Genomic DNA, 72,089 nt, shown 5'->3' with positions numbered 1-72,089 from the left:
GAGATGGAGTCCATCTAAATGAATTTGGGCTACATTTGTTTAATTTCAATTTGAGGGAAGGGGTTGAAAAGGCCTTGGGTGGTGGCGGGGTCCAACTGTAAGCCATCCTGGGGGGGCCTTGCCTTTGGTGGTTTGTGAAGCCTGCTGGGGTACCTCCTGCCATGCAGGAGAGGTCTATTACGGTTCCATAGGGGACCTGTGTAACGGAGGTACAATGGGTTACTTGGCAAGCCCCGTGGGGTTGTTAATGTTAATTTTATTAAAGGGGATATTTATCTGTTTTATTTATATGTTATGTTATGTTGTTAATAAAACAAGCTGCAGCCTTTTTACCCCAACAGATGGTGTGTGTCTATTATTTGGGAATAACGTAGTCCCTAAGTAGGGGGTCATGCCTGCCCTGGAGAAATTCCTATTTTGGAAGGGTATTTGACCCCAGAGCAGGGCAAGTGTGAGGAACTGGGTTTGAGAGTGAGGTTAAGGGGTGGGATCTCAGGGGAGCCTTTAAAAGACAGTGATCAGGAAGTAGGCTCATGGACCTGACGGTGAGAAGAAGCTCCCTCCCTCCCTGGAATTACGGCGGTGGAGATGTGTTATCATTGTCACAGCTTTTTGGGGGGTCTTGCATTTGGTGGTTTGTGAAGTCTGCTGGGGTACCTCCTGCCATGCAGGAGAGGTCTATTATGGTTCCGGAGGGGACCTGTGGAACGAAGGTACAATGGGTTACTTGGCAAGCCCCGTGGGGTTGTCAATGTTAATTTTGTTTTTTTTTGTAAATATTTTTATTGAGGGTTAAGCATCATAACAAATGTTACAGCATAGATCATCAATAAGTTAACATGTATATAAACATTATTTTGTTGTAATTACATAGTAAATATGGATATTGGTGGTGATGCAGAGCATATAAATTGAACATGTCAAATATAAAATAGAATATCAACTACGTAAACCTCATTTTCTATTAATATGAACAGACCTTAGATACAGGGACCAGGGTAATACTCCAGTCCTATATATTAACTCAACTTTCTAGGGACTTCATAAAGTCAGCTTAGAAATACCTGTCAACACACTTCATCTAGTAATCGTAGTGCGCATCTCCAGGCGGGGGAGGCCTTTTATGAGAGGGTGAAGGGAAGGGAGAAACATGAGCTAGGGCAAAGAGTAGGTCCCATGTTATAGGAGGGGGGGTAAGAAGGGGGAAGGGGAGAGGAGGGGGGGTAGGGTAGGAGAGAGGAGTGGGTGATCAGATTTTGACAATAAGTTTAGAGAAGCGGGTGCCATCGGTTAATTAGCACATTCTAATTAGGTATGAAAGTTGAATTATGTTAATGGGAGTGGACAGAAGCTTTATCATGTCTACATGTTTAGCTGCGATCCTCCTGGTAGTTAAACCAAGTGTCCCAAATCTGCCAGTATAGGTCTTCTTTATCCATGTTAGAATAGAAACTTTGTTCCATTTTGGCGTATACCTGCATTATAGATGTAACAGCTGTAATATCTGGGGGTTGGGTTTGCTTCCAGGCCCTTGCTATTGCCAGTTTTGTGGCCGCTAGGACAAAAATTATCAATTTAGAAACGTGGGTTGGGACGCCCCTCGGGAAAATGTGCAGGAGGGCAATTGCAGTAGTGAGTGGAATAGAGAGCCCTAGATTTGCACAGAGGCTTTTTACCTGATTCCAAATAGGTGCTAGTTTCGGGCATTCCCACCATATATGTATATCTGATCCTCTTTGCATGCAATCTCTCCAGCATAAAGGAGACATTGTAGGGAACATCTGTGACAGCCTCGAGGGGGTATAGTACCATTTCAAAAATAGTTTCATGTAGGCCTCTAAGGTGTTTGCACAATGTACCGTCTTTTTAGTTAACGTCATAGCTGTACGCAAGTCTCTATCTGTAATAGGTCTGGATAGATCTCCCTCCCATGCCCTTAACTGCCAGGGTCTTTCTCTATTAGTAGACATCTGTAGGAGGTCATAGTGGAACGATATGAGTCTAGGAGTTTTAATAGGAAGCTGCCATAATTTTTCCCAATTAGTCAGGGGTCTATTTAGAGCTTTGGTGAATCCCCAGGATGTCATAAAAGCATAAAGTCTCGAGTATTCAAAAGAGGCCCGGGGGGGGGGGGGTTCTGGGATAATTGTTCTTATATTATTGGGAGTGAGTAGAGTGCCTGAGGGGTATAGGTGGGAGACAACTTTCAGGTCCCATTCCCTCCACTGTTGTATGTGTGTGTCAGGAAGGGCTGCCAGTAAGGCTGGTATGGAATGAATGGGAGATGGATGCGGGGTAATGTTGTGTAGATTTCTAAGGCTATACCAAACTTTCAGATTATCTCTGACGATGGCATTTTTTAGTCTCAAGTTGTCAAGGCAATGACCAGGAATCCAGGGTAGGTCTGCCAACTTTAAGCCCAGAGGAAGGGCTAGTGCTTCTATGCTTTTCCATCCCTGTAGTTCCCCTTTGTCTGCCCACGCCGTGATGTGAGAGAGCCTGGCTGCCTCATAGTATCCGCGTATGCTAGGCATTGCAACCCCTCCATGTTCATATTTTTTTTGGAGTATTTTCGCTGCAACCCGTGGCCTAGATTTACCCCAGATATAGTGTTGGCCAAGGGATTGGAGCTTATCTATTAGAGCATTGGGGACATTAAGAGGGATACAGCGAAAGTAGTATAGAATTTTAGGTAAGATTGTCATTTTGAAAGATGCGATGCGGCCCAGCCAAGAAATCTCTTTAAGACTCAAAGAGGAGGTAAGCTCAGTAACCTCTCTAATAAGATCTGTATAGTTAAAGGCAATCACTATTTTCGGGTCTGGACCAAGTTGTACCCCCAAATGCCGAATGGTGGTTTGTGACCATTGGAAAGAGTACGATGTTTGCAATATATCTAATTCAAATGCTGGGATGCAGACTGATAGAGCCTCCGTTTTGGAGACATTCACCTTGTAGTAACTATGAGCCCCGAACTCAGTAATAATATCAAAGAGTGCTGGCAAGGAGCCTATTGGGTTTGTTAGAAATAGTGTCACATCGTCCGCATACAGTGCTATCTTCGCGGTCACTCTTCCAAGCTAGACACCTCGTACTATGTGTGATTGCCTAATAGCCTGGGCTAGGGGCTCAATGGCCATGGAAAAAATTAAAGGTGACAGGGGGCATCCTTGTCTGGTGCCATTGGTAATGTATATTTCCGAAGAAGCGAAACCCAGACCCTTAACTACTGCAGAGGGGCAGGAGTATAGGGCTCGAATTGCCGTAATCACTCCCTCTGATATGCCAAATTGGGCAAGCGTGTGCCATAAGTATTCCCATCTGACCCTGTCAAACGCTTTTTCTGCATCCAACGACAGGGCCAGCATGGGTAACTTCAGTCGGGAGGCTTCCGTAAGTATGTTTAGCATTTTCCGGGAATTGTCTGGGCCCTCTCTACCAAACGTGAACCCGACCTGGTCCGTATGTATCACCTTTGGGAGTAGGCTATTAAGGCGATTAGCCCATAGTTTTGCATATAGCTTTACATCGCCATTTATCAAGGAGATTGGTCTGTAACTCGTACATTGTGAAGGATCTTTGTTTGGTTTAGGAATGGGCAGAATTACTGCTTGTAGAAATTCTTTATGGAATGAGCCTGCCTCTCGTGCTTCAGAAAAGACCTTGAGGAGGATCTTGTTTAATTCTGTTTTAAACAGTTTATAGAAGGCTGCCGGGTAGCCATCAGGACCTGGAGCCTTGTTATTCTGGGTATGTTTAATGGCTAAGTTAAGCTCATTTAAGGAAAATGGGGCTTTAAGTGCTTCTCTATCTTCATCTGGGAGAGTTGGTAAGCCTAGCGTCTGTAGAAAGTCCACCACCTCACGTGAAGAGGACTCTATGTTAGCCATCGAGGGCTTAAGATGATACAGGTCAGAGTAATAGGCCGCGAACGTCTCTCCAATTTCCTTGGGTGAGAAGACCGAAATATTACCCCTTTTGAGTGATAGAATTCTAGCTGCCGCTGTCCTGCTCCTTAGTTTATGGGCGAGGAGGGTCGAGGCTTTGTTGCTTTGGCAATACATCAGCTTCTTGAATCGGGCATAAGAGTCTTTAACTCTCTGCAGTTCTCTGTCCGCCAGTTGTGTTCTTAGTTCCCCAATTTTATTAGCTAGGCATGTAGTTGGAGAGTCTTTATTCTCCTGTTCTACAGAGCGTAGCTCAGCCATGAGAAGACCCAGAGGCAGACCTGCTTGGCGTCTTAACATTGCCTTTCTCCGAATGCATATCCCTCTTATGTACACTTTCAAAGCGGCCCATATTGTTTGGGAGGACACATCTGGGGTTTCATTTATTCTCAAGAACTCTATAATAGAGGTTTGAAGGGAGGTTCTAAAAGCTTTATCTTGGAGCATTTGTTTCGGGAATTTCCAGCTAGGTCTAGCCTCTGTGGTTAAGTCAGTGGAGAGAGTGAACATCAGAATATCATGATCCGACCATAGGCAGACCCTAATATGTGACGTTAGGACTCTATTGAGTGTCCACGAGTCAGTGAAGAAGTGGTCGAGTCTCGAGTAGGAATTATGGGGTCTAGAAAAATACGTATAGTCTCTGTCATTGTGGTGCAGTGCCCTCCAGATGTCATACAGATTATGTTGGATAATGTATTGTCGAAATTTATTGGCTGTAGTTATAGAGTATACGTCTATTGTTTTCCCATTCTGAACCTTCTTGTCTAGTAGGGAATCCCATATCATATTAAAGTCGCCCCCTAGAATTATCGTCCCAGTTTTGTGTTTCTCAATTTTGGACAGTACACCTTTCAGGAACTTAGATTGTAATTGGTTTGGGGTGTATATGTTAACCAGAGTAAATAGAATACCGTTTAGTTTACAGTTGAGCAGTAGGAACCGCCCTTGGCTATCTTTCTCTGCGTGGATGTGTTCGAAATGTAAAGATTTGTGTATGGCAATCGCTACTCCTCTAGATTTCTCAGTATGAGAGGCTAGGACCACTACAGGATAGTCAGGGGTCCTGTATGGATTCTGGGTTGACGCTAACCAATGTGTCTCTTGTAAAAATATGACATACTTCTCTTTTCTTGTGAGTTAAGTCCTTTGACATTTAATGTAGCAAAGGAAATGGTATTAGAGGTTGTCGCCATCGTAAGTTTAGAGAGGGGGGGGGATAGAAAAAGACAAGTAAGAGGAGAGGATTTAGGTATGGAACTCACCCTGCCTGGATCTGCGCACCTGAGTGTGGCACTTGTTGAGCTCAAAACTTGCTATTCGTATTAGCGGTCAAAGAGAGCCACTTGGGATTACATCCCGTAAGGATTCTAATTTTCACCTAGAGTACAATGAAAAAAGAAAACGTTAAACAAATGAACAGGGAAAACAACTATTCAACAACTATTCAATTCAGACAGTATAATGTGTGTCTATAAGTTTGAACCAAGCGTCTTAGTGTTAGTTAGGTGAGGTGTTAAGTGTTTTATCAAATATGGTGAACCGCTGGATCACCAAAAGGAGAAGTGTATCTAGATACGAAACTGACTTCTCCAGTCCCCGTAATAGGGGATAGCACAAATAGAATTTGCGTGTATGGGGGGGGAGGTAGTACAAGTATTTAACTTGTATGTATAGATTGACTGTCATTGGGGGAGTGTGAACAAGAAGAACATATCAGTGTCTTTCTATTAAACTAAATAATACATCACATTTCCACAAGCATAGTAACATGTAATGTTAGTGTTATAAAATACGTTATAAACTCTATTATCTCTTGAAACAGTTTAGTCCAACAACATGTAGGTGCCTGATGGAGATCGAGCAACCTGGGGAACTTAAAGGAATGGGGAGATCCCATGAGTCCCAGTGAAAAGAGATAGTTACTTAGGAAATAGAGCGGGTACCGCTGGGTAAACACCCATTCCCCTATGGGAGGTCCTGGGTCTCCCCACTCCTTTTATGCAATAAGTGTCTAACACATGGTAAATACATCTAACAATATATACATGTTTACTAGCTTCGGACCAGAGCTATTTATTTATCATTTGGTGGGCTTTTGCAGCCGAGGGGCAAAGTCTGGGACACCAGCCCGGATTCTGGTGGCAAGAGGGATGTCCGTTCCATTAGACCTTTGTAGCGGTTGGGTCATGTTCTTGATTTCTGACCGGTCCCTAGAGGGCAAAGAATCTGCATTTATCTGGGGTTTAGTTGAAGCTAGGCCCCAGTCTTGTAACAGGTCAAACCCATCTTTGGGGGTGAAAATTGTGTGAGTCTCACCATTTTTAGAAACTATAAGCCTTGTCGGGTATCCCCATCTATACCTGATATTCTCCGTTCTCAGAATTTGGGTGATGTTCCTGAAGGATCTCCTCTTTTGTAAAGTGTAGCTGGAGATGTCCAGAAATACCGTAATTTGCTGGAATTTATCGGGAAGTTGAGGTTTATTAACCAGCTCTCTCAGTATCTTCTCTTTGTGGGGGAAGAAGTGGATCCTAGCTAGGACATCTCTGGGTTTATCTTGGGAGACAGATCTAGGTCGTGCCACTCTGTGGACTCTGTCAAGTAGGAGACCGGGCAGATCTGAAGAAGGCAGTAAGATATTACAAAACTCCAGAACGTAGGACTCCAGTTCTTGGGGGCCGACCTCCTCAGGTATTCCGCGGAATCTCAGATTATTCCGTCTGGAGCGATCTTCCATGTCGGCTAGTTTCAATTCTAAGTCGGATATCTGGATTCCTAGGTTTTGGGAATAGGCTTGTAGGTGGGCATGATCCACAGCTAGGTCTTCTTGTTTACGCTCTAAAGTTTCGGTGCATTCTCCCAATGCTCCAATTTCTCTGCGGAGCTCAGCTGTGGAACCTTTAATTTCTTTTGTTAGCGTCTCTTGGAGGAGGTTCATTCGTCTGGTTAGAACATCAACAATGTTTGCAGATAGAGTATCTGGTATAGGAGATTGGGAATCTATGCTGCCTTCAGATTCACTGCCCTCTAATGCAGATGTGAATTCTCTATACATTTGGGATTTTCCAGTATGATGGTTTTTTAAATGGTCTGCGACTGTTTTTCCGGGCGGGTGAGACGGTTTTGTTTTTCTTTTGGTAGTTTGGGACATGGTTTTAAGCTTGTTCCTTCGGCCAAACCAATGCGTTTGAACACTAGCTCTTTAATGTAGAGTATAATGAGTAGGACAGTGGTGAGGAGAATTGTACTAAAGTCCCCCTGACGTCAATCTTGGTTTAAGCAGCCATGCTCAGCAGTTTTCTTGTAGCCAGGGTGAAATTTGGCAACCTGACCCTGGGTAGTGTCAGATCTTGGTCAGTCCTCCGCAAGGATGGGCGAAGTGAGATTCTCAGTAAACACCCTCTCCAGGGGAATTGCCCTCACTTGGTCAGGACGGAAAAAGGAATGGGGGTATGACCTGTTGTACCTGCGCACAACAGGAAATGGGTGGAGAGAGTGTCAGAGATTACCAGAGGAATAGGGTTCTAGGCTTTAGTACCTACTGGGTAATGACGTATCCAGGAGTGTGTACCACGGTTGTATCCTATAAATTGGGTAGCTCTGTTGCACTCTCAATTTGTGTATAGATAACCCTTTATACTAATATATCTGTAGAGAGAAGGTCAAGATTAGTTTACACAGTGAACATTTCAATCTAGGTATGTAACCCAATAGCATTTGTCTACTCAGCAATTATGAGTGTGGAGGGATCTTAGGGTATAATGATGGTAATGGTTTGTAGTAAGGGCTTTTGATGTGGGAAGCGCCACAATAGCTTGCTATATAGCCTAGGTTTAGAACAATACACGTATAAGCCCTTTGGACACTATTTGCTTGCAATACTATAATGACTTCCAGCGCTGTAGGGAGAGAAATGGATGTTAGTAGGCAGAAGTTATACGAGAATAATACTTCATTCTGAATCTAGCACATAAGAACATACTTTTTATCCTGTAAGGAGAAATGTAGGTTAGAACACTCCATTCTGAGCCAAGGCTGCAGAGGCACATAGGCTGACGCAGCAGCTCAAATACTGTGATAGCAAAGTTTTACTCCATCACAGAAAATTTGAAGTCAGAATGAAATTTTAATATCAGGGAGCCCTTCAAGTGAAAACTGTGGCCACAGATATGGGTTAAATAGTTCTCTGGGAAGGATGTTCCATAAAGTAGATCTGTGGGTTATTAGTGCTCAAATATTACAGTTCCTGTATCCAGTACTGTTGCGGAGCAGTTACTTATGATGTTAGAGTTTATGCATTCCAGCAGGGCCTAACTTCTCAGGGGTATTGTGTGTTGGTAAAGTATAAAGAATCTGTATAGAGCACCAACAGTTTAAGATGCTAGAATTCCTGTTTGAAGATATAGAGTGTCCCTCAAAATAGCTCAACAGTCAGGTCAGCAGTGCTGAATATGTGCACCGTAAGAGCTTGCAACGGTCAGCTATGTTGTTCAGAGTATTTAAAAACTACTATTGAAATGTATAGAGTAGAGTCTCTAGTATCACTGAGACATTGATAAATTTTAGGGCTTTGCTGGAGTATTTCTAAGGGCTATTAACTCCTCTCACAGGGGGCAGACATTCAATACTATCAAATCCATGTACAGTCTCTTGTAATGTATACAGACTTTGGGTTGTTGTCTTATAAAAATAGTAAGCCCAATCCTCCCTCCAATGCTCTTCTTGCAACCGGAGATACCGCAGCCTCTCACTGGCCCTTATAGGCCTCAAAGTTTGGTGAGAGGGCGGACTGAGCCCAGCCGGTATGTTCCCGTTATAATTAGCCAATATTTCTTATATCTACGTCTTACCCTCCGTGTGACAGTAGGAGCCGGCGGTGAGGGAGCTTCCTGGAGCAGAGGGGTATGTCTCCGAGTTGCTGCGTGGAGCAGCCTGAGATCCGCAAGATGGCGGGTATTCGCGCCAAATCTGCGGTGGCGTACTTGCTATCAGTTAGGTGTTAACTTGCTGATAGAATGCGTCTCGGCCTTCCGACAGGATCTGTGCAGGTCACCAGGCCTGTGGGTCAATCTGGGAAGTCCCGGCTAGAATTGCTGACAGGCGCCTGGAAGTCTGGCGGCTAAGGTACCTCCGGAACTAGCCGTCCCATTATCGGGCGTTTGTATATGCAAAGTAGCACTCCGCAACGGAGCCCCGACCCTCTGGAGTGAAGTTGGGCCAGCTGTGTATCCTTCAGTAGTGCGGGTAGCTTGTCTGGCGGCGGTTCCTCCCGGTAGAATTAGGGTGTGCGCACTTCAGCTCTGTGTGTCGACAGACTGGTGTAACTTAGAGTCCACTATTCGATCTTACTAATATCTCAGGATGTCTCACAGTCCCAGTATATATTTTACATTCGTAAATATAGACTTTTGTCTTAAATATAACTACTTTTAGTCAAAAGCTGAGAGGAGCTCCTATACAGCACGTCTTCCTGCTCTGTCGGTTAGCTCCGCCCCCTGTCAATGTTAATTTTATTATTGGGGATATTTATCTGTTTTATTTATATGTTAAGTTATGTTGTTAATAAAAAAAGCTGTGGCCTTTTTACCCCAACAGATGGTTTGTGTCTATTATTTGGAAATAACGTAGCCCCTAAGTAGGGGGTCATCCCATGTCTTGTAGCTTATTATAGCTATGGCGGTGTTTTGTCCCCCCAGTGCCACAAAATAAATGGTTTAGTTTAACAACTCAAGCACAGTGTGGGCTTATACTTATGTATAACATATTTTTAGACAGAAAAAAAATATTTGAAATATTTAAACAGCCAACACTGCATTTAACGTTTGAACGACAAGCTTTAAGTACCACATATATCAAAATACCACATGTGTGTAGTATAATTGTGTTTTTTTTACAAGAATAAAGTGATATACGTTAGAAAATATATACAAGACATATAAATATATACATTTGTAGGATTTCTCAAATGACATATTGGATATAATCAGCATAGGCATCTATTTATCAAGCCGTCAACCGCAAATATGCTGGCATTCCGCAGCGTATTTGTGGCAAGCCTGATTCCCCATAGTTATCAAACCCTACAAACCGGCAAAAGTAGAAATCTGTGACGTAACATACGATCCGCCGGACTCAGTCCGACACAGATCGATGCTTACGTCATTACAGATGTTCCGAATGCAAATTTAGCACAATCTGACTACTTTTGCTAGTTATCGCCACTATTCCAGCCCAGCGTACCTGGTTTTCAATCCATAGGAATCAATGGGAGTCTGAAAGCAGCGAAAGCTCATGTTCGCTGCTGCCTGATATCCCATTGATTCCTATAGGAACGTTTACACCTAACACCCTAACATGTACCCCAAGTCTAAACACCCCTAATCTGCCCCCCCCTACACCGCCACCACCGACATTATACTTATTAACCACTAATCTTCCGCCCAACACTGCCGCCACCTACATAAAGTTATTAACCCCTAATCTGCCCTCCCCTACACTGCTGCCACCTACATTATACTTATTAACTCCAAATCTGCCCCCTACACCGCCGCCACCTACATTATACTTAGTAACCCCTAATCTCCCCCCCCCTAGACCGCCGCTCATGGACCCCGCCCCAACTAAATAAAGTGTTTAACCCCTAAACTGCCGCTCCCTGAGCCCACCATCACCTACATTATACTTATTGACCCCTAATCTGCCCCCCCTACACTGCCGCCACCTACATTATATATATATTAAATTTATCAACCCCTAAACCTAAGTCTAACCCTAACCCTAACACCCCCTATATTAAATATAATTTAAATAAATCTAAATAAATATTACTATCATTAAATAAATTATTCCTATTGAAAACTCAATACTTACCTGTAAAATAAACCCTAAGATAGCTACACTATAACTAATAGTTACATTGTAGCTATCTTAGGGTTTATTTTTATTTTACAGGCAACTTTGTATTTATTTTAACTAGGTACAATAGTTATTAAATAGTTATTAACTATTTAATAACTTCCTAGTTAAAATAAATACAAATATACCTGTAAAATAAAACCTTACCTAAGTTACAATTAAACCTAACACTACACTATAATTAAATAAATTCCCTAAACTAAATACAATTAAATAAAATTATCTAAAGTACAAAAAAAACCCCACTAAATTACAGAAAATAAAAAACAAATTACAAGATTTTTAAACTAATTACACCTAATCTAATCCCCCTAACAAAGTAAAAAAAAAACCCAAAATAAAAAAAGACCTACCCTACACTAAATTACAAATAGCCCTTAAAAGAGCCTTTTGCGGGGCATTGCCCCAAAGTAATCAGCTCTTTTACCTGTAAAAAAAATTACAACCCCCCAACATTAAAAGCCACCACCCACACAACCAACCCTATTCTAAAACCCACCCAATCTCCCCTTAAAAAACCTAACACTAACCCCTTGAAGATCACCCTACCTTGAGAAGTCTTCACCCAACCGGGCCGAAGTCCTCAACGAAGCTGACAGAAGTGGTCCTCCAGACGAGCAGAAGTGGTCCTCCAGACGGGCAGAAGTCTTCATCCAGATGGCATCTTCTATCTTCATCCATCCGGCGTGGAGCGGGTCCATCTTCAAGACATCCTCTTCTTTCCACGGCTAACGACTAATGAAGGTTCCTTTAAGTGACGTCATCCAAGATGGCGTCCCTTCAATTACGATTGTCTGATAGAAATCAGCCATTTGGAATTAAGGTAGAAAAAATCCTATTGGCTGATGCAATCAGCCAATAGGATTAAGCTGGCATTCTATTGGCTGTTCCAATCAGCCAATAGAATGCATCGACCGGTTTGGGTGAAGAATTCTCCCGGTAAGGTGATCTTAAAAGGGTTAGTGTTAGTTTTTTTAAGGGGGTATTGGGTGGGTTTTAGAGTAGGGTTGGTTGTGTGGGTGGTGGGTTTTAATGTTGGGGGGGGGATTTGTATGACGTCACTTAAAGGAACCATCATGTACAGGTACATTTGTATTTATTTTAACTAGGAAGTTATTAAATAGTTAATAACTATTTAATAACTATTATACCTAGTTAAAATAAATACAAACTTGCTTGTAAAATTAAAAAAAACAAACCCTAAGATAGCTACAATGTAACTATTAGTTATATTGTAGCTATCTTGGGGTTTATTTTACAGGTAAGTATTTAGTTTTAAAAAGGAATAATTTATTTAATGATAGTAATACTTATTTAGATTTATTTAAATTGTATTTAAGTTAGGGGGTGTTAGGGTTAGGGTTAGACTTAGGTTTAGGGGTTAATAAATGTAATATAGTGGCAGTGACGTTGGGGGCGACAAATAAGGGGTTAATAAATGTAGGTAGGTGGCGGCAGTGTAGGGGGGCAGATTAGGGGTTAATAAGTATAATGTAGGTGGTGGCGGTGTAGGGGGGGCAGATTAGGGGTTAATAAATATAATGTAGGTGGCGGTGGGCTCAGGGAGTGGAGGTTTAGGGGTTAAACATTTTATTTAGTTGCGGTGAGGTCCGTGAGTGGCAGTTTAGGGGTTAAACACTTTATTTAGTTGTGCAGGGGTCCATGAGCGGCGGTTTAGGGGTTAATACATTTATTAGAGTTGCGGTGGGCTCTGGGAGAGGCGGTATAGTGGTTAAACAGTATAGTATAGTGTTGGTGTTTAGTGACAGGGTACCAAGAAAGCTGTAAAAAAGCTTAAGAGCAGCGAGATCGATGACTGTTAGTTAACATTAGTCTGCTGCTTATCGCACCGTACTTGGTGCGCGGCTTTTTGACAGCTTTTTTGATAATTTTGGAGAACATATTCAGGTCCGCGGCAGCAATGTTAGGCGTTCTTAGGCGAGCGTATTGGTGCCGTCGAATGCAAGTAAGTTGACAGCTTGATAAATAGATGTCATAGTATTTGTTTTGAGTGCTAAAATATACTAAGAAAATAAATGTGTTCAAAGCGCCTCAAATGGGCTAGGTGTTGTACAATGTGTAGAGTGTGTATTTAGAAATATTTTAATCGTAAATCTAGTACTTTACACAAGAATAAAACATGCCACGGTGGGTACAGTGGTAATAAATGACAATAAAAACAATAAGATGTGGATCCACTCTTGTACAAATTAAATATTGAATATATCTATATAAAAACACTGAATATAAAATGATGCAGAGGCAATAATAATAGTAGCACCAATAAAAATATGAGAAAGTTAAAATTCCAAACAATGTCTGAAAGAAATGAATCCAATGTGTGGATTAAAAAATGCAGTAAATCAAATGAATGGATTGCTGATATGGACTAGGAGGAGGATTCCATAAGAGATATTGTGTATCAGTGTTGGTGGTGATAATGTGTATAAAAAAGGGAGTGAAAAATTATCCTTAGTGATTGCAAATATAAAGAAAACAGACTGTCTCAACTTGCTTATTCAAAAGTGAAAAAAATGAAAAAAATGATGTGAAAAATTGAAAAAATTACAAAGGAAAAAATGAAAAAATGCTGCTCAAAAAATGAAAAAAAAAGGGAACAAAGTCAGTGATCAAAAAAAAAAAAAAAGGAAAAAAGAGAACAAAGTTAGTGATTGTAATCCAAGAAACAAAAATGCTAAATTTGAAGATCCAAATAAAAGTCAAAAGTTAATAATGTGTAGAAAAGGAAACCTTATTTTCCTAGTGGTGAGAGTCCGTCTGAGGTTCCTGATGGTGAGAATAAAGTCAACGGTCTTTTAGGTCAAACCCAATTAATGGGCTAGTGTTCCTGTTCCTGATGGTGAGAACCTTTGGTGGTTGGGAGAAACTCCAATCCAAAAAAAAAAAAAAAATGTCTTTTTAAATCATAAATTAAACCTAAAAGCAAATAAAAACAACAATAGTGTAGATGGTACTAAAAACTTATATAAAATCAGAATAGTGCTTACCAGCTGTGGTCAACGCGTTTCGGCCTCCTCTAGGCCTTTCTCAATACTGCCAGCTGGTTGTCAAAGTGTCCCTTTTGTAGTGAAGTTTTGCGCCAAAAAGTGTGTTTGGTGGCGTGGCTAAAAACTGGAAGTGATGTAGGGTATGTGATAGATTTTTTTTTTTTTAAACTTTACCCAAAAAACAAAAAATTAAAGTGGCTCCTTTTCTATTAATTACTCATAGCAGAGTTCACCCTGGTAGTCAATGGTCACATAATGACAGTGTATTGCGGTGATCTATCCTATCTATGTTATCACCGTTTTTAGCGTGACGTCATATCCGCTTTGCTTTGATTGGTTGTGGTTTGTGTATATTCCTAGAGTAGCCATGTGTTTTTTGTGGTATTCCTATTGGTTGATTTTAGTTTCTCTCGTTATTCTAGGTATTTCATTGGGCATAGCGTTAGGTTTAGAGGTAATGGAATCAAGTGACTTGTAAAACTTTTGTAACGTCGGCTAGGAAAACAGATACTATCCTTTAGAACTGTATTCAATAGAAATTGACCTTTAACAAATGCAAGTTATTCTGGTCCAAATACATAAAGAATCCATTGGCTTATCAAAAAATTAAAAAATTAAATGCTATCCTTTGATACTGAATAGCTTGTCTCGTTAATGTAGGTTTTTCATCATGTGTAAATTGAGCATATAATATTTAAATGATAGTGAGATCGAGTGACTTTTCAAATGTTTTTTGCGCAAGCTGGAAAAAACATATAAAGAAAAGAAATGTCTCTGGACCCACAGGTTAAAAACAGTTGCAGGCTTTATTATTCCAAAAGTTGTTAAAACAGAAGGGGAACACACAATCCAGTGTTGTATGCAGGTTCAGTCTTACGCGTTTCGGCGATAGCTTACTCCTTAATCATAGACCATACCTGAACCTCATACACCTGGGGCTTATAACAACCTGTTTGCGCCCTCCCATTTGTTAGGCATTTACTCAAAGTAATCATAATACAATAGATTCTTAAAGGGATAGAGTAACATATATCTGATACATATAAGAGATATATATAAGTATCATATTAGACAACCTTATATTTGCCTTTAACACAAGCTTCTAAGCAAGATAGAAGATAAAATATAAAAAATAAAATATAAAATAAAAAGAGGTTTTTGCACTGCAGCTAAACGATGCAACTTGGGTTTAAATTCATTAGTTTGTTAATTCTTATTATAACTTTAGGAGTTATTATCAAGTTGACCAAACAGTTGCAAACTCTTTATAATCTATTCCTTCACAAAAGAAGATACACTTATCAATTGAAAGCTATTTGGAGAAGCATTTTTTTCACTTTAGTCAATTATGTAACTTAGGTTTCAATTTTTAACATTTTTTGTTTTGGTAATTATTTCACAGCCAAAAGTATATTCTCTGTTTAGTATGTCAATTTTAGACTCCTAATAATCCAGTTATATACACTTAGGTAAAGAAATTACACTTAGGTAAAGAATTTAAAAGACAATTTTACATTTAAGTAGATGATACAACTTAGGTTTCTATTTTTAACATTTTTTGTTTTGTTATTTATTTCACAGCCACAAGGGTATTCTCTGTTTAGTCTATCAGTTTAGACTCCTTATAAACAAGTTTTATACACTTAGGTAAAGAAATTACACTTAGGTAAAGAATTTAAAAGACAATGTTGACAAGTTAGTCATTATTCTAAATTTGCAAATAAACACAGAAGTAAGATACACATAATAGATATAAGAAAGTTATTATTTTCTTATTGTTTACTTTATATCACTGAAGTTATTAATTGTAAATAATTTAATAGTGATTAAACAGAATATGAAGGGAGCATTGTTATTAGGGATATACATTTGGATGGAATTTAAGGCCTAGATTTGGAGTTTTGTGGCCAAAGGGGTGCGTTAGCTAGGCATGCTTTTTTCTGGCCGCACCTTTTAAATACCGCTGGTATTTAGAGTTCACAGAAGGGCTGCGTTAGGCTCCAAAAAGGGAGCGTATAGCATAATTTACCGCCACTGCAACTCTCAATACCAGCAGTGCTTACGGACGCGGCCAGCTTCAAAAACGTGCTCGTGCACGATTCCCCAATAGAAAACAATGGGGCATTTTGAGCCGAAAAAAAACCTAACACCTGCAAAAAAGCAGCGTTCAGCTCCTAACGCAGCCCCATTGTTTCCTATGGGGAAACACTTCCTATGTCTGCACCTAACACACTAACACGTACCCCGAGTCTAAACACCCCTAACCTTACACTTATTAACCCCTAATCTGCTGCCCCCGCTATCGCTGACACCTGCATATTTTTTTTAACCCCTAATCTGCCGCTCCATACACCGCTGCAACCTACGTTATCCCTATGAACCCCTAATCTGCTGCCCCTAACACCGCCAACCCCTATATTATATTTATTAACCCCTAATCTGCCGCCCCCAACGTCGCCTCCATCTACCTACAATTATTAACCCCTAATCTGCCAACCGGACCTCACCGCTACTATAATAAAGTTATTAACCCCTAATCCGCCTCACTCCCGCCTCAAAAACCCTATAATAAATAGTATTAACCCCAATCTGCCCTCCCTAACATCACCGACACCGAACTTCAATTATTAACCCCTAATCTGCCGACCGGACCTCACCGCTACTATAATAAATGTATTAACCCCTAAAGCTAAGTCTAACCCTAACACTAACACCCCCCTAAATTAAATATAATTTAAATCTTACGAAATAAATGAACTCTTATTAAATAAATTATTCCTATTTAAAGCTAAATACTTACCTGTAAAATAAACCCTAATATAGCTACAATATAACGAATAATTATATTGTAGCTATTTTAGGATTTATATTTATTTTACAGGCAACTTTGTATTTATTTTAACCAGGTACAATAGCTATTAAATAGTTAATATCTATTTAATAGCTACCTAGTTAAAATAATTACAAAATTACCTGTAAAATAAATCCTAACCTAAGTTACAATTAAACCTAACACTACACTATCAATAAATTAATTAAATAAAATACCTACAATTATCTACAATTAAACCTAACACTACACTATCAATAAATTAATTAAATACAATACCTACAAATAAATACAATTAAATAAACTAACTAAAGTACAAAAAATAAAAAAGAACTTATTTACAAAAAATAAAAAAATATTTACAAACATTAGAAAAATATTACAACAATTTTAAACTAATTACACCTACTCTAAGTCCCCTAATAAAATAGCAAAGCCCCCCAAAATAAAAAAAATGCCCTACCCTATTCTAAAATTAAAATAGAAAAGCTCTTTTACCTTACCAGCCCTGAAAAGGGCCATTTGCGGGGCATGCCCCAAATAATTCAGCTCTTTTGCCTGTAAAAAAAACACATACAATACCCCCCCCAACATTACAACCCACCACCCACATACCCATAATCTAACCCAAACCCCCCCTTAAATAAACCTAACAGTAAGCCCCTGAAGATCTCCCTACCTTGTCTCCACCACACCAGGTTCACCGATCGGTCCAGAAGAGCCTCCGATGTCTTCATCCAAGCCCAAGCGGGGGCTGAAGAGTGACGTCCATCCTCCGGCTGAAGTCTTGATCCAAGCCGCAAATGAAGAAGTCCATCATCGGGAAGAAATCTTCATCCTATCCGGGCAGAAGAGGACATCCGGACCGGCAAACATCTTCATCCAAGCCGCATCTTCTATGTTCTTCCATCTGATGACGAGCGGCTGATCTTGAAGACCTCCGGCGCGGATCCATCCTCTTCGTTCGACGTCCAACTGAAGAATGAAGGTTCCTTTAAGGGACGTCATCCAAGATGGCGTCCCTCGAATTCCGATTGGCTGATAGGATTCTATCAACCAATCGGAATTAAGGTAGGAAAATTCTGATTGGCTGATGGAATCAGCTAATCAGATTCAAGTTCAATCCGATTGGCTGATCCAATCAGCCAATCAGATTGAGCTTGCATTCTATTGGCTGATCGGAACAGCCAATAGAATGCAAGCTCAATCTGATTGGCTGATTGGACTTCTTCATTTGCCGCTTGGATCAAGACTTCAGCCGGAGGATGGACGTCACTCTTCAGCCCCCGCTTGGGCTTGGATGAAGACATCGGAGGCTCTTCTGGACCGATCGGTGAACCTGGTGTGGTGAAGACAAGGTAGGGAGATCTTCAGGGGCTTAGTGTTATGTTTATTTAAGGGGGGTTTGGGTTAGATTAGGGGTATGTGGGTGGTGGGTTGTAATGTTGGGGGGGGTATTGTATGTTTTTTTTTTACAAGCAAAAGAGCTGAATTATTTGGGGCATGCCCCGCAAATGGCCCTTTTCAGGGCTGGTAAGGTAAAAGAGCTTTTCTATTTTAATTTTAGAATAGGGTAGGTCATTTTTTTTATTTTGGGGGGCTTTGTTATTTTATTAGGGGGCTTAGAGTAGGTGTAATTAGTTTAAAATTGTTGTAATATTTTTCTAATGTTTGTAAATATTTTTTTTATTTTTTGTAACTTAGTTCTTTTTTTTTTTTGTACTTTAGTTAGTTTATTTAATTGTATTTATTTGTAGGTATTGTATTTAATTAATTTATTTATAGTGTAGTGTTAGGTTTAATTGTAACTTAGGTTAGGATTTATTTTACAGGTAATTTTGTAATTATTTTAACTAGGTAGCTATTAAATAGTTCTTAACTATTTAATAGCTATTGTACCTGGTTAAAATAATTACAAAATTACCTGTAAAATAAATCCTAACCTAAGTTACAATTAAACCTAACACTACACTATCAATAAATTAATTAAATACAATACCTAATAACTTTATTATAGTAGCGGTGAGGTCCGGTCGGCAGATTAGGGGTTAATTATTGTAGGTGGCTGGCGGCGATGTTGTGGGGGGCAGATTAGGGGTTAATAAATATAATATAGGGGTCGGCGGTGTTAGGGGCAGCAGATTAGGGGTACATAAGTATAACGTAGGTGGCAGCGGTGTGCGGTCGGCAGATTAGGTGTTAAAAAAATTGAATCGAGTGGTGGGATGTGGCCTCGGTTTAGGGGTACATAGGTAGTTTATGGGTGTTAGTGTACTGTAGAGTACAGTAGTTAAGCGCTTTATGAACCGGCGTTAGCACAGAAAGCTCTTAACTCCTGTTTTTTTTCTGCGGCTGGAGTTGTGTCGTTAGATTTCTAACGCTCACTTCAGCCAAGACTCTAAATACCGGCGTTAGAAAGATCCCATTGAAAAGATAGGCTACGCAATTGGTGTAGGGGGATCTCCGGTATGGAAAAGTTGCGGCTGCAAAGTGAGCGTTAGACCCTTTAATGACTCCAAATACCAGCGGGCGGTAAAAACCAGCGTTAGGAGCCTCTAACGCTGGTTTTGACGGCTAACGCAAAACTCCAAATCTAGGCGTAAGACTTTTCACAATCAGAGTCTGAAGTACAAAGCAATATAGTACAAGATACTGAAATCCCTAAACCTCAAAGGGTTAGAGAGAAAGAAAGAGATTTAGGAGCCAGGGCTAAAGCTACACTGGAAGTACCCATAAACAATGCACAACTAAACAAACAGGTTTTTCAGAAAGGTGTGGATCTAAACAAGGGGGGCGATCTAAACAAGGGGGGCGGTCAGCAGAAAGATATAGAGGTCCCAAATATACCAAAAAACAGATACCAATTGAGACAAATGAACATGAAAGACAAATAGTTATGGAAGGAGCCGTTTTAAATATATCTTCATACAAATTAAATGCTGATGAAATAAAAGTTTTGAATTATAGTCTAGGTTTTTGTCCTAGTAAAAACTTTGATTTATTTCAAACCATTTTAGATCTAAATAAATTTGTTAGACAACTTACATTAAAAAAGCATTTTAAATCTAAAGACCAAGAGCTAGAAACTGACCATCTAGACACAGTGTGGGAAGAATCAGAGGAACACCCAATGGGAGACTATAATATCAAAAGGAAAAAATCTAGTTTCTACCCCACTAGGTCTAGAGGTCACTTACTAGAGCTCTTTCATAAAAATGTCATGGATGATTTAATATATTTAAAAGAAAATGAAAAAAATGATAACTGTAAAAATAACCTTTCCGTGAAAGAAAGAGAGGCATTAATCAATCTGGAAAAGAATGAACAGATTGTCATAAAAAGATCTGACAAAGGGAATAGCATAGTAGTGTGTGACACTACATGGTATATAGATGAGGCCCTCAGGCAGCTAAATGACTGTAGTGTATATGAAAAACTTCCATTTGATCCTACACATAAGATAAAAGAAAAACTTTTATCTTTGCTAGACGATGGCTTAGAATATGGGTATCTAAATAGGGATACGTTTTTTTCACTCTATGCTGATAATCCTAAAATACCCATATTCTATCACCTACCTAAGACACATAAAGGCCTTACCGATATAAAAGGTAGGCCTATTATATCAGGTCTGGAATCTATTTTGGAACCACTATCTAACTGGGTTGATGGAATCTTGCAACCCATTGTTTTAACACTTGAAAGCCATCTAAAGGATACCAAACACGTCCTACAACTATTTGAAAATTTTAAATGGAAAAAAACCTATAGTTGGCTATCTGTGGACGTGGTATCACTATACTCTATGATCCCCCATTCTCTAGGTTTAAAGGCTGTTGAGTATTTTCTCAATCTTGAGACTACTTTGGACCCATATTTCCAGAATTATATTCTGGAAGTAATAAAATTCCTCCTGGAACATAATTATTTTATGTTCAGGGGAGAGTTTTTCTTACAGAAAAAGGGTACCGCAATGGGGGCGTGGTTTGCGCCCTAATATGCAAATCTATTTATGGGCTGGCTTGAACGGACTATAATCACAAATGACAATAACCCATACAGACCACACATTCGCCTATATAAAAGATTTATAGACGACTTGCTGTTTGTCTGGGATGGGGATGAAAAAGAGAAAGATCTATTTCTGTCATACCTAAATAATAATGATTTACATATGAGTTTCACCTCAGAGTGGAACAAGGAAAAGATTAATTATTTGGACTTGGTCCTAATAGCTGATGAAAACTATAAAGTAGAGACCGATCTGTATAGAAAACCTATTGCTGGAAATGCACTGTTACACTCAAAAAGTAATCATCCAAAACATATGACAAAAGGGATCATTAAAGGTCAACTGATTCGGGCCAAAAGAAATTGCTCTAGAGCCGATAGCTATGAAAGAGCAAAAAGTGAGCTAACCGAGAGAATGAAAAACAGGGGGTACAATGTTAATCAAATTAAGAGTGTTAGCAAAGAAGTAGATAAACTAGAGAGCGCTAATCTCCTCCTTGATAAACCTAAAGACATAGGTAAAGATGATAGACCCATGTTCATAACCCAATATTCAAACCAATATAACAAAATCTGTGATGTGGTTAAAAAGTATTTACCTCTTATATATGGAGATGAGAAATTAAAATCTGTAGTAGAAAAAGGCTGCAAATTCGTATATAGGAAAGGTAGATCATTAGCTAACATTGTATCTCCTAGTGAATTTAAAACAAAGAAATCGAAAGAGGATAATGAAAGAAGCAGTTGGTTACAAACTAATGGCACATACAGATGTGGAACAAAGAGATGTAGGGCCTGTGGGTATATTAGAATTACTCAAATATGTAAGTCCTATGTGACAGGTTCTGAATACAACATTAAGGGATGTATAAAGTGCTCAACAGACCATGTGATATATCTTATTGAGTGTAGTGAACACAGAAAACAATACATTGGAATGACCACAAGGGACGTTAGAACCCGAATACGGGAACATATGTATAATATCGAAAAAAACATTGCTTGTTCAGCCCTAGCCACACATTTTATTGAAGAGCATAACCAAGAACTAAATTATTTTAGTTGGTCTGCTATTAAACATATACCAAAGTCCCACAGAGGGGGTGATTGTCTGAATGTTTTAAGAAAGCAGGAAGCATATTGGATATTTTTGTTTAAGACTCTAGTTCCACTTAGATACAATTCTGAACATGATATTATCAATTGTTGGTTATGATAACCACTTAAACAAATATTACAATGGACTTCTTGCTCTCTTATCAATAGAAATGTCATCCATATGTATATCCCTAATAACAATGCTCCCTTCATATTCTGTTTAATCACTATTAAATTATTTACAGTTAATAACTTCAGTGATATAAAGTAAACAATAAGAAAATAATAACTTTCTTATATCTATTATGTGTATCTTACTTCTGTGTTTATTTGCAAATTTAGAATAATGACTAACTTGTCAACATTGTCTTTTAAATTCTTTACCTAAGTGTAATTTCTTTACCTAAGTGTATAAAACTTGTTTATAAGGAGTCTAAACTGATAGACTAAACAGAGAATACCCTTGTGGCTGTGAAATAAATAACAAAACAAAAAATGTTAAAAATAGAAACCTAAGTTGTATCATCGACTAAAATGTAAAATTGTCTTTTAAATTCTTTACCTAAGTGTAATTTCTTTACCTAAGTGTATATAACTGGATTATTAGGAGTCTAAAATTGACATACTAAACAGAGAATATACTTTTGGCTGTGAAATAATTACCAAAACAAAAAAAATTTAAAAATTGAAACCTAAGTTACATAATTGACTAAAGTGAAAAAATGCTTCTCCAAATAGCTTTCAATTGATAAGTGTATCTTCTTTTGTGAAGGAATAGATTATAAAGAGTTTGCAACTGTTTGGTCAACTTGATAATAACTCCTAAAGTTATAATAAGAATTAACAAACTAATGAATTTAAACCCAAGTTGCATCGTTTAGCTGCAGTGCAAAAACCTCTTTTTATTTTATATTTTATTTTTTATATTTTATCTTCTATCTTGCTTAGAAGCTTGTGTTAAAGGCAAATATAACGTTGTCTAATATGATACTTATATATATCTCTTATATGTATCAGATATATGTTACTCTATCCCTTTAAGAATCTATTGTATTATGATTACTTTGAGTAAATGCCTAACAAATGGGAGGGCGCAAACAGGTTGTTATAAGCCCCAGGTGTATGAGGTTCAGGTATGGTATATGATTAAGCCATAAGCTATCGCCGAAATGCGTAAGACCGAACCTGCATACACCACTGGATTGTGTGTTCCCCTTCTGTTTTAACAACTTTTGGAATAATAAAGCCTGCAACTGTTTTTAACCTGTGGGTCCAGAGACATTTCTTTTCTTTATTGTTATTTTTTGCGAGCAAGGAGGAGCTCGCTATCCGGATCCCCAAGGTACTCTGAGTGACAGCCTATGAAAGTTTACCTACGAAGCACGTCACAGCGTTACAGCGCAACACATGGAAACCGGATTTTGCCTGGAAGCAGCGTCCGTGGTTTGTGGAGGTGTAGTGGAAACTCAGAATCTCACCAATCGGTATCAGTAAGACCTCATGCTTTAGAGCGACTGATTAGAGGCATCCGGTGTGAAGTGGTGAGTGCCCTGCTAACAGGGCTGTTATTGTTTAACGCTACACTGAAGCTGCACTGTCTTTGTATAAGGATTGTTTGCTGGTTTATTCGCAATATTGCTGATTTCTATAGAAGATTAAGTGCTTTTTTCAGTCCGCTAGTTTTGGCTGTATATAGAGCAAAGCATTTGTGTTTATGTGGAAAAAACATATGTTATTCTTTTATGTTCACTATAATATGACATTTATCAGATGTAAAAAAAAAATTTTGGGGTAAAGTTTTTTCAAACTGTAATGTAGTATACCTTATCAGGATTCCTTTGCTGATAGGTCTAGAAGTGTTTAAATCAACATTAATAAACTACGATGGCTTGTCTACTAACTACAGATAATTTATTGAACCTAATATAATGTTTGTATATATAATGTTGGGTGGTAATGAAATCAAACAACTTGTCACGAGTTTATCATGCAAACTGGGGAATATTCTCCTCTAGTGCTGTGTTTGCTAGATTTTGAAGTTTATCAGGTGCAAGATTTTCTGAATGATATTATAATGCACCTTATCATTAGTCTATTGCTGGTTGAACTAGAATATTTGAGAACATGTTTTTTTAAAAACAAAGATACTTAGATAAGTTATTTTGGCTTTTGCGATATATGCCAATTTATTTTCTTATATAAGAAAAGCATGAATCATTATCAATTCATAACGGTATTTTAAGGATCACTGACCATATTCGTATCCATAGTTGTATATTAAATGTATTGATGCAAAAACCTGATATTGTAATCGGTAAAAGGTGGCGGGTTGCAAATAGCGTGAGATTACTATATATACTTATTGAGATCAATGTGTATATTGTGGCACTGTCACAATGGGTTGTTATGTAGGTCAATTGAGTACAGATATTATTATTGAAATATTCCATACTAATGGGAGGTTTAGTTCTGTTAAAGAATTTCATTATATTGGAATCGTTATATATGTTATGGTTCTGTCATGATAAGTTGGTATTATACAAAATGTTATAAAAACGTTATGACAAAGGAGGTAACTGTTTAATTCAGGACAACCATTGCTATTAAAGTATTATATACTCTAGATGACTTAACTTATTATATACAGTTGAAGTGAGTAGATTGTATTAGGGTGAACAGAATATACAATTAGACCTAGCTTATTAGTGGAATCTGAGTTATAGAAATTGTGTATTAATTTGTCCAGATATGAGATTAGGATTGTAGTATCATCATAATTTATTTATGATTACATTGATTTAAACTTAGCTGGAGGAACATTGTCCTAGCATTATAATATGTTATATACGGTGTCCAGGGGTACTTTGAGATTCTCCAAGGTTCTGTTAGGTCCCTGTCTTCTTCTTTTGTGGTTTCGTCATTAGAGAAAGGGGGATTTTATTTCAGAGTTTTTTCTTTTGTTTCAGGGCCCTTAAGGTATTTTCGGCAGAAACCTGTTTGAAGGGGTCATCATAAAGTGCTGCCATCTGGTTGAAAAAACTTGAAAGAGATCCTAAGACAGGGTCTTGGTTCTCATAGAATGAGTCAGCCCAAGCCCTGGGCTCACCCCTTAGATAAGAAATGACCGTTAAGACTCTGACCCTTTCTGTGGGGTATGTACGTGGTTTTAAGTCAAATAACAATAAACAGGAATTCCTGAATTCTCTGAAGTGGGCTCTGTCTCCAGAGAATTTCTCAGGAGGGGAGACCAAGGGCTCAGGTGTTTGTTCTGAGGGGCTCGGCTTAGGGGCCAATACCTCTCGAAGACAGGCTTTTAGGGCCTGGTTTTCTACTTGTAGCTCATGAAAAGAACCTGACAAGGCATCGAGCCTATCAGACAATACTTGAACATATCATTAGATAGTATGCCCTTTTTATGTATGGCTAGTTACTAGTAGGGTAAAACATGTAGATAGTCCATATTTAAGGTTTTTTTCTTGTTGTCTTTTACTTTAAATTTTGTAGAGGTGGGTCAGCCTTCTGTTATTGGAAGGATTTTTGGAGGGGGTTATGTTATCGAAAATGTAATAGATGTGTAAGGTCTTCTTTATTATTCAGACCTTTAGGGAAGAGACAATCTAATTGGAAAATCCACCTTGACTCAGATGTTAAAAGCTTCTGCTCAAAATCTCCTCCCCTCCAATTTTTCTTGACCTTCTGTATACCAATGAATGTTAAGTATTGTATATTTCCTTGATGTTTCATGGAAAAATGTTTATATAGAGACGTGTCCATACTTAATTTTTCAATAAGGAGTATATGCTCACGGATTCTGTCCCTTAGGAGCCGTGAGGTTTGTCCGACATATTGTAGTCCACACATACATTCCATTAAGTATAGGACGCCTTTGTCTGTGCATCTGATAAGATCCTTTATTTCATATTCTTCTTTAGTATGTCTGGAGTTGAATTTGTTTGTTTTCTTGCCGCATTTGCACGCCTTGCAAGTTGGGCACGGGAAAAAGCCTTTTATTTTCTTTCCGCGGACATCTAAATTGTTTGATGTATTTGTCCTTGGATGCTTGGTGCTAGTTTATTTTTTAGATTATATGTTTTTCTGTATATAAATCTTGGCTGTGCAGGCAGTTTGTCTCCAATAGTGTCATCTTCCTTCAGTATGGACCAATGTTTTCTAAATATATTCTCTATTATATATCTATTACTACTGTATTCGGTAATCATAGAAACATTTAGAATAGTATCATCTGTCTCTGTCGTTTTTGGATTTTTGTATTTTAGAACGTCTTCTCTCTCGGTGTTCCTTACTTCCTCCATTTTAATTCATAGAAATTCCTACTTTGTATAAAGTATCCCCTTTCTATAAATTTCTCTTTCAAAGTTATTGCTTGTTCTTCCCATTTTTCCAGATTTAAGCAATTCTTCTGGATTCTTAGGAGCTGCCCCTTCGGAATGTTACTTTTCCATTTCTCATGGTGGCAACTGAGGTTATGGATGTAGTTGTTACTATCTACCTCTTTGAAATGGGTGGATGTCTCCCATTTGCCATTTAGTGTTTCAATTTTCAAATCTAGGAATGTGATGCTCTTGTGGCTCCATTCGTGCGTGAATCTCAGATTGTTTACATTTTTATTCATTACCTCTATGGTGTATTCTAGGTCTGGTATCGATCCTTTCCAGATGATAATGATATCATCTATATATCTTCGATACAGGACCAGGTCCATGCCGGCTGGGCAGGAGTCCCAAAATATTTGCTCCCACTTGCCCATGTATAAGTTGGCATAACACGGCGCAAACCTGGCCCCCATTGCTGTACCACAAATTTGATTATAGTACTTGCCTTCGTTACAGAATTAATTGTGTTTTAAAATGTATTCAATACTATCCAATATAAATTGGCTTTGTTGTTCCGGGATTTCTGGATCTTTATCCAAAAATCACTTTGTAGCTTCGAGACCTTCAAGGTGTGGGATACTCATGTAGAGTGATGTAACATCACAGGTGGCTAGTATATAGCCTTCTTCCCATGGTGTATTACTTAGTAGTTGGAGTATTTGTGTGGAGTCTCGAAGATAGGATGGTAACTGCTTCACATATTTTTGTAGTTTTTTTCCACGTATTCCAAAAGGTTGCTTGTCAGTGAGCCAATACCGGATATTATGGGTCGACCAGGTGGGTTCTGTAGACTTTTGTGTATTTTCGGTAGGCTGTATATTATGGGGGTGATTGGAGGTTTTACATCTATATATCTGAATTCTCCTTCATTCAGAATCACCAATGCTTTTGCCTTTCCAAGTAGTTGTGGTAATTAATTTTGCAATCCGTCAACAGGGTTGTTTAGTAATCTCTGATAAGTTTTTTGATCACTTAGTATATGCTCATTCTCCTTAGTGTAATCCTCTCTGTTGAGGATTACGATACCTCTGCCTTTATCGGCTGGTCTTATTGCCAATTTCTTGTTGTTTTCAAGCCGCCTGATGGTTTTCAATTGAATTTTAGACATATTGTGTTTGATGTTCTTCAATCTCTTAGATGGAATATTCTTTATTTCATTACAAACTAGGGTTTCAAATGCTTCTATGGCGCTCCCCTTGCTGTTAATTGGGTAGAAAGTAGACTTTGGTTTTAAGTCTGTATGTGTAAATTGGTCTTGTTGTATGTTAGTAGTATAATTATTCAATATCATTCTTTCTACTGGGGACTTCTGGAAGAACAATTTTAAAGTTAGCTTCCTTACAAATTCCTTAGTATTAATAAACATTTGGAATTTGTCTAGACTTTTTGATGGAGCAAATGTGAGGCTGTATCTTAATACCTCTCTTTCTTTTACTGTCAGATCATGTGAGCTTAAGTTGAAGATTCCATCATTAGTTTTTATTCCATTGCTGGTTGATGTTATGTTCCTAGGTTTTATCAATTTGATGCCTCCCCTCTTCCTTCTATGGGCCTTCTTTTTGAGTTTGGTGGAGTATATGCCTCTTCCCCCTGGGTTTTCTTTCTTAGTTGTGTCATCTCTTTGTCTTTGTCTGTGCTAAAATATACCTATATAAAATGTTTTAATGAAATTGCTGAGAAATTCAGAATATCCAGGAAACATTGCATAAAATATAATTGCAGTTACTTATAGGAAAAAAGTGCAATATTTTATACAGAAAATCCGAATGAGTCTGATTTTAATTTGGGATTAAAGGCAGTGGAGGACTCTTTCTATTTATTGAACGCTTTAAAAATATTGTAAAGTGAAAGTCCAAGTTTTGAATAATTATGCAACACTTGCTGATGTGTTTATTTGTGTGTGTATGCATGTGTATGTATGTATGTGTATGTGTGTATTTATGTGTATATATGTTTGAGTGTGTATTTATGTGTATATATGTATGTGTGTGTATTTATGTATGTGTATTTACGTGTTTGTGTGTATTTATGTGTATATATGTATGTATGTGTGTGTGTGTGTATTTATGTGTATATATGTTTGTGTGTGTGTGTGTATGTATGTGTGTATGTATGTGTTTGTGTATGTATGTATGTGTGTGTATGTATGTGTATATATGTATGTATGTGTGTGTGTGTGTATTTATGTGTATATATGTATGTGTGTGTATGTATGTGTGTGTATGTATGTGTGTGTGTGTATTTATGTATATATATGTATGTGTGTGTTTATGTATGTGTGTGTATGTATGTGTATGTATGTATGTGTGTGTATGTATGTGTATATATGTATGTATGTGTGTGTGTGTATTTATGTGTATATATGTATGTGTGTGTTTATGTATGTGTGTGTATGTATGTGTATGTAAGTATGTGTGTGTGCATGTATGTATGTGTATTTATGTGTGTGTATGTGTGTAATATTATATTAAATCAGCAACAGTAAATGAGATAGATATAAACAATTTTAGTTCATCTGAACTATTACTGGGCTATATTCTCTGAAATTGTGTATGAGAATTATTTAGACATATTGGCATGTATTTATCAAGCCGTCAACCGCAAATACGATGGAATTCCGCAGCGTATTTGTGGTGAGCCTAATTTGCCTTAGTTATCAAACCCTACAGACCGGCAAAAGTAGAATTTAGTGACGTAACATACGATCCGCCGGACTCAGTCCGACACAGATCGATGCTTACGTCACTACAGATGTTCCGAATGCAAGTTCGGCACTATCTGACTACTTTTGCTAGTTATCAAATAACTAGCAGGTACGCTTGGCACTTTTCCGGCCCAGCGTACCTGGTTTTCAATCTGCCGCACTGGAGGCGGAGGATGCCATAGGAATCAATGGGAGTCGGAAAGCAGCGAGAGCTCATGTTCGCTGCTGCCCGATATCCCATTGATTTCTATGGTAATGTCTACACCTAACACCCTAACATGTACCCCGAGTCTAAACACCCCTAATTTGCCCCCCTACACCGCCGCCACCTACATTATACTTATTAACCCCTAATCTGCCCCCCTACACCGCCGCCACCTACATTATATTTATTAACCCCTAATCTGCCCCCCCTACACCGCCGCCACTATATTAAATTTATTAACCCTTAAACCTAAGTCTAACACTAACCTTAACACCCCCTAACTTAAATATAATTTAAATAAATCTAAATAAATTATTCCAATTTAAAACTAAATACTTACCTATAAAATAAACCCTAAGATAGCTACAATAGAACTAATAGTTACATTGTAGCTATCTTAGGATTTATTTCTATTTTACAGGCAACTTTGTATTTATTTTAACTAGTTACAATAGTTATTAAATAGTTATTAACTATTTAATAGTGACCTAGTTAAAATAAATACAAAAGTACCTGTAAAATAAAACCTAACCTAAATTACAATTACACCTAACACTACACTATAATTAAATTAATTACCTAACTGCAATTAAATAAAAATAAATAAAATTATCTAAAGTAAAAAAAACCCCACTAAATTACAGAAAATAATAAAATAATTACAAGATTTTTAAACTAATTACACCTAATTTAATCCCCAAAATAAAAAAGCCCTCCAAAATAAAAAAGCCCTACCCTATACTAAATTACAAATAGCCCTTAAAAGGGCTTTTTGCGGGGCATTGCCCCAAAGTAATCAGCTCTTTTACCTGAAAAAAGTACAATACCCCCAACATTAAAACCCACCATCCACACACCCAACCCTACTCTAAAACCCACCCAATCCCACCTTAATAAAACCTAGCACTAATCCCTTGAAGATCACCCTACCTTGAGACGTCTTCACCCAACCGGGCCGAAGTCCTCAACGAAGCCGGGGCGAAGTGGCCCTCCAGACGGGCAGAAATCTTCATCCAAGCCGGGCAGAAGAGGTCCTCCAGACGGGCAGAAGTCTTCATCCAGGCGGCATCATCTAACTTCATCCATCCGGCGCGGAGCGGGTCCATCTTCAAGACATCCAACGTGGAGCATCCTCTTCCATTGACGTCGACTGTAGAATGAAGGTTCCTTTAAATGACGTCATCCAAGATGGCGTCCCTTCAATTTCGATTGGCTGATAGAATTCTAGGTATGAAAAATCCTATTGGTTGATGCAATCAGCCAATAGGATTGAAGTTCAATCCTATTGGCTGATCCAATGAGCCAATAGGATTGAGCTTGCATTCTATTGACTGATTGGAACAGCCAATATGATTGAATTTCAATCCTATTGGCTGATTGCATCAGTCAATAGGATTTTTCCTACCTTAATTCCGATTGGCTGATCGAATTCTATCAGCCAATCGGAATTGAAGGGACGCCATCTTGGATGACGTCATTTAAAGGAACCTTCATTCTACAGTCAACGTCGATGGAAGAGGATGCTCCGTGTCTGATGTCTTGAAGATGGACCACGCCGGATGGATGAAGATAGACTTTGCCGCCTGGATGAAGACATGTGCCCATCTGGAGGACCTCTTCTGCCCGGCTTCGTTGAGGACTTCGACCTGGTTGGGTGAAGATGTTTCAAGGTAGGGTGATCTTCAAGGGGTTAGTGTTAGGTTTTATTAAGGGGGTATTGGGTGGGTTTTAGAGTAGGGTTGGGTGTGTGGGTGGTGGGTTTTAATGTTGGGGAGGGTATTGTACTTTTTTGTTCAGATAAAAGAGCTGATTACTTTGGGGCAATGCCCCGCAAAAAGCCCTTTTCAGGGCCATTTGTAATTTAGTATAGGTTAGGGCTTTTTTTATTTTGGGGGGCTTTTTTATTTTGTTAGGGGGATTAGATTAGGTGTAATTAGTTTAAAAATCTTCTAATTATTTTATTATTTTCTGTAATTTAGTGTTTTTTTTGTGTATTTTAGATAATTTTATTTATTTTTATTTAATTGTAGTTAATTGTAGTTAATGTAGGTAATTAATTTAATTATAGTGTAGTGTTAGGTGTAATTGTAACTTAGGATCTAGACAAATCAGAATAGAGGGCGCCACATAGTGCAGATCAGATGGTAAATAATATAACATGCAAAGAGGACATAAGAATCCTACTCACAAGATGTAAAGCACAGATGTGCAAAACCAGCAATCCGGAACCACTCGTCGTCCGGTAGACCGATAGATGTTTATCACAAGGGTAGATCCTCGTCTCACCAGGGAGAGTCCAGGGATACTCAGGGATGTTTAAACAGAACTCAGTCCACAGTAAAGGAGTCCAACAGTGACCAGTCTCACACCTCAGGCAGCTGGAAGGGAGACTAGGGCAACTCCAAAAAAGGGAGGTCAATGGTTCAAAGGATAAAGAGGTCGGCAGCAAGTGAGGAGATGGTTAAATCTTAAAATTTATTTAAAATGATAAAAACAAAAGCAACGCGTTTCTCAGTGTAACACACTGTTTCATCAGGCTGTATAACAAACAAACTCACAGCTGCCATATTTAAACCCTAAACAACCAATCAGATAGAAGAAAAAATGCACACCCTTACTAGGTCGTACCAAGTACATATAGGGGGAGCGGTAGAAAATAAAATAGTTAAAATGTGAATATACAACATGTGAAGATCTAAACATAACATGTAATATAATAAACAGTTAATAAACTATATACTTACTCCAATAGACAAACAATCACCTTTAAAATTTATAATATAATAGATTAGTTCTTGCAAAAAAATATATATAGCACCAGACAAAATAAACTGTTACTAGGAAGCAGGTGATAAATTTATTAAACAAATAATGTTGAAAAATATTAATACAATAATGACAGTGTTCTGCTGAGTCAATTCTGTGAAATTTACGAATACTAGGTTGCCTAGGCAACAGGGGGAGTGAAGACAACATAGGTGTCAGTGTGAAGGGGCGTGATAAATTAAACATAAATCGAGATCCGGATAACAATGTGTGTATAAATGACTACGTCCAAGTCTAAATTGAGTTAATGCAAAATCTTAAGGAAGTTGCGTGTGATCAATGTTATCACATAAAGCTGCAATAATAACTATAACGGCTTGTCGGCTAAAGAGAGTAGTCATATGCATAAGGGCAGTGACTCATGGGGGTGTGTGTGGGGATCTACCAATCCACCGCCAGTGGAACAATGCATCATAGAAAATGCTAGCCAATGGCTGTTACTATACCAGTGACCAATAAAAAACTACCATTATCGAGTGACAATACATGATAGATAATGGAAAAATAACAAGTGTATAATAGAAAAAGCTAACGCTATAATTGGGGCAATTATAATAAAGAAGAAAAAAGGAAAAATGTGAGTCATCATAAAAATAAAGATAATAATAATTAAATAAAAAACTAAAACAGAGGCTGCATGCGCCAGTGGTCACATACTCTTAAGGATACCCTATGTGAATCAATATATAACAGAATGCTGTAAATGTGACTGAATACCAAGTAGTGCTCAACGGTTAAGAGGAAATCACAATGTGATAATAATACAGTAGATGAGATCCCTAAATATAGGAAGTTGGTTAAATGATAAAGATTACAAAGAGGCGACGAATGTAGTGGCCACCACTGTGTATGTGACCATGGGATATATATTTCCCATTAAATATTACAAATAACAAGAAACATGTATATTCTACTAAACACTCTCAAAGGAGAGATATATAATGGAACTTGATAGGGAGATAAGGCCAGGGAGGGGAGAGAGGCCAAAGGGGATATAAAAGTCGATATGTTAAAAAAGGTGTATGTGTATGATGTAATAGGAGTAGGACCAACTAGTGGAAATGAAAGCAGAACTATATCCAATTATATGTATGGAATAAATGGCTATAGGGGATAAAAGATAAAACTAACAATGTAATTCATCTCATGATGACATAAGATGTATCGAGGCACAGGGGACTAAAGTCGACAGATGGCAATTGATTAATAGTCAGAAGAATATATGGGTGAGTAAATGATAAGATATGACGAAACATCAAAAGGCTGCTAGGTCCATATTAAGGTTGAGACCAGAGGGAAACAGGGTCTTAAGTTTATAGATCCAATATGTTTCCCTCTGTCTCAACCTATTATATCTGTTGTATAAATGAGAGTGGGGAATCGATTCCAGAGGACATATTCTAAATGTATTCATAATGCTGTTGTGTGAATTATTGCAATGTCTGGGGACACTGTGATTAGGAACTTTGTTCTTGATATTTCTTAGATGTTCATTCCATCTGTTCCTAATAAGCCTACAAGTGCGGCCAACATATTGAATCCCACAGAGGTTGCAAGTTAATAAGTATATTACATATACAGATGTGCAAGTCAAGAATTGATGGATATTATATGATTTTTTTGGTAATATTCGATAAAAAAGTTTTGCACCCTGGCTGAATGTATTTACACATATTGCATTTTTTGAGACGGCATTTCCCTATGCCTTTTATTTTGGATGGTATATTAGAATTGGTTCTTTGGTTAGGCTTGTGAACCACCACCTTACTAGGTGCTAAAACACTTTTTAGTGTTGGAGCTCGTTTAAAAATACATTTCGGTTCATGGTCCACAAGCTTTCCTAGAATAGGATCTTTTTTAACCAAATTCCAATGTTTCTTAATGATGTGTTTAATTTTATTATGGTTAACATTAAATTGGGTAATAAAAGTTGAATTACATTGATCTGTTGTCTTATTGTTATTACTGTTTTTGTTGTTTAAAAAATATGAATCCCTATTATCAGATCTGGCACGTTCATAACCGGTATCAATTAATGATTTAGGGTAACCTTTTTCTTCAAATCTAGCTTTGAGAATAAGGCTTTGTTGTTCATAGTCTTCAATATGACTGCAATTCCTACGTATTCTCTTGAATTGTCCATATGGAATGTTATTAAGCCATGAACTATAATGATTACTATGGTAGTTCAAATAGCTATTACAATCAACAGTTTTAAAATGTGTAGTGGTGGTGATTCTATTGTCATTGGAGAAAGTCAAACATAGGTCTAAAAATACTATTGACTTGGATTCGATAGAACTGGAAAAGGTTAACCCCATTTGATTGGAATTAAGATATTGTACAAATGTTTCAGCAGAGGTGACATCACCTTCCCATAAAAATATAAGATCATCTATGTATCTGCCATAGAAGACCAGGTTCGCCCCGTGCAAGGAATTATAGATGTATTGTTCCTCAAATATGCCCATAAAAAGGTTGGCAAAGCTCGGGGCGAACCTGGTCCCCATGGCAGTACCCAGTATCTGTAAATAAAACTCATCTTGATAGACAAAATAATTATGTTTTAATATAAAGGAAATTAATTGCAGAATGAATTCTTTCTGAAGTGTGGGAATATACTGATCATCTAACAAAAACTTGGAAACTGCCTGAATACCCAGGTGGTGTTGTATATTGGAATATAAAGCATGTACGTCACAAGAGATCCACATCGTATTCTCACTAGGTCTGATCTGTTCCAATTTTTTGATCAGGTCAGGAGAATCCTTGATGTATGAATCCAGAGTGACGACATAACGCTGAAGGAACCAATCGACATATGCAGATACATTATCTGTCAGGCTTCCAATACCGGCAATAATGGGTCTTCCTGGGGGGCACTGGGTATTTTTGTGCACCTTCGGAAGATGATAATAAAAGGCACAATTGGGTTTAACAGGAATTAGAAAATTCTTTTCAATTAAAGTTATAATACCTTCCTGATATCCAAAATTTATAATGCCTGATAGAATCTTAAGATATTTTTCAGTGGGATCATAATAAAGCTTTTTGTAGTACCTATTATCACCCAATATCTTATTTGCCTCAAGTAGATAATCTGATAAGTCCTGCAGGACAATACCCCCCCCCCCCCCCCTTGTCCGCCTGGCGGATCACCAGGCTGGAATTATTTTTAAGGGTTTTGAGTGCTTTCATCTCACAAGAATTTAAATTATGATTTTTAAAATGAGCGGTTTTGGGTAGTTTCTCTAGATCCTCTAAAATATATTCTTTGAACAGTTCTATATGAACATTGTTCTTTAGAACAGGGGTAAAGTTGGATTTCCTTTTGAGATCAGTGTGGACATAATCATCCAAAAGATGATCTGTCAAATTTTGTGGTTCATAGTACACTATATCCTGGGATATTCTGGTGTCCATTCTATCAGTTAATATAGGACAGGCATCAAGTTTGATTTTTTTCTCTGCAAAATATTTCTGCAAAGACAGTTTCCTAATAAACTTGTTAACATCCACATATAGTTCGAACATGTTGTGGGAATTAGATGGGCTGAAGGACAGGCCTTTCCCTAGGACTCTAATTTCGTCATTAGATAGTTGGTGAGAAGATAAATTAAAAATACCGCTGGCTAGTTTCTGTAGTCTATTCTTTTTGACGGTTGATTTTCGTCCTCTGTTTCCACGTCTTCGTGGACCCTTTTTCCCCTCTGGTTTGGGGTATTGGTAACTAGTGGTTGCAGAAATTTTGCTATTTACGGTTGATGGGATCTCAATTTCGGGCGCCTGTCTAAAAAAGACTGATCATAAGTTTCATTCTCTCTTCTAAATGAGTCTGTATTGGTAGACGTAGAAGGTTGATCATAAAGCTGATCATCTACCCTAGGTCTGGATAATGTATCCAAAGAGGAACTATGATTAGAAGGACGAGAATGATAGTTATGATTTGAGTTTGGTAAATTATAATTCTGATTCTGTCTATTGATATATGATTGGTTATCATGTGTGTTATTATGATGATAACTGTTCTGTTTATGATGGAAATTAGTATGAGTATTTGAATTAGTATGAGTGTTAGAATTAGGTCGATGTGTGGAGTTATTGAAATGCCTAGGACCATAATGGTGTTCAGATCTTGAATTAAAATGGATGTCAGGTCTCGCAGGAGTATTGTCTCTCAAAATTTCAAATCTATTATTCGATTCATATCTATTGAAATCATTATGTCTGTTGGGACCTACATAGTGTGATGATCCTCTATGTGGTTCATTAGTATGATAATTCCTATTATAGTGGTAATTGTTTCTATTTGGGTGATTAGAATAGTTCCTGGGCGTATAGTTGTCCCTTTGGAACTCTTCTCTAGGTTCATAATGGTGATTAGGATAATGATTATAATAATTACGATAATTGTTATTTCTATGTCTGTTGCGAGGTTTGTCTACTAATGTCCATTCTTGTGTGTTTGATGAAGACCCAGCAGCAAGTGTTTGAGCTATTGACAAATCTTCTCTTCGATTAGTGATGTTACTTCCCTGTTGTGTTTTTTTCATATATGTGTATACTACACCTTGTGTATAGTCCTCATTGTCCCTAGCCAGTTTCTTGTTTTTAAGATTAATAATATCTTGTTCATATTTATCAATCCTATCAAGTACTAGTTGGTTAAGTCCTTCATATTTTTCATTATTTTGTACAGTTTGTAACTGTTTTTGTATTACTTCAATTTCTTTACTTGCCTCATTAACAAGCTTCTCTCTATGTGATATTAGTATATTAATAAACTTGAAAGAGCATTCATTGAGTGCTGTTTCCCATTCGGACAACAAAGCAGAATTATCTTTAAAAGAGCAGCTCTTGAATAATCGCAGACCCCTTGGTATTTGTTTCAAATTTAAGTATTTCCTTAAGGTGTCAAGGTCCCACCAATGTCTGCACTCATTCTTGAGCTGCTCTTCCAATCTAAAAAACATGGTCTGAATAGGCACTTCAGTGGTATGTTCATTCATAGAATCATTACTAACCACAGAGTTGCTATTAGACCCTAACAGTAATCTTTTGTTGTTGCGCTCATTAATAGACAACATCCTGGCTGCTCACTTGGAAAAAATGGCAAGGTACTAAATATAAGCAAACTAGTACTCTAGTGACAACTTGTGTCACTATAGTACTACAAAGAGGCGCCTAGGAGTGACAAACAATAACTGGTGATGGAATCTGATATATTGGTCAATAATTAACTAAAGACAGTGATATACACAGTATAATAACTATGATATACAAACAATCAGTCCAGTGTGGAATGGCATAAGAAGGGAAAGTCCTTGATGGCCGTGGTGTAAGGTTCCAGAAGAGAAAATTCCGGATGGAAGGGCCGCTCCTCTAGGGTGTCACGCCACGACACAAGTGAAAAGGATCTAGACAAATCAGAATAGAGGGCGCCACATAGTGCAGATCAGATGGTAAATAATATAACATGCAAAGAGGACATAAGAATCCTACTCACAAGATGTAAAGCACAGATGTGCAAAACCAGCAATCCAGAACCACTCGTCGTCCGGTAGACCGATAGATGTTTATCACAAGGGTAGATCCTCGTCTCACCAGGGAGAGTCCAGGGATACTCAGGGATGTTTAAACAGAACTCAGTCCACAGTAAAGGAGTCCAACGGTGACCAGTCTCACACCTCAGGCAGCTGGAAGAGAGACTAGGGCAACTCCAAACAAGGGAGGTCAATGGTTCAAAGGATAAAGAGGTCGGCAGCAAGTGAGGAGATGGTTAAATCTTAAAATTTATTTAAAATGATAAAAACAAAAGCAACGCGTTTCTCAGTGTAACACACTGTTTCATCAGGCTGTATAACAAACAAACTCACAGCTGCCATATTTAAACCCTAAACAACCAATCAGATAGAAGAAAAAATGCACACCCTTACTAGGTCGTACCAAGTACATATAGGGGGAGCGGTAGAAAATAAAATAGTTAAAATGTGAATATACAACATGTGAAGATCTAAACATAACATGTAATATAATAAACAGTTAATAAACTATATACTTACTCCAATAGACAAACAATCACCTTTAAAATTTATAATATAATAGATTAGTTCTTGCAAAAAAATATATATAGCATCAGACAAAATAAACTGTTAATGGTACATCCCAATAGTTAATGAGATTGGATATTAGAAACGTGTCTTTCTTATGAAAATAAAGATTCATATTAGTGTTGCTACTATAAGCTGTTTATTAAGGGAAGATAAATAAATAATTATATCACCATATGTGATAGAAATATAGAGTATTCTATAAGTCTGCTTTAATGTAATGTCATGTGCAGACAGAAAGAGGAGGGGGGGGGGAGGAAAGGGATGTGTGTTGTGCATAGGTGATATGGGATAAAAGCAACAGAGCTGAAGATACCAAGCTAACTTGACTACTTTACTAGGAAGCAGGTGATAAATGTATTAAACAAATAATGTTGAAAAATATTAATACAATAATGACAGTGTTCTGCTGAGTCAATTCTGTGAAATTTACGAATACTAGGTTGCCTAGGCAACAGGGGGAGTGAAGACAACATAGGTGTCAGTGTGAAGGGGCGTGATAAATTAAACATAAATCGAGATCCGGATAACAATGTGTGTATAAATGACTACGTCCAAGTCTAAATTGAGTTAATGCAAAATCTTAAGGAAGTTGCGTGTGATCAATGTTATCACATAAAGCCGCAATAATAACTATAACGGCTTGTCGGCTAAAGAGAGTAGTCATATGCATAAGGGCAGTGACTCATGGGGGTGTGTGTGGGGATCTACCAATCCACCGCCAGTGGAACAATGCATCATAGAAAATGCTAGCCAATGGCTGTTACTATACCAGTGACCAATAAAAAACTACCATTATCGAGTGACAATACATGATAGATAATGGAGAAATAACAAGTGTATAATAGAAAAAGCTAACGCTATAATTGGGGCAATTATAATAAAGATGAAAAAAGGAAAAATGCGAGTCATCATAAAAATAAAGATAAATATAATTAAATAAAAAACTAAAACAGAGGCTGCATGCGCCAGTGGTCACATACTCTTAAGGATACCCTATGTGAATCAATATATAACAGAATGCTGTAAATGTGACTGAATACCAAGTAGTGCTCAACGGTTAAGAGGAAATCACAATGTGATAATAATACAGTAGATGAGATCCCTAAATATTGGAAGTTGGTTAAATGATAAAGATTACAAAGAGGCGACGAATGTAGTGGCCACCACTGTGTATGTGACCATGGGATATATATTTCCCATTAAATATTACAAATAACAAGAAACATGTATATTCTACTAAACACTCTCAAAGGAGAGATATATAATGGAACTTGATAGGGATATAAGGCCAGGGAGGGGAGAGAGGCCAAAGGGGATATAAAAGTCGATATGTTAAAAAAGGTGTATGTGTATGATGTAATAGGAGTAGGACCAACTAGTGGAAATGAAAGCAGAACTATATCCAATTATATGTATGGAATAAATGGCTATAGGGGATAAAAGATAAAACTAACAATGTAATTTCAATAGATATGAATCGAATAATAGATTTGAAATTTTGAGAGACAATACTCCTGCGAGACCTGACATCCATTTTAATTCAAGATCTGAACACCATTATGGTCCTAGGCATTTCAATAACTCCACACATCGACCTAATTCTAACACTCATACTAATTCAAATACTCATACTAATTTCCATCATAAACAGAACAGTTATCATCATAATAACACACATGATAACCAATCATATATCAATAGACAGAATCAGAATTATAATTTACCAAACTCAAATCATAACTATCATTCTCGTCCTTCTAATCATAGTTCCTCTTTGGATACATTATCCAGACCTAGGGTAGATGATCAGCTTTATGATCAACCTTCTACGTCTACCAATACAGACTCATTTAGAAGAGAGAATGAAACTTATGATCAGTCTTTTTTAGACAGGCGCCCGAAATTGAGATCCCATCAACCGAAAATAGCAGAGTTTCTGCAACCACTAGTTACCAATACCCCAAACCAGAGGGGAAAAAGGGTCCACGAAGATGTGGAAACAGAGGACGAAAATCAACCGTCAAAAAGAATAGACTACAGAAACTAGCCAGCGGTATTTTTAATTTATCTTCTCACCAACTATCTAATGACGAAATTAGAGTCCTAGGGAAAGGCCTGTCCTTCAGCCCATCTAATTCCCACAACATGATCGAACTATATGTGGATGTTAACAGGTTTATTAGGAAACTGTCTTTGCAGAAATATTTTGCAGAGAAAAAAATCAAACTTGATGCCTGTCCTATATTAACTGATAGAATGGACACCAGAATATCCCAGGATATAGTGTACTATGAACCACAAAATTTGACAGATCATCTTTTGGATGATTATGTCCACACTGATCTCAAAAGGAAATCCAACTTTACCCCTGTTCTAAAGAACAATGTTCATATAGAACTGTTCAAAAATATATTTTAGAGGATCTAGAGAAACTACCCAAAACCGCTCATTTTAAAAATCATAATTTAAATTCTTGTGAGATGAAAGCACTCAAAACCCTTAAAAATAATTCCAGCCTGGTGATCCGCCAGGCGGACAAGGGGGGGGGGGGGTATTGTCCTGCAGGACTTATCAGATTATCTACTTGAGGCAAATAAGATATTGGGTGATAATAGGTACTACAAAAAGCTTTATTATGATCCCACTGAAAAATATCTTAAGATTCTATCAGGCATTATAAATTTTGGATATCAGGAAGGTATTATAACTTTAATTGAAAAGAATTTTCTAATTCCTGTTAAACCCAATTGTGCCTTTTATTATCATCTTCCGAAGGTGCACAAAAATACCCAGTGCCCCCCAGGAAGACCCATTATTGCCGGTATTGGAAGCCTGACAGATAATGTATCTGCATATGTCGATTGGTTCCTTCAGCGTTATGTCGTCACTCTGGATTCATACATCAAGGATTCTCCTGACCTGATCAAAAAATTGGAACAGATCAGACCTAGTGAGAATACGATGTGGATCTCTTGTGACGTACATGCTTTATATTCCAATATACAACACCACCTGGGTATTCAGGCAGTTTCCAAGTTTTTGTTAGATGATCAGTATATTCCCACACTTCAGAAAGAATTCATTCTGCAATTAATTTCCTTTATATTAAAACATAATTATTTTGTCTATCAAGATGAGTTTTATTTACAGATACTGGGTACTGCCATGGGGACCAGGTTCGCCCCGAGCTTTGCCAACCTTTTTATGGGCATATTTGAGGAACAATACATCTATAATTCCTTGCACGGGGCGAACCTGGTCTTCTATGGCAGATACATAGATGATCTTATATTTTTATGGGAAGGTGATGTCACCTCTGCTGAAACATTTGTACAATATCTTAATTCCAATCAAATGGGGTTAACCTTTTCCAGTTCTATCGAATCCAAGTCAATAGTATTTTTAGACCTATGTTTGACTTTCTCCAATGACAATAGAATCACCACCACTACACATTTTAAAACTGTTGATTGTAATAGCTATTTGAACTACCATAGTAATCATTATAGTTCATGGCTTAATAACATTCCATATGGACAATTCAAGAGAATACGTAGGAATTGCAGTCATATTGAAGACTATGAACAACAAAGCCTTATTCTCAAAGCTAGATTTGAAGAAAAAGGTTACCCTAAATCATTAATTGATACCGGTTATGAACGTGCCAGATCTGATAATAGGGATTCATATTTTTTAAACAACAAAAACAGTAATAACAATAAGACAACAGATCAATGTAATTCAACTTTTATTACCCAATTTAATGTTAACCATAATAAAATTAAACACATCATTAAGAAACATTGGAATTTGGTTAAAAAAGATCCTATTCTAGGAAAGCTTGTGGACCATGAACCGAAATGTGTTTTTAAACGAGCCTCCAACACTAAAAAGTGTTTTAGCACCTAGTAAGGTGGTGGTTCACAAGCCTAACCAAAGAACCAATTCTAATATACCATCCAAAATAAAAGGCATAGGGAAATGCCGTCTCAAAAAATGCAATATGTGTAAATACATTCAGCCAGGGTGCAAAACTTTTTTATCGAATATTACCAAAAAATCATATAATATCCATCAATTCTTGACTTGCACATCTGTATATGTAATATACTTATTAACTTGCAATCTCTGTGGGATTCAATATGTTGGCCGCACTTGTAGGCTTATTAGGAACAGATGGAATGAACATCTAAGAAATATCAAGAACAAAGTTCCTAATCACAGTGTCCCCAGACATTGCAATAATTCACACAACAGCATTATGAATACATTTAGAATATGTCCTCTGGAATCGATTCCCCACTCTCATTTATACAACAGATATAATAGGTTGAGACAGAGGGAAACATATTGGATCTATAAACTAAGACCCTGTTTCCCTCTGGTCTCAACCTTAATATGGACCTAGCAGCCTTTTGATGTTTCGTCATATCTTATCATTTACTCACCCATATATTCTTCTGACTATTAATCAATTGCCATCTGTCGACTTTAGTCCCCTGTGCCTCGATACATCTTATGTCATCATGAGATGAATTACATTGTTAGTTTTATCTTTTATCCCCTATAGCCATTTATTCCATACATATAATTGGATATAGTTCTGCTTTCATTTCCACTAGTTGGTCCTACTCCTATTACATCATACACATACACCTTTTTTAACATATCGACTTTTTATATCCCCTTTGGCCTCTCTCCCCTCCCTGGCCTTATCTCCCTATCAAGTTCCATTATATATCTCTCCTTTGAGAGTGGTTTAGTAGAATATACATGTTTCTTGTTATTTGTAATATTTAATGGGAAATATATATCCCATGGTCACATACACAGTGGTGGCCACTACATTCGTCGCCTCTTTGTAATCTTTATCATTTAACCAACTTCCTATATTTAGGGATCTCATCTACTGTATTATTATCACATTGTGATTTCCTCTTTAACCGTTGAGCACTACTTGGTATTCAGTCACATTTACAGCATTCTGTTATATATTGATTCACATAGGGTATCCTTAAGAGTATGTGACCACTGGCGCATGCAGCCTCTGTTTTAGTTTTTTATTTAATTATTATTATCTTTATTTTTATGATGACTCGCATTTTTCCTTTTTTCTTCTTTATTATAATTGCCCCAATTATAGCGTTAGCTTTTTCTATTATACACTTGTTATTTCTCCATTATCTATCATGTATTGTCACTCGATAATGGTAGTTTTTTATTGGTCACTGGTATAGTAACAGCCATTGGCTAGCATTTTCTATGATGCATTGTTCCACTGGCGGTGGATTGGTAGATCCCCACACACACCCCCATGAGTCACTGCCCTTATGCATATGACTACTCTCTTTAGCCGACAAGCCGTTATAGTTATTATTGCGGCTTTATGTGATAACATTGATCACACGCAACTTCCTTAAGATTTTGCATTAACTCAATTTAGACTTGGACGTAGTCATTTATACACACATTGTTATCCGGATCTCGATTTATGTTTAATTTATCACGCCCCTTCACACTGACACCTATGTTGTCTTCACTCCCCCTGTTGCCTAGGCAACCTAGTATTCGTAAATTTCACAGAATTGACTCAGCAGAACACTGTCATTATTGTATTAATATTTTTCAACATTATTTGTTTAATAAATTTATCACCTGCTTCCTAGTAAAGTAGTCAAGTTAGCTTGGTATCTTCAGCTCTGTTGCTTTTATCCCATATCACCTATGCACAACACACATCCCTTTCCTCCCCCCCCCCCTCCTCTTTCTGTCTGCACATGACATTACATTAAAGCAGATGGTTTTGCACATCTGTGCTTTACATCTTGTGAGTAGGATTCTTATGTCCTCTTTGCATGTTATATTATTTACCATCTGATCTGCACTATGTGGCGCCCTCTATTCTGATTTGTCTAGATCCTTTTCACTTGTGTCGTGGCGTGACACCCTAGAGGAGCGGCCCTTCCATCCGGAATTTTCTCTTCTGGAACCTTACACCACGGCCATCAAGGACTTTCCCTTCTTATGCCATTCCACACTGGACTGATTGTTTGTATATCATAGTTATTATACTGTGTATATCACTGTCTTTAGTTAATTATTGACCAATATATCAGATTCCATCACCAGTTATTGTTTGTCACTCCTAGGCGCCTCTTTGTAGTACTATAGTGACACAAGTTGTCACTAGAGTACTAGTTTGCTTATATTTAGTACCTTGCCATTTTTTCCAAGTGAGCAGCCAGGATGTTGTCTATTAATGAGCGCAACAACAAAAGATTACTGTTAGGGTCTAATAGCAACTCTGTGGTTAGTAATGATTCTATGAATGAACATACCACTGAAGTGCCTATTCAGACCATGTTTTTTAGATTGGAAGAGCAGCTCAAGAATGAGTGCAGACATTGGTGGGACCTTGACACCTTAAGGAAATACTTAAATTTGAAACAAATACCAAGGGGTCTGCGATTATTCAAGAGCTGCTCTTTTAAAGATAATTCTGCTTTGTTGTCCGAATGGGAAACAGCACTCAATGAATGCTCTTTCAAGTTTATTAATATACTAATATCACATAGAGAGAAGCTTGTTAATGAGGCAAGTAAAGAAATTGAAGTAATACAAAAACAGTTACAAACTGTACAAAATAATGAAAAATATGAAGGACTTAACCAACTAGTACTTGATAGGATTGATAAATATGAACAAGATATTATTAATCTTAAAAACAAGAAACTGGCTAGGGACAATGAGGACTATACACAAGGTGTAGTATACACATATATGAAAAAAACACAACAGGGAAGTAACATCACTAATCGAAGAGAAGATTTGTCAATAGCTCAAACACTTGCTGCTGGGTCTTCATCAAACACACAAGAATGGACATTAGTAGACAAACCTTGCAACAGACATAGAAATAACAATTATCGTAATTATTATAATCATTATCCTAATCACCATTATGAACCTAGAGAAGAGTTCCAAAGGGACAACTATACGCCCAGGAACTATTCTAATCACCCAAATAGAAACAATTACCACTATAATAGGAATTATCATACTAATGAACCACATAGAGGATCATCACACTATGTAGGTCCCAACAGACATAATGATTTCAATAGATATGAATCGAATAATAGATTTGAAATTTTGAGAGACAATACTCCTGCGAGACCTGACATCCATTTTAATTCAAGATCTGAACACCATTATGGTCCTAGGCATTTCAATAACTCCACACATCGACCTAATTCTAACACTCATACTAATTCAAATACTCATACTAATTTCCATCATAAACAGAACAGTTATCATCATAATAACACACATGATAACCAATCATATATCAATAGACAGAATCAGAATTATAATTTACCAAACTCAAATCATAACTATCATTCTCGTCCTTCTAATCATAGTTCCTCTTTGGATACATTATCCAGACCTAGGGTAGATGATCAGCTTTATGATCAACCTTCTACGTCTACCAATACAGACTTATTTAGAAGAGAGAATGAAACTTATGATCAGTCTTTTTTAGACAGGCGCCCGAAATTGAGATCCCATCAACCGAAAATGGCAAAGTTTCTGCAACCACTAGTTACCAATACCCCAAACCAGAGGGGAAAAAGGGTCCACGAAGACGTGGAAACAGAGGACGAAAATCAACCGTCAAAAAGAATAGACTACAGAAACTAGCCAGCGGTATTTTTAATTTATCTTCTCACCAACTATCTAATGACGAAATTAGAGTCCTAGGGAAAGGCCTGTCCTTCAGCCCATCTAATTCCCACAACATGTTCGAACTATATGTGGATGTTAACAGGTTTATTAGGAAACTGTCTTTGCAGAAATATTTTGCAGAGAAAAATATCAAACTTGATGCCTGTCCTATATTAACTGATAGAATGGACACCAGAATATCCCAGGATATAGTGTACTATGAACCACAAAATTTGACAGATCATCTTTTGGATGATTATGTCCACACTGATCTCAAAAGGAAATCCAACTTTACCCCTGTTCTAAAGAACAATGTTCATATAGAACTGTTCAAAGAATATATTTTAGAGGATCTAGAGAAACTACCCAAAACCGCTCATTTTAAAAATCATAATTAAATTCTTGTGAGATGAAAGCACTCAAAACCCTTAAAAATAATTCCAGCCTGGTGATCCGCCAGGCGGACAAGGGGGGGGGGGGTATTGTCCTGCAGGACTTATCAGATTATCTACTTGAGGCAAATAAGATATTGGGTGATAATAGGTACTACAAAAAGCTTTATTATGATCCCACTGAAAAATATCTTAAGATTCTATCAGGCATTATAAATTTTGGATATCAGGAAGGTATTATAACTTTAATTGAAAAGAATTTTCTAATTCCTGTTAAACCCAATTGTGCCTTTTATTATCATCTTCCGAAGGTGCACAAAAATACCCAGTGCCCCCCAGGAAGACCCATTATTGCCGGTATTGGAAGCCTGACAGATAATGTATCTGCATATGTCGATTGGTTCCTTCAGCGTTATGTCGTCACTCTGGATTCATACATCAAGGATTCTCCTGACCTGATCAAAAAATTGGAACAGATCAGACCTAGTGAGAATACGATGTGGATCTCTTGTGACGTACATGCTTTATATTCCAATATACAACACCACCTGGGTATTCAGGCAGTTTCCAAGTTTTTGTTAGATGATCAGTATATTCCCACACTTCAGAAAGAATTCATTCTGCAATTAATTTCCTTTATATTAAAACATAATTATTTTGTCTATCAAGATGAGTTTTATTTACAGATACTGGGTACTGCCATGGGGACCAGGTTCGCCCCCGAGCTTTGCCAACCTTTTTATGGGCATATTTGAGGAACAATACATCTATAATTCCTCGCACGGGGCGAACCTGGTCTTCTATGGCAGATACATAGATGATCTTATATTTTTATGGGAAGGTGATGTCACCTCTGCTGAAACATTTGTACAATATCTTAATTCCAATCAAATGGGGTTAACCTTTTCCAGTTCTATCGAATCCAAGTCAATAGTATTTTTAGACCTATGTTTGACTTTCTCCAATGACAATAGAATCACCACCACTACACATTTTAAAACTGTTGATTGTAATAGCTATTTGAACTACCATAGTAATCATTATAGTTCATGGCTTAATAACATTCCATATGGACAATTCAAGAGAATACGTAGGAATTGCAGTCATATTGAAGACTATGAACAACAAAGCCTTATTCTCAAAGCTAGATTTGAAGAAAAGGTTACCCTAAATCATTAATTGATACCGGTTATGAACGTGCCAGATCTGATAATAGGGATTCATATTTTTTAAACAACAAAAACAGTAATAACAATAAGACAACAGATCAATGTAATTCAACTTTTATTACCCAATTTAATGTTAACCATAATAAAATTAAACACATCATTAAGAAACATTGGAATTTGGTTAAAAAAGATCCTATTCTAGGAAAGCTTGTGGACCATGAACCGAAATGTGTTTTTAAACGAGCTCCAACACTAAAAAGTGTTTTAGCACCTAGTAAGGTGGTGGTTCACAAGCCTAACCAAAGAACCAATTCTAATATACCATCCAAAATAAAAGGCATAGGGAAATGCCGTCTCAAAAAATGCAATATGTGTAAATACATTCAGCCAGGGTGCAAAACTTTTTTATCGAATATTACCAAAAAATCATATAATATCCATCAATTCTTGACTTGCACATCTGTATATGTAATATACTTATTAACTTGCAATCTCTGTGGGATTCAATATGTTGGCCGCACTTGTAGGCTTATTAGGAACAGATGGAATGAACATCTAAGAAATATCAAGAACAAAGTTCCTAATCACAGTGTCCCCAGACATTGCAATAATTCACACAACAGCATTATGAATACATTTAGAATATGTCCTCTGGAATCGATTCCCCACTCTCATTTATACAACAGATATAATAGGTTGAGACAGAGGGAAACATATTGGATCTATAAACTTAAGACCCTGTTTCCCTCTGGTCTCAACCTTAATATGGACCTAGCAGCCTTTTGATGTTTCGTCATATCTTATCATTTACTCACCCATATATTCTTCTGACTATTAATCAATTGCCATCTGTCGACTTTAGTCCCCTGTGCCTCGATACATCTTATGTCATCATGAGATGAATTACATTGTTAGTTTTATCTTTTATCCCCTATAGCCATTTATTCCATACATATAATTGGATATAGTTCTGCTTTCATTTCCACTAGTTGGTCCTACTCCTATTACATCATACACATACACCTTTTTTAACATATCGACTTTTATATCCCCTTTGGCCTCTCTCCCCTCCCTGGCCTTATCTCCCTATCAAGTTCCATTATATATCTCTCCTTTGAGAGTGTTTAGTAGAATATACATGTTTCTTGTTATTTGTAATATTTAATGGGAAATATATATCCCATGGTCACATACACAGTGGTGGCCACTACATTCGTCGCCTCTTTGTAATCTTTATCATTTAACCAACTTCCTATATTTAGGGATCTCATCTACTGTATTATTATCACATTGTGATTTCCTCTTAACCGTTGAGCACTACTTGGTATTCAGTCACATTTACAGCATTCTGTTATATATTGATTCACATAGGGTATCCTTAAGAGTATGTGACCACTGGCGCATGCAGCCTCTGTTTTAGTTTTTTATTTAATTATTATTATCTTTATTTTTATGATGACTCGCATTTTTCCTTTTTTCTTCTTTATTATAATTGCCCCAATTATAGCGTTAGCTTTTTCTATTATACACTTGTTATTTCTCCATTATCTATCATGTATTGTCACTCGATAATGGTAGTTTTTTATTGGTCACTGGTATAGTAACAGCCATTGGCTAGCATTTTCTATGATGCATTGTTCCACTGGCGGTGGATTGGTAGATCCCCACACACACCCCCATGAGTCACTGCCCTTATGCATATGACTGCTCTCTTTAGCCGACAAGCCGTTATAGTTATTATTGCGGCTTTATGTGATAACATTGATCACACGCAACTTCCTTAAGATTTTGCATTAACTCAATTTAGACTTGGACGTAGTCATTTATACACACATTGTTATCCGGATCTCGATTTATGTTTAATTTATCACGCCCCTTCACACTGACACCTATGTTGTCTTCACTCCCCCTGTTGCCTAGGCAACCTAGTATTCGTAAATTTCACAGAATTGACTCAGCAGAACACTGTCATTATTGTATTAATATTTTTCAACATTATTTGTTTAATAAATTTATCACCTGCTTCCTAGTAAAGTAGTCAAGTTAGCTTGGTATCTTCAGCTCTGTTGCTTTTATCCCATATCACCTATGCACAACACACATCCCTTTCCTCCCCCCCCCTCCTCTTTCTGTCTGCACATGACATTACATTAAAGCAGACTTATAGAATACTCTATATTTCTATCACATATGGTGATATAATTATTTATTTATTTATCTTCCCTTAATAAACAGCTTATAGTAGCAACACTAATATGAATCTTTATTTTCATAAGAAAGACACGTTTCTAATATCCAATCTCATTAACTATTGGGATGTACCATTAACAGTTTATTTTGTCTGGTGCTATATATATTTTTTTGCAAGAACTAATCTATTATATTATAAATTTTAAAGATGATTGTTTGTCTATTGGAGTAAGTATATAGTTTATTAACTGTTTATTATATTACATGTTATGTTTAGATCTTCACATGTTGTATATTCACATTTTAACTATTTTATTTTCTACCGCTCCCCCTATATGTACTTGGTACGACCTAGTAAGGGTGTGCATTTTTTCTTCTATCTGATTGGTTGTTTAGGGTTTAAATATGGCAGCTGTGAGTTTGTTTGTTATACAGCCTGATGAAACAGTGTGTTACACTGAGAAACGCGTTGCTTTTGTTTTTATCATTTTAAATAAATTTTAAGATTTAACCATCTCCTCACTTGCTGCCGACCTCTTTATCCTTTGAACCATTGACCTCCCTTTTTTGGAGTTGCCCTAGTCTCCCTTCCAGCTGCCTGAGGTGTGAGACTGGTCACCGTTGGACTCCTTTACTGTGGACTGAGTTCTGTTTAAACATCCCTGAGTATCCCTGGACTCTCCCTGGTGAGACAAGGATCTACCCTTGTGATAAACATCTATCGGTCTACCGGACGACGAGTGGTTCCGGATTGCTGGTTTTGCACATCTGTGCTTTACATCTTGTGAGTAGGATTCTTATGTCCTCTTTGCATGTTATATTATTTACCATCTGATCTGCACTATGTGGCGCCCTCTATTCTGATTTGTCTAGATCCTTTTCACTTGTGTCGTGGCGTGACACCCTAGAGGAGCGGCCCTTCCATCCGGAATTTTCTCTTCTGGAACCTTACACCACGGCCATCAAGGACTTTCCCTTCTTATGCCATTCCACACTGGACTGATTGTTTGTATATCATAGTTATTATACTGTGTATATCACTGTCTTTAGTTAATTATTGACCAATATATCAGATTCCATCACCAGTTATTGTTTGTCACTCCTAGGCGCCTCTTTGTAGTACTATAGTGACACAAATTGTCACTAGAGTACTAGTTTGCTTGTAATTGTAACTTAGGTTAGGTTTTATTTTACAGGTACTTTTGTATTTATTTTAGCTAGGTAGTTATTACTTATTACTATTTAGTAACTATTCTACCTAGTTAAAATAAATTCAAAGTTGCCTGTAAAATAAAAATAAATCCTAAGATAGCTACAATGTAACTATTAGTTCTATTGTAGCTATCTTAGGGTTTATTTTATAGGTAAGCATTTAGTTTTAAATAGGAATATTTTTTTTTTTTTTTGTTTAAATAGTTTTTATTGAGGTTTATGATAAAACGACATACAAATACAGGTGAAACTGCTATGTAACAACGAGAAACATCATCATACAGTAAGAGCTCAGTAGCTATCAATATCAAGTCAATAATAGTATAATATGCAGTAGTTTCTAATGTCAAGATAATAGTAGACGATAGTATGTCATGCATAGAGTCCCAAGACTAAGCAAACCTCATACATTTTTTACTTTTAGGTATTATAACGTTTCATTAATAAGTAATAAACAGTAGAACATGGTGCATACGCACTTATCAAAATGCATATTAACATCAAGCTTATGATGAGAAACAGAGAAACTCAGCATATACATTACATACATAAGAGAACTTACATTATATAGGAGGAATAGGAGAAAAGTGATAAAGGATAAGAAATAGATATGATATATAATCAAAGTGTGTTTCTTTGCTCTCCTTTCTCTCAAGAAAATGGTTAATATACGCTATATTGCTGAGAAAGAGACAGTGTTAAAGATAGAGAACATAGTTATTATATAATATTGGTAATTGCGGTTATTCACAAGGGAACCGCGAATTAAGTATCTGGTCTAATCACAAAGAACCAGAATACTATACAATAAGTGGGGGAGGGAGGTGGTAAAGTGGACGATTATACGAAGATATGTAACCTGGGAGCCAAAAGGCTCATTATGTGTCAGGGAGGGGTTACCTAAATAAATAAATGTAGGAGGGATAGGAGGAGATAAGCTGTAGTAACACTGGGCGCTATCATCATCTATGTGTGACTAAGTATATTTGGGTTGCTAATAAGTGCATAACAAGAAACTAATGCATGCTAGGACAGTGCCAAATCCAATATGCTAGCGTCCCAAAATCTAAGTGTACAAGTGTGACATAAGCTAAGTATCTCAGCTCTGATAACTTAAGGAGGAGCGGAATATGGTTGTATTGCATAAATGATCAAATGAATGATGGGGAAATGAGTGAATAGATGAATGAGGGAAGGGATAAATGAATGAATGGATAAATGAGTGGGGGGGAAGCACGTTTAGTGGGTAAATGGATGGATAAGTGGATGATTCTTCAAAGAACTGGTGTAATGAATTTGGGTGAATGGGTGAAGGGGGAGGAGATCTCTTGAGCTCCTATACTTAGAGGTAGTGATTAAACTCAGCAGAATAAACCATACAGTATGTCTAATCTAATTTAGGACACCTGATTCCATTCTTATTCTATAAATCAAGTAATGACTGAGTGTAAGATAATAGTAATTAATCAGGAGGAAGGGGGGAACAGCAGGGGAAGTGCCACAGAATTATATATAACCTCAACGTCTCTAGCTACAATAGGAATTAGGAATAGTGTCATACTAGGCTATTGTCTGGTTTGGCCTGTTAGAGCTTTAAGGTCTAAGTCCCTTGTGAGGCTATGATTCATGTAGGGTTTTATACGTAGGGGAACCATAGGTAAGTATAGATATAGCTAAATATATAAGCCTATAGTAATTAAGTCTTCCATAGTCAGGCTAAAATGCCTACCTGTTTAGAGAGAAATAGGTGTAACGCCAGTATTTAAAGAATATCTATTAATTAGGCATTATAGTGTAGATAGTGGGTATAGTTGTTCCACAACCTTGGACTATTTATACCCTGCCGTCCAGACACGGGCCCAATGTCCAAACAACAGGTAGTGCAATTATAGGTATAGGTGTGTAATTCAAATAGTTATTCACTAAACCTCCCTGAGCTATTTGTATAATATGTTTCATGCCTATTATGCTAGAAAAGAGACCTGAGTTAAAAGACTCAAGCTAAAAGACTGTCTGAGCTAAGCGAAGTGAGCTGAAGGGTCTACTAGTTTCCCCTGACAATGGGTAGTTGTTAAATAGGAACTAATCTATTCAGAGCAATTAGAAACATGAGAATAACTACATAGCGATGCTAATTTTAGGGGCTAAACAGTAGTATGATTAAAAGTATAATACAATAAGTACACTTACAACACAAAACTCAGATTAGTATATATGATATAAACAGTGACAGTCATCAAGAGCCCTCTTTAGATCATTAGTTTTAGTTGATAGGGGGCAGTGGGGGAAAATATATAAATACCTATTTGTGAGCTGCATATTTATATAAGAGTAGATGATGTGTCTGTAGAGGGCAACACAGTAAATATATAACCAGGAATTTCGGAGCAGTCCCAAGTGATACAGGAAGCCAAGCCAAATGTGCACAAAAATATACCATGCATAGAGCATAATTAAACCTTTACTCCCCTCCGGTGGCTTAAAGTGGCAATTACACCTTCCATCACAAAATATACATTTACATCGAAATTCTGCAATGTGGTGCATTTTAATATAAATGTTTCAAATGATTGAGTTCTATGGAGCTTAACAAGGAGGATTATCTGCAGGATAATTTTGTAAAATGCAACAGTCAGGAGTGTAAAAATAGAGTAGCTGCTAGTTAGTACCAAAATGATTAGATACATAAAAACAAAACAAAAAGAGCATGTATCCTTCTAATAACTCACTCAGCTAAAACCAGCTATTAAACAGAGTCTGCCCCAAAACTAAACCAAATGTAGCACCTACTTAGTATGAGCTAGTACTAGCTATTCTGTGGACCTCCAGAAGTAGCAATGAGGTTATGAGATAGTGCTTGCTGATTTAGGTAGTGAAAAGAAGCTTCATGCGAGAAGCTTGGTAAGATCTAGGGGAAGATATGTACATTTGAAAATAAACTATTGTGCAAAGAGCACTTTATGAGGCAAGTTATGAGCCATATTAAGAGTCCAGACAATTGTGATGGCACAGAAAGAAAATTTGCAGCCTCTCTTTAGCCAACTCCACAACGGCTTCTTTTCCTCCCAGACTTTTGCTTCAAGCTGTTAATGACGCTGCTCAGCAAGCTGTCACAGTCCAGCGTGATATAATCACCGGTTGAAACAGTCAAAGTTGTATTTAGGGATTTGAGATGCTTGAGGGCATATTTTCGGATCCGTTGTTCGTTGTCTCCATTAGCAGCAGCAGAGCTGGAAGGTTGCATAACCTCAAACTCCGCATAGTTTTCTTGAAGCGGAGCTAGCCAAAGAGGGTCTTGTCGAGTGTAGCAGACTCCCAGTGATGTGACCTCCTGACTAGGTAGGAAATCAGGATTTAGGGCTGCCTCTGCTGTTTCTTCCGCTCCCTCTGCCACTAACAAGCTTGCATCCAGCCGTTGATGAAATCGGCAATGCGGATTGTATATACTCCGGCCCTCTGCAGATGTGAGTGCAGGTCTGGTGGTAATGTCAGCACCATGTCTGGTGTATATATTATCAGCTTTGTAGCTCGGTGGGTATAGGATAGAGGACAGGATATATGTAATGTGTACCTTAAGGCTCTGGAAGTGCCTGTCTATAATTTGCTGCGTGCGCTGTTCCCAGGCCTCTATTGCTTCCATGCTGCCGATAACGGATGCCTCCTACTTGCTCTGGTTAAAGAGATTCGGTAAATATTTATTTTAGAATTACCGGTAGAAATCCAGATCATCTCCTAATTATAATGCGTAGGAGACAATATTGTAAGCAAAGCGTCTTAGCCCAAAAAGAGCGTGGCAGCCCTGGTCTGTAGGCCAAATGGCGGAATCCACCCCGTGGAGATATTAAAAGGTGTATGTCAGCCGCATATTCTTGGAGTAGGGACTCGCCATGATCCCCGGTGGGTTAAATGTATTCATAAGATCTTTCTGAGATAATAGTACAGATGTAGAGCTTATATTAATGTCTTAGTTCAGATATATAGCAGGAGCCCCTCAGAAACACGTCTGTATGCATCAAATAGGAATAATTTATTTAGATTTATTTAAATTATATTTAAGTTAGGGGTATTAGGGTTAGTGTTAGACTTAATTTTAGGGGTTAATACATTTAATATTGTGGCGGCGGTGTGGGGGGGGGCAGATTAGGGGTTAATAAATATAATGTAGGTGGCGGCGGTGTAGTGGGGGCAGATTAGGGGTTAATAAATATAATGTAGGTGGCGGTGGGCTCCTGGAGGGGCTGTTTAGGGGTTAAACACTTTATTTAGTTGCAGGAGGGTCTGGGAGCGGCAGGATAGGGGTTAATAACTTTATGTAGGTGGTGGCGGTATAGGGGTGGAAGATTAGGGGTTAATATGTATAATGTAGGTGGCGGTGGGTTTCGGGTGTGGCGGTTTAGGGGTTAATACATTTATTAGAGTTGCGGTGGGCTCCGGGAGCGGCAGTTTAGGGGTTAATAACTTTATTTAGGTGCGGTGGGCTCTAGGAGCGGCGGTTTAGGGGTTAAACACTTTATTAGAGTTGCGGCGGGGTCCAGGAGCGGCGGTTTAGGGGGTAAACAGTATAGTATAGTGTGGGTGTTTAGTGACAGGGTACCAAGAAAGCTGAAAAAAAGCCGAAGAGCATCGAGATCAATGACTGTTAGTTAACAACAGTCCGCTGCTCATCGCTCCGTACTTGGTGCGCAGCTTTTTGACAGCTTTTTTGGTAACTTTGGAGAACGTATTCAGGTCTGCGGCAGCGATGTTAGGCGATCTTAGGGGAGCGTATTGGTGCCGTCGAATGCAAGAAAGTCGGCGCTTTGATAAGTAGATGCCATTATCTGATACCTGGATATGCTTCTCAAATTAGATAGGATGTCTACCCCAATCTTAGTTTGGAGGATATCTAACATACAGTTATATCAGTATATTTCAGTGATTTATTTTTAAATAACATGTTAAAACTGTAGTTCAGCCTTGAGTCAAAGGCTACATAAAGATGTATTATTTAAATTTCAACATACGGGTACAGCTATATTACTTTTTTGGGTGTGCAAACAGCCAATTATTTTGTTCAATTTTATTATTAAATAATACATAAATATTGTACACTTTCTATATGCATTATGAACTTTTCAATAATTATTACTCATTGCTGGTATTTAAATACAAGTATAGGAAACAAATTAATATAAAAATCTGAATAACAGCTTTATCTATCATTATCTCCAGTAACTCTAAATAGGAGCAGACCATTCTATCAATAGGTTTATAAACAGATATTTTGCAAAATAAGCGCAAAAATAGGTTATTTGTTTAGTGAAATGGTAATGTGCTCAATCCCAGAGACTTGTTTCTAGTTAAACAAGCATGGCTATCAGCGAGTTGAGGGGAATGGCTGGTTAGCAGCAAATGGAAACAAATAGTAATGCTTTATTATAGAAATCTTTCCTACCAAGTTTACAGTTATTTTGACGATCCTCTAACATGGATCTTGGCAACACCTGTGTTATACTGCTTTAAAGGGTCAGTAAACCTAAAAAATAATGTTATATAATTCTGCACATAGTGCAGAATTATATAACATTATATTAGTGCAAGTTTTATATTATATAACATCTCCGGTATTTTTATTTTGAAATATTTTTATTTAGGTTTTTGTACATACATACATAAAACAAAACAAATAATAGTCTAATAAATCCAATATTACTTATGCTCAACTCTTACTTGTAAAGTAGTTAAATATAAAAATAAAAATAAAAGAAAAATAAAGAGAAAAACATTTTTATGTCTTTTATTGCTCTCTATTTATGGCATGATCCGCCTTTCCGCATGTCCTGCTCTCCCCCCCCTTCTAGAGGCCTCATGGTAGTGAATGTAAGGTTCCCATTGCAACAAGTATGCGTCCCTATTATTTAGGGTTTCAGCTACTGCAGTTGCTTTCTCGAAGTGGTAAGATATTTTTTGCTTTACCCTATCAAAACTGGGTGGGGTACTTTTCCAAAATTGGGCTACACTCAGCCTAACTATAGTGCAAATCCACATAATTAGTCTGTTGTTATGTTTGGTGAATTCCCCAATCGGGAAGTGGAGTAAGGCCTGTTCCATAGTTAAAGTCACCCTCTTCTGGAAGATCTCGCTAATGAGGTTAGAGGTATGATCCCAGATTTCCTTTGCGTATCTACAACTCCACCACATGTGGGAGTAGGTCCCTGTTTCTCCACACCCTCTGTAACACAGTTTAGTTAGTGGGTCAGTCCCCCCTCCCGATCTAGCCGGATAAAGGTACCACCTAAAGGCCACTTTGATAAAATTTTCCTTGAGTGTTGCGTTTTGTGAGAATGATAACCCACCCCTAAGATTTTCTGTCCACTGTTCGATTGACCACGTTTTCCCCGTGTCCTGTTCCCATTTTAACATGAGGTGAGATTTGTCAGCTTTCGGTGGCCGGTTGAGGATTTTGTATAGGGTTGAGATGCCTCCCCTTATATGATGGGTCGATAGACCTAATGTTTCAAGTGTAGTGCAGGGTGGGGATTTTTCATTACCCATTATCTGTTGAACCCTAGATTTCAGTTGTAGGTAATGGTACCAAATATGTTTATCCTCAGGGTCAAGGGCTTGGTATTGATCATAGGTCATCAGTGACCCTTCTTTATATGCATCTGCTATCCTATATAACCCCCTGTTGCTCCATTTCTGTTGTGTAGCTGTATCAATAAGAGAATGTGGAGTTATCAGAGGGGTTATTTTCGATTTTTTTACTGAGTAGAGGAAATTTTAAATTTAGTTTTTTCCATATGTATATAGTATGTTGAATTGCAATGTATTCATATTTTTTATGTGTCGCAGTGTTATGTGGGGTCCATAATAAGTTAGATACTGGGAAAATGTTTAGGGCCTTAGATTCAATATGAACCCATTGTGGTATGTTACTGGTGAGGAACCACTTTAAGGTTTGCGCCATACGGGCCGAATAATAGTATGGGATTAGGTTTGGTAATCCCACCCCTCCCCCCTTCCTGTCAGTGCACATGATTTTTTTATTAATCCTTGCCCTTTTGCCCTGCCATATAAAATGAAGAATGTCCCTCTGAAGTTTGTGCAGTTCCGTGAGTGGTAGTGTTATTGGGAGAGAGCGGAATAAGTATAGTAGTTTGGGAAGTAAAGACATCTTTATAGATATAATTCTGCCGTATAGGGATAGTTTCAGTTTCATCCACTTCGCTAACAGCTCTCTAGCATATGAAAATATTGGTAAATAATTTAGGTGATAAAGGGAATGTATATTGCTGGATAGATTAATTCCAAGGTATTTGATGGACTTTTTTGGCCAGCTAAATGAAAAATTTAATTTCATTAATTTTTGGGTGTGCTGTGGCAAATTAATGCCGAATGCTTCGCATTTACTCTCGTTTATTTTGTAGCCGGAAATGCGTCCAAAATGCTGTATTAGGTCATATACTGGGGGTAGGGAGAGCAGTGGTTTGGTCAATGTTAGTATTACGTCATCCGCAAATAAAGAAATTTTGTGGTCAGACTGTCCTACTGTGATTCCAGAAATGTCTCGGTTGTCTCGTATTTTGATTGCTAAGGGTTCTATACTTAACGCAAATAGCAGTGGGGAAAGCGGGCACCCCTGACGTGTGCCATTATTGATGTGTATTGAGTGGGACTGGTACCCGGAGAGTTTGACATATGCAGTGGGGCACGAATACAGTGATTTCAATGCATCAGCGAAAGGACCCTTGATTCCCGCCCTGCCCAGTACTGCAAACATAAAGTCCCAATCAATCCTATCGAACGCCTTCTCTGCATCCAGAGAAAGGAACAAAGAAGGCGTTCCCTTAACTGTGGCTATATTGATTAAGTCTATTATTTTTCTTGTGTTGTCTGGAGCTTCCCTTTGCATGATAAACCCCACTTGATCGGGGTGTATTAGTTTAATGAGGAGGGGGTTGAGACGATTTGCTAAAATTTTGGTGAATAGTTTAATATCTTGATTAATTAGTGAGATGGGCCTATAATTTTGACAGTGGTTTTTATTTTTCCCTGGTTTAGGTATAACTGAGATTCTCGCCATTAATAGTTCCTTAGGTATTTCCTTCCCCTGAAGCATTGAATTAAACACCTTGGCCAGTTGTGGGACTAATAAAGGTTGCAGGGTTTTATAGAAAAGACCAGAGTAACCGTCAGGTCCTGGGGCTTTTGAGCCTTTGAGGTTTTTAATACTAAATTTTATTTCCTCGTGGGTTATGGGTCTATTTAGGGAATCACGATCTTCTGCGGTAATGGTTGGGAAGGGACTGTCTCCTAAAAAGTTTATTAATTCTGTGGTCATGTCCTTTTGTGTATTGCTGGTCTTTAAATTGTATAACCTGCTGTAGTAGTCAGCAAATAAGTTCGCTATGGCTTGGGGATCATTGGTGGTTTTGTTGTCTGATGTTTGCAGCTGGGGGATTGTAGTGGTTCTAGTTATTTCTTTCAGTTTATTAGCAAGCATTTTATCTGGCTTGTTTCCATAGATGTAGTATTGGGTGTCAATTACCTTTATTGATCTAAGTGCCTCTTTATTTAGGAGTTTATCTAATTCCTCATTTATCGTTTTTAATTGTTTAGCTATGGTTTTTGTAGGGTGTGTGCTAAGTTGTAGTCTCAACGCATTTGCTTCTAATCTTAGTTTCGTTTTGGTAGCTTCTATGAGTTTACGTTGCTTGGCTGATTCTGCAATCAAAAGCCCTCTAATATATGCTTTCAAGGCTCCCCACTCGAGGATTGGATTATCAGTAGAGCCAGCGTTAAGTTCAATAAATTCCCTCACTTGCTGTTGTACCTTATCTAAAATGACACTATCCTGGAGCAAAATTGGGTCATAGGTCCAAGTTTTACATCTAAGTGGGTTAAGCATTCCTGCCAGAGTCACTGTTACAATAGAGTGGTCAGACCATGAGCAATTTTTAATTGTGGCTCTGGTTAGCAGAGGCATTAGAATTTGACTGATGAGGATGTAGTCTATTCTGGAATGTGTTGTGTGTGCTGGTGAGTAATATGTGTAATCTCTGACATTCTGGTTCAATGATCGCCAACTGTCAATCAGGTTATGGTCTGTGGTGAAGTCCAACAGGACTCTACTCTTCTTTTTGGGCGAGATATTTTGTGAAAAGGCTTGATTTGATCTGTCTACTTTATCATTCATGGTGCAGTTGAAATCCCCTCCTACAATCATTTTATGTCTTTTCCACAATGTGAGATGTTTGCTTAATTTGGAGATAAAATTTACCTGTTGATCATTTGGGGCGTATATGTTGACTATGAGGACAGGGGTGTTTTGAATCGTTCCCTTTACTATTAAGAATCTTCCCTCCCTATCCTTCACAACCGATTCTTCGTGAAAGTTTAAAGTGGAGTGGATTAGTATTGAGACCCCACATTTTTTTTTAGGTCCTATCGCGTGGTATTGGGTGGGAAAAGCTTTATCCCAGTATTTGGGAGTAAATTTAGGTGTGAAGTGTGTTTCCTGCAACATTACTATGTGTGTATTTAGAGCTTTATATTCTAGAATTGCTTTCTTCCTCTTGACGTCTGAATTTAAGCCTCTAACATTATGTGAGATAATGTTTATTGACATGATGTGGGTATGTGGGGGGGGTAGCTTAACCGGTACCTGTGATCATATATTCGAGGAACCCAAAACCTGGACTTCTGGGGGAGAGCAGTGCGGACCATCCCATATGTTGTCTCCTCATTCGGAGAATGTACTAAATCTGTTTTGCGAGCGAAGGGAAGGCAAAGTTTAATATATGGCAATGAAAGATACCTAGAAATGAGAGAGCAAATTTCAAAAATTTCAGTAAAGACAAAAAAGCATGTAAAGACAAGTTGAGCAATGTTAAAAATTATATCAAACAAGTGAACAGGAGTAATCATTATGTGACAAATAAACCTATATTCTTTACTGTGAACATGTGCAATTCTTTGTAGTTGGACGGGGACAGGAAAAATTAAGGGAAGGTGAGGGGAGGGGGAGGGCATGGAGGGAAGGCATAGGGATTGGAGGGAAAGGGTAAGATCCTGAGAATTTAAGCATATTTTTTATATTCAAGATTTAGTCCAGCAATCAGAGTGGTGACAACAGTTTGGACTGCGAGATGGACTATAATCAAAAATGGTGCTATCAGTCCATCACCGGAGGAGGTAATCTCTTCCGGTAATTATTAGGTAACTTTAAAACACTAGAACTGTAAATAGAAAAAAACAGGGTTAAACTGTTAACTTTCAGAAACTTGGAAGTCTGTATATTAAACCTCTTAATTAAGTGGAAGAGTCCTCATCATCGGTAGGGTGAGCTTCCTGAGTAGTGCTGCTCAGCTTTGTTTTCTGTCTCTTTGCTTTGCTATTTTTCCCCACTGGAATCCATTCTCTTTGGATAGATTTCTTCTGGGTTTCTGGAATATTGGGTGATGTTTGGAGGTCTGTCTGAATTTTTAGTCGGTCAAGTATGGCTTTTCCTTCCTCCAGGGTGGAGCATGCGTAGTTGTTGTTTTGATAGGAAAAAGTTAGTTTAAAGGGGAAATTCCACCTGTATTTGATGTGTTCCTTGGTGAGGGCTGTGGTTATAGGTTTCAAGTTTCTTCTCTTCCTTAAGGTAATGGGAGCAAGGTCTGCAAAAATCTGTATGTTATTACCTTCGAACTCAATGCATTTTTTTTCTCTGGCAGCTTTCATGATGAGCTCTTTCACATGGTAGTAATGCATCTTAAGAATTACGTCCCTATTTGTATTTTGCTGGGGCCTTGTGAGGGCTCTGTGTACCCTGTCCATTAATAATAGGTGCAAGTCAAGGTCGGGTACCAGCTGTTGAAACAGATCTGTCATAGTTGCTTCGAGGTCTTTATAAGATTCTGGGAGATCCCTGATTCGCAGATTGGATCTGCGTGACCTGTTTTCAAGATCTTCAAGCTGGTCCTCCAGTTTAGTTATGTAGGATGTATTGTCCTGAATGGAGCTTTTGATAACTGGGATTTCTTCAGCCATAGTGTCAAGCCTCTCCTCAATTTCTGCTGTTCTCCCACCTATGTCTTTGATATCTTGTCTAATCTCTTGCATAGCTGTTTTAAATTCTTCTTGGAACAAGGATTTAATCTGAGACAATAAATCTCTGTTGGGATCTTCTGGGTGAGTGACCTCGGGGTCCCTTAAGTTGCTCGCTGACGGGCTAATGGCTTTAGCTGGGCTATTTTTATCCGTGCTTTTCTGTTTCATTTGTGACCTAGAAAGGCACTCCTTAACGGTTTGGGACTTATTTTTCATGCTGTCTTGTTTCAAGAAGTGTAATAAGAAACAATAGTGTGGGGAACTTGTGAGTGTAATACAAGGATGCTGGTTCACTTTTAATTCTCAGGATTTGGCTTAGGAGTTAGCTTATTATGCACATGCCTGCTGTTGTCCAAAAAAAAAAATTTGGAGTTACATGCTATGAAGGTTTATTGCCTTGCTCCGCTTCTCTGTTCTCACATTAAGGCAATTAGTGACAGGAGTCTAGAGCTGAAGAAAGTGTTGTATTATCCCTCTCGTCAATTGACTTGTAGGCCCCAAATGAGTCTCTCCCAATTTTCCCAGGCCGCCCCTAAAAAGTGTAGCCTCCCGGGTAGAGAGATCAGGTCTGATGAGCCTACGGAGAGGGTTTATTTATTGCTTAATAAATTTTGAGGTTTTAGATCATGCTAAAACTCGCACTGTGCAAGTCCTTTAAGTGAGGGTGTGGAGCGTGGGTAGTTGTACCTTATCTTATCTTATAGTAGTGTTAATCTAATACTTAGAGTGTAATGTGAGCCATCGCGGCTCTTAAACAAATTGTTACTGTGCAAATGCTAAATTAAAAATCTGTAGCAGTACTGGACACCGATGTGAAACATACATGACACAGCTATAACAGTTCATCAAATACACTTAATAAATAAACTACTTCTCATTATATAAAAGTTGTCACAACAAGCGTGTATAAAATAAAAATAACAGGGACTCATGCCGACATACCAAACAAAAGTTCAGAAACGGATCAGACACCGATCGCTGTACACCACCTCACAGCACCCGCACACAACGCTGGAAGGGGAAAGAAACCCGGAACTGCACCGACCGCTCACGTGGGGGGCGATGCGCTAATCAACAAAGTTGTGTGCTGTTGTCATGGTGATGGGTCACAACGATACCAATCTGCAGCGGGAGGAAACAACAAATAGTTATAAGCAGCAGTTATTAATGATAGTGGTACCCACTTTGCATACATACACATTCCCAAAATACTATTGGTTACTAAATATACTCGCACATTTCTACACTATACCATCCTTAAACCTTTGCCCATAGTCCGCGCTGCAACACTAGCTGCACCAGCGCAGTAACATGGCGGTTATGTACCAATAACATGTATTGTATAGATCAATAGAGAAGTAGCAATTTTGACCTTGCTGATCTTATCACATATTAAATGACAGCAAAACTTATTGAAGTACCAAGTATATTGCATACTGACTTTGTATCCAGCCACAACAGGGTATCCTGCCACATCGCAGGTACAGCACATAAGTCTAACGAGGTAGAGTATCAATGTGATTAGCCAGAATGCCAACCACCAATATAAGATATAAAGAAAAAGAGAACATCCAACGTAAATAAAGAATAGATCAAAAGATACCCAAGGATAACAAAGAAACCCCATATACTAGTGAATAAATAAATAAAATAGACAAAAAATTGAATGAAATGTGGACTCTCCCAGTTAGGAATCAATAACGTGGACTCTCATGGTTGGATAAACCGAATCTAGATATAGAGCTGGCTCAGTCAGTCACATTAACAAAGGCTGGATGCATAACTAAAGAAAACAGTGCCAGTCAAACATAGTGTTGAGTCCATGAGGTTGCAAGGTGTTTAACCGAAAAATCCATTTGGCCTCAATCTGTAAGAGGAGTGTATCCCTATCACCCCCCCGCCTCAATGGGGGGACGTGATCGATTAAGGTAAATCTCAGATCCTGAAGTCCATGTCCCTTTTCCACAAAGTGCCTGGCCACAGGTTGGTCACTAGAGCCCTTTTTCAGAGACGTCCTAATAGATGACCTGTGGTTAGCAAACCGGGTTCTGGCATCATCCGTGGTTTTACCCACATAGAAATGCCCACAGCTACAATTCAGTAGGTACACCACATGTGTGGTGGTGCACGTCAATACATGCCTGATCTTAAATCGTTGGTTTCGGTGGGGATGTCCAAAAGTAGCCCCTGGAATCATGGCGTTGCAGGTGGTACACCCTAAACACCTGTAACATCCTGGTTTCTTTCTTTGTGCCAACCACGTCTCAGGGGTGTAGCAATGGATAGGATCAGTGAGCATCAGAAGATCCTTCAAATTCTTGTCGCGTTTATATCCCACTCTAGGGTGTTGCCAACCATTGAACGGGAGAGAGGGGTCACCTTGTACAATGTGCCAGTGTTCCCTCAATGATTTACCCAAGGCTCTCATTGAGGGACTATAGACTGTAGTGAAAGTCATTCTCTGCTCCTCATTTTGGTCAGATTGAGTAGGTGTCATGGTTTCATTTTCCACTGCCAATCTACTCTGTTTGATAAGGTGCGAATTATATCCTCTTTGTGTAAATCGTTGTTGCATTTCATTAAGTTGTTGGTCTCTTCTGACCTCATCACTATTGTTCCTCACGGCCCGATGTAACTGAGCTTTCGGAATTGCCTTGAGGAGTGCTGTTGGGTGGTTACTAGTGGCGTGCAGAATAGAGTTTCTATCCGTAGGTTTTCTAAACAGAGAGGTACCCAAGTTACCACTCTCTGTTTTAAAGATATTTAAATCCAAGAACTCAATACTTGCCGGGTCATGTTTCAATTTGAATTTTACTGGATTAGTGAGTGAGTTCAAATACTCAAACCATACTTCTAGCTCAATAACTGTACCACTCCAAATAATCAACAAATCGTCTATATACCGTTTATAGTATAATATTTCAGGTTTCTGGTATATCCCCATCACAGACAGTTCATAATGCTCCATATAGATGTTAGCTAGTGAGGGGGCCACGTTTGATCCCATGGCCGTACCTGATATTTGTTGGTGGTACTTGCCCTCAAACCTGAAATAGTTTAGACGTAAGCTCAACTCAAGCAATGTGCTGCAGAGTGCAGATAGTGCCTATGTGCGTGCTGTGATAGCATATGGTTCATTATATAACAACTAATCTGTTTCTGTGAAGCAGTCCTTAATTTGATGCACTTATTATTATAAGTTTTTGTAATACAAAACTCTGCAATATGTTCTTTAATTTACAAAGCAAGTATGTGTGTGGTGTGTGCCTAATAGATCATTATATAAACACTTCTATGAAGCATTTCTTAATTTGATCCTTGAAATGATGCACATATTGTGTTTACCATTAAAATATTTTACCTTTATAAATAACCACAAAAGTCTTAGCTTTGCAAATATATATATATATATATATATATATAAGTTCTGGTCACCAAGCACTCTCGTTACTCCAATCACGCCTAGGTGCAGTACATATATATGTAATATCAGTAGAAAAAGAGAACACACTCTTAGGGCTTATTTTCACCACCACTGTGGAGTTTTATTACTTAGGTACTCATAGGAGGGCTTAAAGGCATAGAGACAACTACTTCTCAACATATCACAGAGCTTGGACTACTCTATTGGGAGAAGATATGTCTCCTTCGTAATTAGAGTTGTTAAACGGATACAGATATGAATACAAATATGAAAACCAAAATAGTGCTACAGTGATACGAATACTTAGGGGCATTTCAAGATATGAGATTAAACAACTCCACCCCCACCTGTAAAGAAATGATTAGTTACATATTGTCATCAATCATTAGATTTCATTGTATTCTTATAGGAAACAATGTAAATCAAAATTTGTATTCAGTCCTTTGGGGGTTAACGTGTCTAAGGTGTGGATCCACCTAGACTCCTTTTGTAACAGTAATTTTCCTCTGTCTCCACCCCTGGGTAAGGGGGGGACATGGTCAATGATCACATATCTCAGATCTTTTACAGTGTGTCCATGTTTGGCAAAGTGCCTGGCAACTGGTTGTTCGGAGTCACCATTTTTTATTGCTGTTCTGATGGCCGCCCTGTGATTCGCCATTCGTGTGCGTAAATCGTCAGTTGTTTTCCCGACGTAAAATCTGCCACATATGCAATGTAACAGATATACAATAAAAGTGGTTGTACAGGTAACACAATATTTGATCTTAAATCTCTTATTTGTCTATGGATGTGTAAATTCACTGCACTGTACAAACATTTAAAACATCCAGTTTTCTTGCCTTGTTTCAGCCACGTAGCACTCGTATAGGCCTGGGTCATGTCGGGACGCATCAATATATCTCTTAGAGAATCTCATATCTTGAAATGCCCCTAAGTATTCGTATCACTGTAGCACTATTTTGTTTTTCATATTTGTATTCATATCTGTATCCGTTTAACAACTCTAATTACGAAGGAGACATATCTTCTCCCAATAGAGTAGTCCAAGCTCTGTGATATGTTGAGAGGTAGTTGTCTCTATGCCTTTAAGCCCTCCTATGAGTACCTACAAGTAGCGAGCATGCTGCTGTCAGTGTTAGTTTTGCCCCTTTCCCCCAGATGTTGGGCTAGAATGCCAAAGATAAATTAATATGACTCTGATGTGGATATGGCAGTCAGTACACAATCAACAGTCAAAATACAGATGGGGTTGAGTCACAACGTGATTGGGGCTCTCTGTGTAATACAAGCTTACAGTACTGTTCCTATGTATGTGATAGAATGCATTACCGTTGCTATGTTACGGTAATTTTTTACTTTGTTTTTCCAGTTGGCCTGCTAGGTCTTCCGTAGCGCAGCCTGGCGCATGCGCAGTTGCGCAGGGTAGACGCTGTGGGAAGCCCGCCGCTGGCAGAGCTGGATGTGTACACCTGGGGGTAAGAGATGATATTTGTATATAAGGGGTATGTATTGCACTATGTTTTATGTTTGACAAAGGGGGAAACCCCGAAACGTTACAGAGTAATAAAAGTCCACAGTGGTGGTGAAAATAAGCCCTATGAGTGCGGTCTCTTTTTCTACTGATATTACATATATATGTACTGCACCTAGGCGTGATTGGAGTAACGAGAGTGCTTGGTGACCAGAACTTTTTTGTTATTATACTACACCAAACAGCACCCAATTTAAACAGGATTTCTACCCAGCTTCAAACGATCCAGCTGGAACAGTTTGTGAGTAACAATGACCACCACGACAGCAGCAAGCTTGGAAATGGAGAATGAAGAGGATTATGCACATACTTTTCAATTCAGTTCAGAGGATGCAACCCGCATACGATTTGACAGTGGGGTAATAAAAACCCAGCGTGAAATTCCTTTACACCTATATAATCAGATTCTGAAATTGAAAAAAAGAAGGATTGACTTTAAACTGCACGGCTGTTATTTATCTGCCTATCATGAGAAGATGCACATACCAAAATGCTTCAGAATAAAAAATATGCCCACCATTGGCAGGAATAATCCTGTGTTTTGCAAAAAATGGTGTGGCATATTAAATAAATGCTCATTAGACTTAATGCTACTTGTAATTGAGGAGACTGGAGCAACATTAAAAAGTCTGGAAATTGAGATTACACAATTTGAAAGTGGCTATCTCTGCAAATTGGAACAAGACCAACAATTGGATTGACTAACCAAGTTACAAAAACAACTTAAAGAGTATGAGGGAGAGTTAATCGCGTTCAAAGAAAAGAAATGGGAGGCTGTCACCACAGATTACCGGGAAAGGAGAGTGTATCAGTGGACATTAAGTCCGGAGGAAAGGAATTTCAGGATGTCACGAAGGAGACCCAGAGTATATAAACCCAGAAACTTGACTACTATTGACAGTTCTGACAATGCCACTGATAACAAAGCACCATCAACTTCTACAGAATGGCAAAGGGAGGATATGGCACCCATGACTACATGATCAAAAAACGGGGAGCGCCTAGACCCCACATGAGGAGGGAGGGGCGCAAGAACCGCCGGAAGGGGCAGACCACCAAGACATGGCCGGAGGTACTAACAGACAACATTATCAATTTGAGTAGCTATGAGCTGAATCAGGAGGAGAAAGATGTGCTTAATAAAGGCTTAAGTTTCATACCTACCACTTATGCAAATGAATTTGACATGTTGGTAGATTCCTATAAGTTTCAGAGAACACTGAGATTAAAAGAATTCTATAGGAATACTCCTAAGGATACTGATGTGGCCTCTTTTGAATTGAAGAAGAAAAGCACTTTTGATCCCCGAAGTCAACAACCAAGCATCTTGACATACTCCAGGCTTACTAGTGAAGAGATGCGGGATACCGTCAGAAAGAACAAATGTACTATTAGAAATAATTTGACTAAAAAGGAGATGCAAGCCCTGAGAAAGCTACAGGAGAATTCCTCAATTGTGATTCGTGAAGCAGACAAGGGTGGAGCACTTGTCATTCAAGACTATGTATGCTACAAAAGTGAAATCATGTCACAGTTGGATGACATTAAGGTATACTAAAGGTTACCACATAATCCTACACAAAAATGTAAACAAAGGATTGACGAGTACTTGAATGAATTAAAGAATGAAGATCAGATTTCACCAAGTCTATTATCATATCTAAAAGTTGAACATCCTATTGTACCGGTACTATACACCCTACCTAAGGTGCATAAACATCCGAGCCGACCGCCTGGCAGGCCTATAGTGTCCGCCAGGGGATCCATACTACAACCCATCGCCACATACCTGGATAAAATGTTGCAACCATTTGTGCAGATGATACCATCGTATCTGAAGGATTCGATTGAACTCATTAAAATTCTACAATGTTTAGGGGATATCAAAATACCAAAAGAGAGATATGAGGGCACCAGATACCCAAAACAGTAGTGCTCCAATAGTCCCGTATCAAAAACCACAGGGAATATTTCCTTGTGGTATACCCAGGGTGCTTGTATAGATCAGTTTGGCAGAGAACAGCGTTATAACCAAATTCAGGAGAGGGATACAAGCGTAAATATATATGGTATAGTCTCACCTCAATCAACAGTCCAAGGAATATCTTTATGCAGGGCCGTCTATTAATCCCAAATCTTCTCCTCCACATATATATATATATATATATATATATATATATATATATATATGTATATGTATATTTCATACATATTACATATCTCTTATATCCCCTGATGTCTCTAACCTGTGCTTGCTCAATACCTCCATACAATTCACTGAGTCCTGCTTCATTACTTTAATATTGAGTATTGGTTGTTTTGTTATAGGATATGCACGAGTCACAGTTTAATTTATCTATGATGAGTGTATACCTATGTAGCAAACAGAATACTCTCTAAAACCCTAAACATACACACATATATGCTTAGAGAATATGGATTAGAAATAGGTCTGTAGCCATGAGCTACATAATATTATTGGATAGAATAATGCTGTTATTATTATATATTCTCTTCCATATTGAAACTATTTGGACATTCAAGCAACCATATATCTTTAAGCATGTGTATTATACTGTGTTTTGTCATACTTTTTTATCCATCATGCAGCATATGGTTGTATAGACTGACTTTGTCTGTTTCTTATTCCACTTATAAAGTTGTTTTTCTTTCTTTCTTTCTCGCTAGTATATAGTTATGCTATGTGATTAAATTCAGTATGAACAGTATAAGTGGAAAAAGATACGTTATACTTCATTTATATCATATGTCTATTATATCACAAATGGTAGTTAGTTGTTTATGTTTATGCATATATGAATATAATAAAGTTTGTATTATTTAATTAATAACACTGAATATATGCCAGTATATATACAACAATTTGGATAATCTGTATAGCAACAGATAACACCGGTTGCTGATTAATTTATGTTTTTCAAGTTGCTTAAAAGTGTCCGCTTTACCTTCCAAACATATGGGGTTAAACAGATTCTGGGCGTGTTATTGTTTTTAATGACATGTTTTGTTTTATCCAATGATGATGTTGCAATTATGTATAAAAAGCACACCTGTGGCTGGCATCAATATGCTATGATTACGGCCTAGCCGAAACACGTAAGCCTGCCAGCCAGAGGTACCCCCTCTATTCGTTCTAACATGACTGTCTGTTCTACTTTTTAATAACCAATAAAGGTTATGTTTTATATACAACTACTAGCGCTCAACTTTATTTCTTGTTTTGGTGGACCTTTTTGCCTAAGAGCGCTAGTATCCCTGCTCTGTGCTGCCTGATTATCCCCGGAGTGCTTGGTTTCCCTGGACACCAATATCGGCATCAACATAAAGCATAGAGTCGCTGACTCGTTGCCGAGGAGGTGCAGTCCATACGAGTGCATCAGATTGGTGGAATCCTGGTATGACGTCAATCGCTGCTGCTGCCTAGATTCATCCGGTTGGAGGATTGCCTAGTCCATGTTCAGACACGCCCCCGGGTGGGCGTAAGTATACGGTGCCTCTGCAAAAGATCCGAGTGAAGTGCGGCTCAAGCTGACCAGAAAGAAAGCGTTTTCTACCTATTTGCTGAAGATTTGGGATTAATAGACGGCCCTGCATAAAGATATTCCTTGGACTGTCGATTGAGGTGAGACTATACCATATATATTTACGCTCACTTGTATCCCTCTCTTGAATTTGGTTATAACGCTGTTCTCCGCCAAAGTGATCTATTCAAGCACCCTGGGTATACCACAAGGAAATATTCCCTGTGGTTTTTGATACGGGACTATTGGAGCACTACTGTTTTGGGTATCTGGTGCCCTCATATCTCTCTTTTGGTATTTTGTATATTTAGGCGTGTGTGGCAGCGCCTGAGGGGCCAGCACCCAACATGCAGGGTGATAATGTGGACAGTCAAGTGTCAGTGCACTATTTTTCATTACAACCTATAGAGATTGGGGATGAACAGGACACTGAACTCTCTAGAATTTTCTCCACAGATAAAGCATATTGTTCACTAGGTGAACTCTTTGACGATATGGAAAAGCTCAAGATCAAAGAAATAAAACTTCAATGGGACATTTAGTCAATGAATAAGTATATTGAATTACGTATTGTCCCAAGGGGATTGAGAATTAACAAGTACCCCACGTTTGATACAAATGATTCTGATTTCATTAGAGCTTGGAATGAGATATTAACTGAATGTTCTATAAAACTGATGATATTATTGTGTGATTACAAGTAAAAAATGCTATCATGTGTTAGAGATAATATCAGCGAGATACAAGTTGAACTTAACTCTAGAAAAAATGATATAGACTATGGTAGATTTGATATAGTCCTAAGAGATACTATAGCTAACATTAAAAAGTCAGTTATCAATGTCAAACATAATAAATACATTCGAGATCAGACTGATTATAATACAGACTCAGTGTATGTTTGGAATCGCACTAGGCGGACACAGGTCCGCAGACTACAAAATCGAAACAGAGGGAGAAGGAATAGAAGAGGTAGGAGAAAGTCACAAGTGACATTTTCTGACACAGAGGCAGACTCAGGTGACAGCATTAGTGGAGATGTGGTGACAGCACGTAGGGGTATTTTAAAACACACTCCGAGCGAAGCAAAGGAAACTCAGATAGTACCACATAAGAGCACAGGAACAGTATATGATAGTAAGAAGGGGAATACAGGGAGCAAATATAAAACCAGTGAACCTGTAAAAACTTTAAATAAGACAAATGAGACTGACAATAAGCGACAGGATAAATCTGCTAATTCTGACATCGGACAGGAACACTTACAACAGGTTTTTGCCTTGCCTCAGAGCAACCCAGACAGGGGGGGGCATCAGGTCAGGAGAGAGGGGGATACAGGCTCAGAGAGACAAGGAATCAAACAAAATACAAATGACTTGTGTCATAAATCTCTCTGACGTAGTGTTAACGGATACCCAAATACGTGTATTGAGTTTTGGCCTAGGATTTGTTCCAACCACCAATTTCAATCTTTTTCGCACAGTAATAGATGTGAACCGGCTGGTTCGTAATATTACATTGAGGGGTTATTTCTCAAGTGATAACACTATGTCACCCAATGATGAACAAAATATCCATTGGGTTACTACCAATCTAAATACCGATCTCACATTCTCGGAATCATGTGATCTGGTTTCACTCAATAGTCTCCTGGTAGAGAGTAACAGACCAGACTCCTTACAGGAAGTAAATAGGCTAAAAAGCTTAAAGCCTCCATCAAAGTTCTACCCGGTACACAGTAGAGGCCAGGTGGTAGAAAAATTCTACAAGA

This window comes from Bombina bombina, chromosome 3 (genome assembly GCF_027579735.1).
Source record: "Bombina bombina isolate aBomBom1 chromosome 3, aBomBom1.pri, whole genome shotgun sequence".
Taxonomy (NCBI): Eukaryota; Metazoa; Chordata; class Amphibia; order Anura; family Bombinatoridae; genus Bombina; species Bombina bombina.
Note: the sequence above shows the minus strand (reverse complement) of the source record.